At 40.7% G+C, this 71,009-nt stretch overlaps 2 protein-coding genes across 2 annotated transcripts; one reads left to right on the top strand and one right to left on the bottom strand.

Moving 5' to 3' along the window:
- Positions 1-16,286: 16,286 nt before the first annotated feature.
- Positions 16,287-43,627, bottom strand: LOC308106249 (lactase/phlorizin hydrolase-like; the record flags this gene model as incomplete). The annotated part of the gene is made up of 20 exons (XM_080457304.1): positions 16,287-16,300; positions 20,904-21,071; positions 23,360-23,596; positions 24,289-24,512; positions 25,612-25,743; positions 25,864-25,970; positions 26,372-26,562; positions 26,930-27,128; positions 27,682-27,972; positions 28,725-28,993; positions 29,683-31,224; positions 31,986-32,634; positions 32,742-33,405; positions 36,420-36,504; positions 36,767-36,857; positions 37,002-37,085; positions 37,494-37,558; positions 38,616-39,172; positions 41,933-41,981; positions 43,552-43,627. 20 exons carry the CDS (start codon positions 43,625-43,627, stop codon positions 16,287-16,289), a joined length of 5,694 nt encoding a protein of 1,897 aa, XP_080313430.1.
- A 1,549-nt stretch (positions 43,628-45,176) lies between these two features.
- LOC308106248 (lactase/phlorizin hydrolase-like) lies at positions 45,177-62,695 on the top strand (the record flags this gene model as incomplete). Its single annotated transcript, XM_080457303.1, has 17 exons — positions 45,177-45,687; positions 46,599-46,669; positions 47,761-47,854; positions 48,282-48,366; positions 48,468-49,146; positions 50,105-50,753; positions 50,863-52,404; positions 52,550-52,818; positions 53,052-53,342; positions 54,148-54,346; positions 54,967-55,169; positions 55,836-55,942; positions 59,118-59,249; positions 59,457-59,680; positions 60,484-60,720; positions 61,028-61,305; positions 62,681-62,695. 17 exons carry the CDS (start codon positions 45,177-45,179, stop codon positions 62,693-62,695), a joined length of 5,586 nt encoding a protein of 1,861 aa, XP_080313429.1.
- Between the last annotated feature and the right edge of the window lie 8,314 nt (positions 62,696-71,009).

Below are 71,009 nucleotides of genomic sequence, written 5' to 3'. Positions count from 1 at the left end.
GGAGCGTTCTCTGGAGGACACAGCTTTATCTTTCAGGAGATAAGTTAATGGTGGCACATTTGTCTACTGCAAGTTAACGGAATTCAAACTGGGCAAGGGGGGGGGGGGGGGGGGGGTGGATGCCAGAGCAGCCGCAAAATGAGGAAATGCATTGTTGGCACTGCTGAAAACCACAGTGGATCGTGGCCCTGAAAGAACAGGGCTTTACTTGTAGCCTCCCTGGTATAATCTAATAATGATCCTGTTTTCCATTATCTTATTTAATTCAAGATTTCAGCCACCCACGGAAGAAGGAAAAAGGGCTAACAAGGCTTGTTTGTGGGTCTGGCTAACTAAATTAAGGCCAAGGGTTTTTAGTCCTTTTCTGCTGTGAAAGCTTGACGCATTGATTTGTCCCGTTTGTCCAGCACAGAGGCACCTTCTCTCAGACTTGGGTGAGAGTATCGTGGTGGTGCTGGGATTCTCTTCCTTACTGTTTGTTATTCAACATAGTAGACAGCAACATTTATGACAAGAGCACATGAGGCATGGACATATGGGCTACTGTAGGTCTGAAGAATATTGTAAATGAGCCACACTGGTCAATTATTGTTCTTAAAAATACTTTACTGCGGGGCTATTACAGTACAATGCAGGCTGCAATCGGTTAATTAGTCATCAAACCAAAATGTACAAATTATATACGTTGACTAATTGTATGGGGTCAATAATTAGCTATTAAGATTTCATAACATGGAACGTATTGAATGTAGATGTGCTCCAAACTATGATTGTTACCGATTCTCTTTTGTATCTATTTGCTTTGTTTTTGTTTACTGGTATACAACCTCATACAAGCTCAGTTCTTCTTAGACAATAAAAGGGTTCTGCTTCCCTTTGATTGTACAGACAGACTGATGTTATTTCATTAAGAGGGGCTTGACAAGCTGTGTGGACAGGTCACAGACACTGCTCCAGGCTTCAGCAAGACTGCTGCGCTTGCTATCAACAACCAACAATAATAGCGTATGTGGCGCCATTAAAGGAATGTATATCCACTCAGCCAGTGTTCCCAACAAGACGTCCCTCGTGAGTTAAGGAAGTACAAGCTGGTGTGAAGTCATAATGTTCATTCTGTGTAACACAGGTGCTGATGGGATCTCTCACAGTGCTCAGGGTGCCATTAACAAGTTCCAATTAAAGCCTGGTCTCAACTAATAGTCCCTGATTTATTGTATCTGAGTTGGGAAAATAATCGTTTCTAAACGTTGATCAGTGATGAATGAGTGTTCACTGTTCAGCGTAAATGACTTTGAGTTGAAAAACACAGAGCAGTTTCTGGAAGGTTCCATGTACAACAATGCTTTCTAAAATCCCATCCCTGGGGCGCCCCATAGTTCACCTGGTAGAGCGTGTACGATATTAAGGCTAAGTCCATCCGGGTTTGAATGTGACCTGAGGCCCCCACATCATCCCCTCGCTCTCTTCTCACTGTTCACTGTTGAATAAAGTTGGAAAAAATAATCTCAGGAAAAAATAAGAACATTTTAATCACACTCTCTTCGTGGCTATCACTGTCTTCCTTTGTGCGTGTGTGAGTGTGAGTGTGTGTGTGTGTGTGAGAGAGAGAGAGAGAGAAGAGAGAGAGAGAGAGAGAGAGAGAGAGAGAGAAAGAGAAAGAGACGTTATGCAAAACTCTCCACAGGCAGTCGAGATGTGAGGCAGAGCTCTATGCAGCATGGCCTCCAGACAGCTGGGTCTCACAGGGCAAGGATAACCACCTAGCGAAAACGGCCGCTGACTATATCCTTCCTCTACGGAAAGGTATAAGGTGCTGTAAGTGGATAAGACGGATTAATGGTATCCATACCACCGCTCACCGGCCAATCCTGTTATGTCAAGCCAGACAAGGTGGCAGCCATTCAGACGCATGCCGCTTTAGCAAGCCCATTGGGAAAATGGTCTCAAACAGCGATGAGGTCTCCTAGCACCTGGGATACGACCTCTGTAGGCTATACTGTATGCTTCTGATCCCGTCGCTGCACTATAGGTTCTCCAGCTCTCCCCCCCCCCCCTCTCTCTCTCTCTCTCTCTCTGTTTTTAGCTTGCTCTCCCACTCTTGTTCTCCTTGCTTTCTTCCTGTGCTTTTTCACGTGGTGCCAACCCTCCTTCCCCCGGCACCCTCAGCCGTTCTCTTGCTCTCCTTTGGTATAAACTGGCTCTCTGCCTGTCCTTGCTTTGGAGGTGCCAGTCAGTATCAGTCGAGCGCATAATTAGCTCACAGGCTTCATAACGAAGAGGGACAAATAAAGAGCAAATAGCAGAACCGAGATGAAGAGCTGCAGAGGATCAAATTCACAGTGCGGTCATTGAAAGCCTTCAATGGAGAAAGTTCCAAATCTGATGTCAATGAGCAGCGAAGCAAAAAAGGTGATTCAGGTTCATTTGAGCCAAATGACAAGCAGTCTCCTACAGTATTTCAGTATTTAATAATGTACTGTAAATGTTAAATCAGCCAGTCTGGTTCTACTGATCCATCTATTTGAGCAAGTAAGCACTTTATTAGTCATCTGGGATTTAGTTAAGATATGTGTACACGCACGCCCAATTGACTGGATGTGCAGAGTTCCACTATTTCATGCAACCTTTCATTTGCACAAATACACAGACACGCTAGCACATCCACAATGCGTTATGAACTTGTAGGTTGGCTATGAATCGTATTCTTCGATGCAATTAAGTATGAACCAGGCTTTACTGTTACACTGTAACAATGACACATGAAACACCAGTGATAGGCCTAAACTCCATCCTTTCTGATCCACTGGCCACACAGACCCTCAATTCCAAGCGAGTTCCAGTAAATCCTTAGATTCGCAGCTAAAGCACTTTTCTTGAAACTTCTCAGGGAGTTCGCTCTATACCCCATGTTTTGTTTTTCATTAGATGTGGCTTAAGAGTCCAACCCTGTAAAGACGGTGGAGAGTGGCTTGTTGTTCCAGGTATTAGGTGTATGGTTGTTTCTGGAGGAGGACAATCATCTGTTCTGTTTGTGGCAAATGGCACCCCAATGGCACCCATAATGCACACCTACTGTACGTGCATGCACCACCAAGAAAATGTTGAAAGGGACTCGGTGGGGAAAAGGAGACAGGTGTCGAACATGCTGCCAAAACACAGCCCAAGTCCATGTGATAGAGTGACAACAACGGATGGTAAACTCACTAATCCGCCACCGACATCAGCACTCTCTGGAGCATGAACAAGGAGCACGAGGAAAGGAGGAGAGCGATGATAGAGAGAGAGAGAGAGCAGGAGAGCAGTGGAAGAGAGAGTACTGTAGCTCCCGTTCCTACTATCAACACGGCACATGGGAGCAGCATCGCCATGGTAACGGTGGATTAACCATCTCTTACATAACAGGGTCTGTGCATTTAAAACCCGCAGGACAAAGAGCCACGCTGTGCTGTTTTGTGTAATGAGTACTATCACGCTGCTACTATGGATGCAACAAATCACTGTGAATCTGTGCGAGTATCCGTGCTGTATCCACAAGCTCATTTGCAGTTTATTTTTATTTTTATCATCCTTAAGTAAATCTTTGTTTACGCCTAGCCCAAACTGTTGAAACAACTATTTGGAAGTTGGCTCTTAAGCGGAATGATAATAAACAAGACTAGGTCAAAACCTAGCATTTGGCTGGACCATGGAGGTATAAAGGGTGGGCCTCTATTATTGTTGGGCGGTGAAACCGCCCCTATATGTGAGGTTTGGACATCGACATTCGCTGCACTGTGATTGGCCACCATTGTACCCCCCCCCACCCATTGTACCCCCCAACCCTGCACTGTGATTGGCCACCATTGTACCCCCCTAACCCTGCACCGTGATTGGCCACCGCTGACTCTATTCAGGACTGTGATTGGCTAGTGAAACACATGACACATGTGCATAGCCCTATAAATAGGACTATGCACTTAAAAAAACACATATATTGGTTTTTTAAAGTTAGGGGTGTACAATGGTTGGTCCACAATATTACTTTTCTTTAAGTGAACTTCCATCACTGTGATGACCACTGTGACCACACCGCCCACTTCACACTGGGTGTGATTTTCTTTTAATTAATACAATTACAAGCACTGATTGCACATCTCAAGTAGACAGACAAACAGGATTTAACACTCCAAATCAGCTCTCAAAAATCCCAAAAATATTTTCACGGTAATGAAGTCATTACATATTTTGGCAGCACGTAAGAAATATCTAATCTTTTGACTGAACTCTTTTCTACAACCTACAGTTTGTAATTAAAAAAAGTCACGTATGTATTTAATTTAGAAAAGCAGTAGGTGGACAATTTAAGGCAGGTTAGAATCAGAAGGTTTAGAATCATAGGGATACTCAAGCTTTTATTCATTTAATAATGTGTTTTCAGCTTATTTAGCATGACAGTGCCACAAATAGAAGCTTGCTCAGAAAAGATTAATCACTGTCAGTTAATCCAAGGTGTAACTTTGTTGTATAAAAGATGCAATCAACACTAAGTTGAACACAAGTCTTTGCTGACCTGAGGATGATGAATCCTTTCTGAAGCATTAAAATAGTGTTATCCAGGACACTGTGACTGTGTACAGCCTACGGGACAGCGTGAGTTTGTCAGATGCACACCCATTCTGTCACACACACACACACACACACACACACACACACACACACACACACACACACACACACACACACACACACACACACACACACACACACACACACACACACACACACACACACACACACACACACACACACACACACACACACACACACAACACTGAATAATCATGTGTCTTAATGAAGAGCATTATTAGTTGAGAAGCTGTAAGAGGGAGAAAGGAAGATAGTCTCCCTTAGATATTATCACCTCCTCATACTCATCCCTATTGTATAGCACTATTCATTCTTTACGTCTGCAATTGTTGCCTATTTAGATTGTTGCTAGTTATGTTATTTAGATAGATGTAGGTTGTGTTCATTCTTTGGGCACAAATGCTAAGTATGTTATTTTCATTGCATGTTAATTAGATAGATCCCAGGTTTTGATGCCTATAACTGACAAAGGCTGGATAGCCGGAACGTTTGTAAAGGCAAATGGAGAAATAAAAGAAACTCACTGATATTGCCACTCTGAGTGCGACCCTTCACTTGATCACCAAATGTCATGCCTATAACTGCTATCATAGTTACTTTGTAAGGAATACAAGAACACTCGACCCAAAATATGCTCGCCCCTTGTCAAATCCGGCGACCACCAGGCATTCCTAAACGTGACCTCAGTAAAACTATGCCTAAACCTCACCTTACTCCTAAACCTAACATCGGTAAAACTATGCCTAAACCTAACCTTATTCCTTAACTTAACCTCAGAAAAACTATGCCTAACCCTATAACCTTATTCCTAACCTTAACCTCAGTAAAACAGATACAAGAACACAAGAACCGCTGGGGGGGCGAGCGGTCCGTGGAAAAAATGGGGGCGACTGTGTTTTGGGACGAGTCTTCCGGTTTCCTTTGTAAGGCATACTTGTTTTTGAAGCGCTCGGATTACTCAGATCATGCTTACTGTTGTTGTCTGACAAACATGTTGCAGCGGTGTTCATGCTGCGTACGCCTATAGTTCACACCAACAGCGATGTGTGTTTGCTTTTGGTGTGAGTGCAGGGTTACTACTCTGACCTTGCACTTTATAAGTCGCTCTGGATGAATGTGTCAGCTAAATGTCAATGCACCAACAGTATTAGTGTAATAGTTTTACGGGTTGCTTTCAGTCAGTGTCTATGGGACATACAGTAACATGAACTCACAGTGTTAAGTGTTCCAACTGGACTAAAGGTATTTGTTACTGTATTATGCCCCTGAAAGGGAGAAAGTAACAAAAGAAGAATGAACGTGGTAAACATACACTGTGGGCCTGTAATAAAAGCATTGTAATGTTGGAGCATACAGGAAAAGCCTTTTCGCTCAGGGTATCAGAGCCCTGAACACTGACCTAACTGCCAGGTCAACGCTCTTAAAAATGTCTTAAACACATACTTGCTCACTAACAGACAGAGCACACGCTGTATTTTATTTTTTATTTTTGGGACAAATCTCTTTGCACAAACTGGACTCTTGGATTCTTTGGATTGTATCTATTGTAGCTCAGAATGAGTAATAAAGTCCCATAAAAAACTTCCATATGAATAAGCCTATAGTTATTACACCACATAATATGCTATTAGCAGTTTGCATTATTGGCGATTGTTCTGCTGCATAAACACATATTCTGGGTGGCCATAGCTGAATGGTTAGAGAGCTCGCCTGGGAAGCCAAAGGTGTTATCCTTTATCCCAGGTTCAATTCCAGGCATAGGCAATGTGTCGCAGTGTCCATGAGCAAGACACTTAACTGTCTTACTAAATAAACTACATCAATCCATCAATAACCTCTAACTGTTGCATGAGGCGCTAACTCTTTAACGCCCACTGCTCCTGTTACTTAGGACAGGTTAAATTAAGATACCTAATTTAACTGAGTATGCAAATACCACAAAGGCATGTGGACTACCGGTATATTATATTATTCTGTATATCCAAATTGCTAATCTATCATCATCCCATATATTCTGTAAATGTTTTCCTCTGGCTGGAACATTCTCTGCCTATTAACCTACAGTTATATGTTCTTAAGTAACCCACGCAATTCAGTCTAAATTGTATATATTGTAGTCCAACTAAGGTCATTCGCTAATCAGTACACCAGTGTGAGTGTCTGTGTACAGTATATTGCTGCAGTTGTTTGCACACTTATAAGGTTATGTCGATGTTGCTACAGTACACATTTTACATTTTATTACAGCTCAGTACCCTCGTATTTTAACCTCATTTACCTACTTTAATTATACTGTTTTCTTTTTATTATTATCATTATTATTATATGGGCTGGTCATTGTTAGTACAGTCTGCTGGAGTGTGCCACACAAATTGTGCCACACATTTATTGTGACAAATGGAACCTCTTGAATCTCAGTTCTACTTCCTTGAACACCAACCTATATGTAAAAGCTGCTTGGTCCACCACTGCTGTGCCAGTAAGCCACAGATGTAAACCCTTCTAGTTTCACAGAATATTAGTTTTTAGCTTTTATTATTGAATGTCTATGGAGGGTGCAGAGGGCAGACAACCGTCACCATGGTGGTGGGCAGGAACTTTAGCCCTGCACCAACCAGATAGGACTACCCACCGTGTGAACTCTAGTCAACAGTGAGATCCACCCGGGCAACCATAGCCTACTCTGTTGAAGGATCATGTCTTAAAATCCAACACAGAAATATGCTCAGTGTTCATTTAACTCCAGGTGTGTAGAAATAGGCCAAAACGGGCCATTTTATTGTATATTTTGAAGCCAAGAAAAGTGAGCACAATTAAGCGGAGCGCTGATTTTTGCAGGGGGATAGATTGGTTAACCCAATTACCGATTCGTTATCGTAAAAGTGATTTAAATCATACTGCAGGCATTTTTTCCCTTTAAGGCTGGTACATAATTTCAGATTCTCACTTCGAAATCAGAGGCTATGAAAAATGTAGCGAAAGAAGCAACCCTGATTGTGAAAGCTCGTGTTCGTATTCTTCTCTTAGAAACAAAGTGCATGCCCTTAAGTGTTTCCTGCAGCGATGCCTTCCTTTTGATTGTGCCAATTATGAGTGTAAAAGGGCTGCTTTGTGCTTTCCCCATATTATTAGACATTTTCAGGCTGTAACCTTAGATAGATTGAATATAAATAGCCCTTTATCGCTTTCCTGCCCCTGTAGCTGATTGAAACCCAAGCACTAAATTGAGCTGCGTTTGCTCGGCTACAATATACCATTAGATTTGATACAATGGCTAATCCCCTGACTTGCCGGGATCGGTTGCTTTATAATCAGGTTTTCTGATATAACATTGTGCTTGTCAGTGCACTTTTAGAAAAAAAAGAAGGTAAAAAAGAAAGAAAAAGCAACAAGGCTGATGTACTGTATCAGGGAAAGATATCACGCAGGCTGATTAAGATGCTAAATCTAAACCATAATTGGGACAGACATTCTGTACTGTAGGGACAGATTGTGTCACAAGCATTGTCACAACTTGGACTGTGTATACTTTATTTGGCTCTGTCTCTGTCTAACAAGGCAGCGTAGGTGGTGATGAGTCAGCCATTGACTCAATGCGACAGCTCCAAAATAAGAATCCAACTGTGATACAGAGTTGCACACTCTCCCAGAAACATTAGTTGGCCCGCAAAGGTATAGACAGTATAGTCATAGTACAGCAAATCATATTGTTTTGCACTAGCGTATGCTGTACAGTCAGAGATAGTTAACACACAGGGTCTATTTTTAAAGTTTGGCTATTTGTTATATCTCCGCCTGGCATGAAGGCCGGGAGGTGGAAAGTATGTTTTCGCCCCTGTGTGTCACACACACACAGGGGCGAAAACATACTTTCCACCTGTGTGTGTGTGTGTGTGTGTGTGTGTGTGTGTGTGTGTGTGTGTGTGTGTGTGTGTGTGTGTGTGTGTGAGTGTTGGCCTAACTAGATTTTCCGCTATTTCATTTTTTCTTCAAAATATTTGACAGATTTTGTCAAAAAGTCACAAAACTCTGAGGTCATGTGATGAACCTGACATGACATGACTTATTTTCACATTCCATTCCGATTGGCTATGATTGCCATCCAAAGTTAGCAGGAGGGGCCTATTTGACAAAAAACGCCATATCATGAACACAAATTGGAACTGCATTGAGGGACCTCTATAGGGCATAGCAGTGGCACCCATTTTGTGGTGCCGCAGACAGAAAACCCATAAAAAAATATTTGAATATTGGATTATGTTATATACAGTACTATATTATACTAAATACCTTTTTTGCGCTTTTCAATTAGCTTTTGACACAGAATCAAATGTTTTATGGGCATGATTCACCAGCAGCTTAGATGGCTTGGTTCCAGGCTTAAAATAACTCAAATAAATATTTTTGGAAATCTATATGGGACAAATGAATGGGGTTTATATCTGTGGCACTACAAAATGGCCACCACTGCTATGGCCTATAGAGCACACCTCCAAAGGCAGCACCACAAATGCAAAGAGTGATTTCCTGCCCAGCTTCCTCGGCTGCAACCAATGACCAATGACTAAACAACCCAGCCTGGCGGAGATATTTGCCTGGAGCGCCCTTTTCTATTTTCATTTATTTCCCAAGTGCTGTACATTTGCACGTTCCTGCAATGGGCCAGTGAGCAGAACCCGGGTACCGGCTCCAGCTAAGGCCAGTGCACTGACGGGATTATGTCATTAATATGCATGACTTTTGGTGTGGGAGGAAATCCACATGAACACAGAGAACAAACTTCAAACCTAAGACCAGCTTGCTGTGAGGCACAGTGCCCCAGTACCACCCAGGGCCGCATGAGCAATTTAAGCCTTTCTACAATTAGAACCCAATATCTAAGATATTGATTTTGGCACACAAAGTCAATTTGTGGGAATTGAATGAATTACATACAAATATACAGCAGAGAATAACTGATTGCTTGAACTGATTGATGTATTTACTCTCCTTGATTCAATATTGACTTGAGGAGTCTTGGAAGCATTACACATTACACATTACAGTCTTGAGTCTATTTGGGTTTGACCTCATGTCACCAGGCTTTCCACACAGGAGAAGGCCTGGATATCATTATGAATTGACCAGTGTCAATGCCCGCTTTCCGTATCCTGTAATTTTCACACACACATATGTACATGCAAGGTTTCCGGTTTCCGATCAGGAACCTGCGAAGCGACTTGATACCAGTCTATTTAGTTTAGCTATAGTCTCAACTTTGTAGATCTGCAGCACTAGCTTTTGCTGAGAAAACCTTTGAACTACTAAAGTTATACAGGATTATCTTCAAGGGTCTTTTACTTAAATTTCAATAATAATAGCTGTAGCAAAAGAGAATAAAGAATAAAGATAACACAATCAAGTTTTTGGCATTTTTAAGACAAAAAGGCCAATCTCAAAGTCCCGGTAATATATTGGCTTAATTGCTCACTGCAGCATAACGGATACAGTATAACGTTTACATTATTCAATCTCATATCTCTCCCACAATCTTCAAAATCATGGGCATCCTAAGTCATAATTTATGCTTTTAGCGGAAAAAAGTGTCATGTGACAGGGCGCTCAACACGTTTTCACCGACGCATAAATTAGGCATTTTTTTGGCACAGCCTGGCACATTTTCACAGAGCAAGGAGACAGCGTCACAGCCTCTGCTCAGCGGGGCATGGGGGTTGGGGTGGGTTAGGGGGTACGAGCCTGGCAGGGAAACGAAGGTCTACATCCTGTCATGGTGGTGGCTGCTGCTAATTGTTTCCTGGAGACCAGTGGCACACCAGACAGCCAGGGCTAATTAGGATTCTGAAACAATCCGACCTGCCAGACGAGATTGTTCAAATCCACCCTGAGTAAAGGCACATTGGAGCGGAGGAGAATGACTTAGCAAAAGATCCTCTTTGTGAGAGCTATTCCCTTTACCCACTTAAACCGAATATACTTTGTTGACCGGGGTCCCCCAGGGGTCTCTACTTCACCCCCCTCCTTTTTCCCTCTACACCAACTTTCTTCACCAAAAATAGCCAAGCTATTTTTGCAACATATCTACCCCCATACACTGTGAGCTTGTAGATCGGCTATTTTCGCAGAATGTTCACCTATATCTTCACCAAATGTTTGTTTACTATGACATGCCCATAGTGTTCATGTGGTAAAAGGTAGGGCAACCGATAGGGACAACTTCTAATATTTACCACTAGTCCATATCTGGACAAGAATATCAGTTGCTTTTTTATACTCATTTATTTTATTATTATGGAAATGTATTAAAATGAGAAGTTCGGAAAAGATTAATGTACAGGGAGCAGATTGGAACTGCACACTAATGACCTGTACAGGAAGTTGCTAGTTGTACATATTTGATATCCAATATACCAAAATTGGCATTTAATGTACATTGTAAATGCCCAGCTTTAGCACTACTTTGGAAGCCTTTCTACCTTGATCGGTGAAATTAAATGTTTATTGATGATGTGTCCCTGTATTTGTTTACAATAAGGGGCTTGGGTGAGTTTCCAGCAGGTTGGACTTCTTTCACTCCTGACATCACAACCTTGTGTATTGGGAAATATAGGGGCGGGGAGATATATCTGTTCAAACACTGATTTCTAAAATGTATAGGCCCATAACATAGTATTTTTTTATTGAGAATACCAAATCATAACATTACAACGTAAGGTTAATCAGCTGGGCTTCTGTTTTCTTTCATTTTTCCCTTTTTGGACAAGACACAGAAGCAGTGTGCTGTGCTGGCATGATATTCTGTTACATGAATTTGTGGGCTCGACCTCAAACTCCCAAACTGTCATTTGTTGTCCCTCCTCCTCTCTCCTGCCCATCTTTCATGCCTATCACCACCAGTACCACAAAACTTAATAAAATAAAAATGAAATTGGTAATAGCTAACCCCTCTCTAAATCTCACTCCAATTAGCAAGTGTCACAATCTTACAGGGTCTGCAAATTGTCTTTTAACACTGGTGGCCATTAAGCATAATTTATACTTTTCACACGCCGAAAAAAAATAGCCACTCTACAAGCCCACAACGCGTCGTGTCCGTGACACGTTTGCGAGCTTGTAGATCGGCAATTTGTTGGCGCGTACACCGCCGTATGACGTACAGCGTGAATGAGGCATTAGCGGATAAACCACACAGAACCAGCAAGCTGTACGACAGCTGTTGTATGCCATGCTGCAGTTCTTTTGTAAGTGCTGTAGAGCCACTGTGCACTGCCAATCACTCACGCCTGGGGGGAATGAGCCAGGACAGATAGGAGGTGCCAAATGGCACACTGTCTACAACCATGTCAGTTTCCCAACTGTAAAACATAACAACTGGTCTTGCATTTGTGAGACAGTAACAGTCTCATGAATATCATGAATATTATTTTTCCTCAAGGTCTAGAGCAGGGGTGGGCAACTTTGATGATGGAGAGGGGCCACTATATTTCCATACTTTCCACCACATTGCATATACTGTCGGGCAGACACCTCTTATCTCCGTATTTTAACCTTTTTCGCCATTCTATGTCAAACAAAAGTAGCCAATCTGAGCCTGTAGATCTGCTATTTTTTGCCTTTTTTTTTTTATTGGAATCCAGAATTAGTTTTTGCTATCGTTTTATTGGAATGCTGAAAAGTATTTATTTTTATTTAATTTCAAATGCATTTGGTTATACTTACCGTATGTTAACTTTATGAACTTAAAGGGATTGTAGGCAACATTAAGCCTAAATTTGAAAAATACCTCTATATATATATTTTGCATTTTTTCCCCTCTATCAGCCACTATATAATGATGCTGGGGTGTTTTCCTGCATTGAAAAACACTCCTCTTTCTGAAATCCGTATTTTCCCTACTATTTAGGTTACACATCCGGGTATCCGGTCCGTAAATTAACGCACGCATGTGCGCATCCGTGCGCGTCCGTGTCAACTTTTTACTTTCGGTTTTAAAATGCTCTCAAACTTCGTTTTTGAGTCACATAATTTACTTTTCAGATAGCGTTTGGATAGAATTTAGTTGTTTAACTTCATATATGTGGTCAATTTGTCATGAAAGAGCCTATTTAAAAATAAAAATTCAGAGAACCGGCAGGGGCGGGCAGTTCCGCGAATTGTATCCGAATAAAGTAACCTATATTCGGCATGGCCCGTTTAGAAGTCTCCTTACTCTATGGAAGTCCTCCGTGCGTCACCCCCTGGTGGTCGGGGAAAAGAACTGCTGGATTTTTTTTCTTTGTTTATCTCTGAATCGCCTACAATCCCTTTAAATACAAATACATTGGACATAAAAAAGACGATCGAATGTTAATACTAGTCATTAAGCTACTATATTATAGACTGAAGTAATTAAAGCAGGTCATGTTTGCATGTTTGGAATTGTAACAGCTGAAATCTTAACCTGCGGGCCACATTAAGTGAAGGTGGGGGCCGCATGTGGCCCCCGGGCTGCCAGTTGCCCATGTATGGTCTAAAGCCTGGTTTATACTTAGTCACACGGCGTCGTCACTAACCGCAAATATTAGTTTTAAAGTCAGTTCTTTTCAGCAAGCGACACCGGCATGCGACGAAGCGTACCGTACATTTTGACTTGAGATAGATATCGAACGACTGTAGACCGTCCCGTCGCTGGAATTGATGACATTAGACGCTGGGTCTGACCACGTGAGACTAGGCTTGAGAGGGCCATTAGACAAAAACATACATCTGGTGCGTAGCCTACATAAGACCGGCATGTTCAAAGGAAATAGCAATAAGCTCAACAGGACCCCTCTTTTCAATTTCCTGCACCAGTTTCCCCCCCCCCTGCTTTATTTCGTGCAGGGACCTGTAAAGTTGTAGCCGCAAAGGCAGAATGCAACATTGAGCTGATACGGCTCCACAGAGTGCCAAACGAGGAAACCGATTCTGTCAAAGGCAATATCTGTGATAATGATCACAATAAAGAAGCACAGGGATTTCAAAGAGTGTTATGAGGATTCTTTCCCCTCGGCCAGGTGCCCAGTAGAGCTATGAATCTGGCATGAAAGGAGTGCATATTCACAGCAAAACTCCTGAGTGTACGTAGGACAACAGATAAGGGACAACTTCATATATTTACATACTAGTTAATATCTGGGAAACAACATCAGTTGCTTAAAAAGAAAATAATCATATAGAAATTACTTGAGGAAAGTTACTGCTGAAAAAGCAGCTGTCCAAGTATGAAGAATCGTGACATCATGAGTGGAGGAAGCTGTAGTTGTACAAACTGTATTGACTGTACTTGAAATCCAGCTACATTTGCAATGATCTGGAAACCTTTCTACTGTTAAATGTGAAATTAAATGTATATAAGACTCCTTGTATTTTGTTTCCACAGAGCTTGGGTGAGTTGTTTGAGCAGATTTATCTGCTCAAACACCCATTTCCAGAGTGTACATATTTATTGTTTTTGAGAATGCCAAATTATAATACAATATATTTTATTGTCCAGCATTTAAAATGATCAGTTGCCATGTCTTTAAGTTAACCCTCGTAAGTTAAGCCCTCGTATCACGATTGGCCCCTGAGTCGGACTTTGAAATGTCTGGCTTAAGTGATTCATTCATAATAGATTTTTTTACATTTTGGTCTCCAAGAAAAAACTAATTTCTCTTTTGAGTCTCGAGCTGAAAAAGTTGTCAATTCCTGCTCAATTTCATAAAAAAACATCGAAGTTGTGTGTGTGTGTGTGTGTGTGTGTGTGTGTGTGTGTGTGTGTGTGTGTGTGTGTGTGTGTGTGTGCGCGCGCGCATCACTAATTAGCCTCGTAAGAAACATGTCAACCGACCTGGCTTTCCACATCTAAGGTTGTCATGGGGACCAGACACAACAACACCCAACCAACATTTACAAGTATAATTATTTACAGATGTTATTTCTAAGAGACTAAAGAACCGGACTGCCAATTCCCCAATTTCCTCTCACACTTAATTTTAATCTATTTCTTGTCATGCAAATGTATGTACACCCTTTGTAACAGTAATACTGACTTAATATCACATTTGTCAAAATTACTAGTTTATTAAACCTAATTGCTTATTTGCTGTATGACAGTAGTAGGCTACTGGCCATGCTAGCAGCTTCACTTTTCACTGTTAAATTGATTGAGCTTTTACTAGAAAAGACTCTGACAGCTAAGCATGAACTGCCCAGATGGATTTATATGTGTGGTTATAATAATCAGAATAATTTAATGGACCAACTCTTTAAGATAGAAAGTATTTTATTGTTTCCCCGCAGAAATAAAAGGCGGGCCTGAAGTAGTGTCACCCACTGAAGATAACCTTAGCAGAGCTTAGCAGCACACAAGGTTAACTGTGCAAATCTGTGTTATTGCAGAGGGTGGTGGAACCAATAGCCATATCCCAGCTGGAAACATTCCTGGAGTATCACATTGCCATTATTGGAGTGAAAATATTCCTGCTCCATTTCGGGAGGCTCCCATTCCAGTTTCCCATCCCGCACAATTCCTTAACAATAATGTTTTCCTGCTCTAGTGTTTCAGCGAAGAAGACCTCAGTCTCTTTCCTGGAACGCGATAGAGTGAGATACGCTAGTCTGAGTGAAAAACACCCCACTGTTTTCTGTTGCCCTCGCTGAAAGGCAGTGTCCTTGGATAAGCATATCAGCTAAATACCTACCAAAAAGTCAAAAGTAAAAATGGACCCACGGCCCACGCCTCTACACAACCAGAAAGTAGAGTAAATAATGAATGAACGACATGACGACAAAGTGACAACTTTCTCATTTTTGTGACAAAACAAACAGACAAACAAACAAAAACAAAAGGAGTTGCAGTTATATCTGCAGCTGCTCATAAATGCTGAAGGCCAATTGGGGAGCAGAGATTGCATGTGGCAGACTGCAATCACCATCTCTGCCTTCATGGCACAGAGGGGACCCTTCCTCCCAGCAAGCATTTGATTAAAACAACAAACCAGGACTGCGACTCATCTTCCTTGTTCATGGCAATGGCTTGATAGGTCCATATACACAGTAAAATCTTCGGTGTTGGTTTAACTCTGAAACTTTGGAACCAAATAGACCAGTGGTTTTCAACCCTTTTCATGTCAAGGTCCATTATTTATTCGGCATTTGAGCCACGGACCACCGTTTGATGAGATTTAGACTCTCAGACCAAAATGTTAGAATATTTTGTTGTCGTTGGATAGGATTTTGTCCACAATTCCATGCTGTATTGATGTTGGTACCATAGGAGAGATAACAGGCAAACGTTGATTAAAATAACAATTATTTAGCCGGGGACCACCTGGAACCCCCTCAAGGACCACTGGTGGTCCCCGGACCACTGGTTGAGAACCACTGAAATAGACCGTTCCATTACACTGTCAGAGTTAGAAATGGTTTCGGGTCCATTTGGTTCCATTTGTATACTCTTAGAATTTCAAATGAGTAAAGTGCCCATTTGTAGACTTATATTAGCACTCAGGATTGTGTCGTGCATGGTGGCGGTGTGTTGTGTTGTTGTGTCTTGAGTACTACAGCATTTGTGTGTTTCTGTTGTACCTTGTGTTGTTCCTGTAGATTTGGTATGATTTCGTCGTGGACTGGACTGCAATTTAACCGGTCTGTTCAGGACATCATGCATTGGCTTCTGTGAGAAGAGACAACAGAGACGTTAAAGACAATTACAAGTCTAAATAAAACTTACGTTTTAACTTAATCACCTTCCTTACATTTTACATTTTGATATATTGGAAGCAGACTTCCATTGTTCTTGATTTCATCCACAGATACAAAAAGACGTAGCATATCATTTATCAAACCCTTATTTAACTCAGAGGTCCCCTTGAGATTAGAAATATCTTTTCCAGGCCATACAATTGCCAAGGAATGCAGAGACAGCTCCCAGTGCTGTTATGCTCAAAGCCTGTTCACAATTTAAACTCTCCAAGAGAGACAAGCTATTTTAGTGTTTTAGCTTTGTGAAGTCCTCGTAAATGTCCTCACCTCACCAGGACAGAAACTTCTTTATTAAAAAAAACGTGTATTTTTTTTAATTTATTGCGAATTATTTCCCCCCTTTTTTCTCTTAAATTCATTGTTATGTCAATTCCTGAATTACCCCTTGTGGTCTTGTCACTGTTGATCCGTTGGTTCAACCGCCAGTGAGCAGCTTCACCAAGAGGCCTTGGATCACAAGACAGTCATCTGTCATATAATATATGACAGTCTTGTATCAAGGCTACACCAGTCAGTGTGAGTGGCAGAACGTCCTAGGATTCCAATTCCCCACAGTTCAACCCCCGCCCCTGCTAGGGCACTGTTAGCAGGGGGCGGCAGTGGCTCAGGAGGTAGAGTCAGTGGCAAACTTGGAATCCGAAGGTTCGATCCCCGGCTCCTCTTGGATGCATGTCAAAGTTTCCTCCGCTCTGCCATCGGTGTGTGTGTGTGTGCGTGTGCGTGTGCGTGAATGTGAAGTACATTGTAAAGCGCTTTGAAGAGTTGGGGAAAAAAAATAATGCCTCCATCCGGATTCCTTCCTGTAAACGTGGGGAATTGTGCTCATATGGCCGCAGAGGAGTCAAACACCTAGTTTCTGCGGTGGTGGACAAGAACCCCTGTGCCTCCCTCTAAGATAAAAAACGTAAAGAATTGATCAGCTTCTTACTTTCCAATAAGATATTAGGGTCAGATAAGGGATTATAGGCTAAAGGGTTAAGGTTAATCACCCGGGCTATTTCAATCTGTTTTTGTATTCTGTCATGCACAGATTTATTTAATATTTCAACACAAGGCTAGATGGAGGGATTGTGTGTGTGCGTGTGTGTGCGTGCGTGCGTGCGTGCGTGCGTGCGTGCGTGCGTGCGTGCGTGCGTGCGTGCGTGCGTGCGTGCGTGCGTGCGTGCGTGTGTGTGTGTGTGTGCGTGTGTGTGTGTGCATGCATGCCCACATGAAAGTGTGCGTGTGTGTCTGTGTGCACGCGCATGCATGTGCACTTATGCTTTTCAACGCATCATCGAATCTTAGTGACCTAAAAACATTTCATGAATCTGCAGGAGGTGGTGTTTTTCGTCAGTGTGAACCATAGCGTGTCCCGGCCATATCTCCCGAGGTTCCAGAACGGACCCCCCGTTGGTGTGAGCTGTTGAGGAACAGGGAGGGGAGCCCATGCAGGAGAGACACCTGGCGTGTGCTAGCGCGTACATCCTGTTGAGAAGGGTTGTCCTGGAGACCAGGGGCAGAACTCCCAGCAGGGGTCCAGAAAAGATCCACCATATAGTCCCTTCAATGCCAGTGGTGGAAGAAGTAAAAGTAGCAATACCACAATGTAGAAATACTCCCATAATCAAAATGTAATTGCGTGAAAGTATAGGCATTGAAATGTACTTGAGTACCAAAAGTAAAACTTGTCACTTGTCTTTTTCAAATTGTTTCAGAGAATGTCAGACTTTTTCAAAAATAGCCGATCTGCAAGCTCACAATGTGACGATTTGCGACACATTGTAGATCGGCTATTTTTGAATTGCCAAAGTATAAAATAAGGCTTAAGTAAATGTATGTTAGGTAAAAAGAGTTAAAAAAAATCTATATTTGCCTCTAAGATGTAGAAGAGTAGAAAAATGGAAATGCTCAAGTAAAGACAAAGTAGGCTACCTCAAAAGTGTATACTTTTGCGGCCTACAGCTTACTTGAGCAGTTACTTTTCATCACTGTTCAGCGCCTTAGAGATATATTGTCTCTGTCGGGTGGAAACCTCATATGTTTAAAACTGTTATTTTTCAGGATTCAAATTCGGAAATTGCAAAAGTAGCAGATCTGCAAGCTCAAAACGCAAAAAAAGTTAAAATGAGGAGATAGGAGGTTTCTCCCCGACAGCAACGATACGCTGAGGCATGGTTGACTGGGCCGCTGTGATACATACAGAGTTTGTTAGCTAATAGTCATTGTTATTCAGAAGCAATGTGGTTAAAGAGCTTGTGACATTGAAGAACAGACGGTTATATCCGGACAAGGAAAGTAAACAAACTAATGCTTTCCTTTCCCTCAACAACTCGTCAGGGTTCCCTTGAGCATGGGAATTCAATTAAGTGATATATTTTTGGTTAAAATAATCGTTGCTGCAACCCTATCGCCAGAGGAAACGTTGTCATAGAACGTTTCTCCAGAAACGTTCAACGACAACGTTTCTGGACCACAAAAACGTTATATTTTTAGGTACGTTGCATTTCAACGTTTAGGTTTATGGTTAGGTTTAGGGGATTAGGGTTAGGGTTAAGGTTCTAGGTTTAGGGTTAAGGTAAAGGTTAGGTTTAGGGTTTGTTAGTATGCAACGTAAAATCGACTCTAAATGGTTCTCATCTGCGGACCACGTTCACGTGCAACGTTTTTGGGATGATTTTTTTAATCACTGTACGTTTCTGCAAAACCTACTGTGACAAATTTTTCTCTGGTGACCAGGCTGGTTGAATAGCTTTATATTCTGATAGCAATCAGTGCTATAGATAGAGTGTTTGTAACAGGTGTAATAGCTGTCTCTCCAGCTCTTTAGTAAACAGAAAATGTATTTTCAGGTCAGGATACCAATTTTGTCCAATCAGGAGAGAGAACTCACACAGGATACAGGATAAACAAGTGAAATTGAGAGCATGACAAAAGAAGTGAGCAGACAAAATTGGAACTGGAACACTATAAAATTGAAGCTGATAAATGGGTACTCTCTCATGATTGGATGAAATTGGCAATTTGGCAACCTACCTTGAAATGTATTTTCTGTTTATTAAAGAGCTAGAAAGACAAGGAGACCAGTTATTGAACAAACACTTATAGCAATGATTACTATTAGAATATAGAACGTTCACTTTTTACAGATTCTCTCTCTTTTTTTTTTTTACAACAATTCTTTGTGTGTGTTTTAACCCCAAAATATCACTTACACTACCTTTAAATCTTACGCATTTAGTTACCACTGAGGAATGGGTAAAAGTACAATATGGCACAACGTCCATCCACACTATGCAAAGATGTATCTTTTAAGTTACCCCAACTTAAAACCTATTATCACTACTATCATAGGAATGCCAAGTGGTTCAAACATATTAGGTAATCAAAACATATAACAGAAATTAGCAGACTTGAAATTGCCCCAGGCTTGATCCTGTAGATCTTCTGTCTTGAATTCAAGGTATTGCTTCTTTAAAAAAAAAAAAACGTGTCCTGCTTTAATCACAGCCAAAAATATCCACATGCATGGGCTGGAAAAAACAACACTCCATCACATAAGATTCATGATTGGCTTAAAGCAAAATACTTTGAGAGAGGTTTGGGTTGTGTTACCTGGCCATGTAACTTAAATATTGGCATTGAGATGAAAAAATTGATATTCCAAATTGCACAGTGAAACAGGTCTCAAAGTCACCTTTTTAGCATAAATAAACCAGTTTCTGCCAATGTATAACATTACAAAACACGACACACATTTATTTTTAAACGACAACGAATCGAAAATAGTAAAATTAAGACATTTCTCTTTAATAAACAGAATTGCATTAAAAACTAAAAAATGTTATCCATTGGCAGAAGTCAACGAGGAGACTATTTTCATGAATGTCTAATAACCCTCTTCATCAAAGATGAAGATGACAAAACAAGGAACGAAGCGAAACTAATGTTCCTGTCGCTGTCGAAGCACACAATCCATCTCCTCTTCCTCCTCAAATAGGAGATTTGAGGAGCTAGAGTTGAGTTGGTGGAAGGAACCTCCTGGCGGATCAGGTTCACTTTGTGGTTCAGCAATTTTGCCCATAATCTTCAAGGAAGCACATTCAGCTACGTTGATTCAAAATGAAATCCCATGTTTTTTTGTTGTTTAAAAAAAAAGAAGTTGTACAGGAACAAGAGAGTAGGCCTATGACAAGCACTCTTATAGTGAACACTGTTCTGGGTGGAACCAAAGTTAAGGGCGGCTTTAAACCTAGGAAGCAGAGCATCTCTGTTGGGTGGAAACCTCATATCTCCAAAACTGTTACTTTTCAGGATTCAAAAATAGCAAAAGTAGCAGATCTGCAAGCTCAAAAGGTGTTGCTATACACGCCACTTTTTGAGCTTGCAGATCTGCTACATTTGATGCTTTTGTGTGACGCTGTAGTATGATCGAGTAGGTCATTAATTTACGAGGAGAAAAAAAAAAGAGTACGAATATGGAGTTTTGGAGGTTTCTGCCCGACAGCGACGAGAGGTTCTGTGTGTGGGTGCACCCTGCAGGGAGGTTATTCCTTCCACCACCTCTATCTCCATATCCAGCTCCCAGAGGAGAAGAGGAGGGGGAAGAGGGGAGAGGGAGCAGGGACAGATGCAGACATCAGGTTCCTGCTGAGATGCTGCTCGTCGCTGCACTTGTACCGACGTCTGCTGCCTGGTCAGCGCTGCATGCGTTTCAAATGATGCATTATGGTAGCTGTCGTGTGGAAACCTTGTAGTAGCCTATGTTCAAAACTGTTACTTTTCTTCTGTAAACAGATATCCTGAAAGAATTGTTACAAAGTTGTCCAGTTGGGCTTTAATTAAGTTAATTTCTACATGACCATTAAAGACTCAATCAGAAACAGAATAACTTTTATTACGCCCGTTATGTTTACATAATTTGTCTGTCAGGTTGGTGAACTACACTGATTTATGACAGAAACATTTCACAGTAGTTGCTTTTGAACTACTAGAATAAAGATAGGCCTACATGGTAAACTAATATGCTATACAAGTATATACACAGTACAGTGCTACAATATAGAATTTGATTTGATTTGATTTATTTAATTGCTTGCAACCATCATACAAGACTTCAAAGACTAATTTCCACTGCTGTCCCCTTACACATAATCCAAAGACAATGAAACACAATTTACATCAAATACAATCAAATATAATACAAATCTCTTATATTTATGTTCAGAAACAATCCTGAATGCTCTTAGCCAATCTTCTTTTAAATGATATTTGTGAGGAAAGCATTCTTATCTCTAGTTGAAAAGACAACTACTATACAGGTCTGGGGGAAAGAAACTTATGCGATGGCGCCACCCACTGGTCACAATATGACAAGTTCAGCATTGGTACCATCACTGGAGCTGCAGTGCAGTCACTAATGACTTACAACTTAAACGTTTTATAATTGACAAAACATCTGATATTGGCAGCCATTTAGCCAATATCAGACAGTGGCAGTGTTTATTTTCAAACCACCACGAGTAACTGCAAGTATTGTAATATAGCCAGGATAGGATAGGCAGTCTGTTCATAGTCGTTACATTTAGTAACAAAAAAGATAAGATAAGAGCTTCCATTCTTCCAAAGCCTGCAGTTTGCTCTCTCCAAGATGACAGCATGTTTATGCAAGCTACGGTACATTACAATGTGTATACTATCTGTGTAGTCATTGGCACACCATGAAAGTGTTATCATAGACTATTTTCACACTTAAATGGTAGTGTGGCTTGCAATTAAAGGGTCTTTCTGTATCCTTTGCTAATTAAGCTCACATCTTCTTCATTCTAAGAGATTCTACAGCCGTTTTCTTTAGTTTACTTTTAGCTTTGAAGAGTCGGTACACAACAAACATGATCCCAATGGTACTTAAAAGAAGTAACCCAAAGAAGACATAAAGAGCCACCTCAGCATCACCAGCTAAAAGTTCCAAGCCCAAAAAGCTCACCCTGTCCTGGGGGAGAGTAGTGGGCACAGCTGTCTCCAGGGTTGTATATGGGGCACTTGTAGCTGTAGTGAAATGGTGACAGAAAAACAAAACAAAAAACAGAATGAATTATTCTTATTAATTCCAAACTAAATATGCTTTCAAATGCTACTTTCAAAGAATGTTATTATGGTCTGAATGCCGTTTCCACCTCGGTTCATATCTGACCCCTTTACTGCATGTAACCCCCCTCCTGCCTTTCCCTGTCTTTCTTTTCAAGATGACAGATTTTATTTGTTACATGTTGTGTCATATGCAGGGGTGCAATGCTCACTGGACGACCTTGCACGCCGTGCCGGAACCTATTTGACCAGGAGCACACGCAGGCACACGCATAGATTTAAAACTACTTTAAATTCGCACCTCAACAAAGTTTTCAAAGGCTTCCGACTCACACCTAGCGAATTAACATAGGAATAAGCCTAGATGCATATCAATTGTCCATTGTGTGACTTGCAGTGTAGGTGTTAAGCGACGTGCGCGTCACGTCATTGCAAGAACATACCAAATGAGCATTGCATGCCTGGTCATATGGGTACATAAGAGTTCAATTGTTTGGTTTTGGTTCCTCAACACAACAAGACAAATGCAGGAGTAAAACAAAGCAGCAAAAAAATTATCATAGCACACTGTGTTGTTGCTGTTGTACAGAAACCTTGTATACGTTTCCTATTTTCATATATTTTTAATACATTTTTCAATAATGTTATACTTGTATGAAAGTGTATGTATGTATGTATGTATGTATGTATGTATGTATGTATGTATGTATGTATGTATGTATGTATGTATGCATGCATGCATGTATGTATGTATGTATGTATGTATGGCCTGGGTTTAAATAAGTAGTGTGTGGTGAGTGTATAAGGTGTTGTATTATGCGCTGTAGGTCCTGTCTTAATAAATATGTGTGAACATCTATCAGAATTACTGCTTTCAAAAACCTTGTGAGCGTACAAGTTTTACCTTCAGGTTCAGGGTTCAAACACTCATGGGGCCCAAGGGCGGGGTCTGGAAAGCCGTTGCAGCTGATGATGGCTGTGTAGCGAGAAGCCGAGCCCTTGGCAATGCGAGGAAGGGTTGGGTCTGAGCGGTTCACGTAGAAAAGACCAAATCTCTCTGCAAAGCCGGCGGCCCACTCAAAGTTGTCCATCAGCGACCAGGCTGTGTACCCTCTCAAATCAACCCCGTCCAGTACAAGGGCTGAAAGATTACACAGTAAAATCCTTAGTGATAATTAAGACAAAATGTTCACTCTTGGAGTTACAAATGGATAAATGAACACTGAGGATTTGACTGTGTAACAGAGTCAGTTATGTTCACTAATGTGTACATGTAAACATTTAATGCCTAAATGTGTTGCATGACAAATTGAGGGCTCATTTTGATGCTCAATAAGGCATTAATTTGTAAAGCTAGCCTAAACTGAACTAAAACGTATGCAAAGGAAGATGTGACATAAATTGAATTCTCTGTCTTAAAGGTAGGGTAAGTGATTTACTTTGGTTAAAATAAGTGTTAAATAGCTCTATATTCTGATAGTACTCATTGCTATAGAGTGTTTGCTCAGTAAAAGGAGTCTCCCATGTCTCTCCAGCTCTTTATTAAACAGAAAAGGCATTTTCAGTGCTCTCTCCTGATTGGCTTAAATGTTGTCACCTTCCTGAAAATGTACGTATATTGTGTTTACTAAAGAGCTGGAGAGACAGCTGTGACCGAACAAACGCTCTGTAGCAATGATTACTATCAGTATGTAGTACTTTTAACAAAAAAACTAAAAAAGACCAAACAATATCACTTATCCTACCTTTAATTCGAAATATTGGAAATGACATAATGGATGCCAGAACATGCAACAAACACCTGACTGCCTTTTGCTGCATCTACTACTGTACCTTTCAGGGCCTGGTTGATGTAATTGTTGTAGTAGTGTGTTCTGTGGAGGTCATTGAGGTCCACTGCTCCGCGCTCCGAGATCCCATTCTCGGTGACATAAATAGGTGGGTTTCCATACTCCTCCTTGATAAAATTGAGGATCCTCCTGAATCCAAATGGAGTGATCTTCAGCCAAAAGGAGCCCGATTCGATCCAGCTACGGTCCTGGATAGTTCCAGCACCCCTGTGGATCAGATCAGAGATCAGCTGACACTGTATTTAGCGCCTATAATACTGGCCAACTAGACCTCTCATCCATCATCATAAAAGACACCTGAAAGTCATTTCCAGATGCATCTACTGTCTGGTAAAGATGTTAACTTCATTCTGGGCATCTACTGTAGTCCTAAAGTGCTGTCACTCACATTGCTATGTATTCAAATTTAGTGTGATTTTAGTTCCAAATAACATTAGTCTCACTCACTCTCACCCGGTCTCTCGATTTAACCACATGAACCCTATAGCGTCCCTACAGTGTTCTGGGAGTGAACATTCAGTGAAAATAGCAGATCTACAAGCTCACCACGCACCACATTGCGACACATTGTGACGTGTTGTGAGCTTGTAGATTGGCTATTTTCACCATAGATATTTAGTGCAGAGCGACAACAGGAGGGGCCTAAGAGACATCTGGAGGACTCTAGTCAACAAAGTATGAAGGGTTTAAGTGGTTGAGCAGGCGGAGATGGCTCCAGCTGGATCCGGCCAAACAGGATTACTTTTACTTTACTTTTGGAAAAGTAGTTAGCCTTCAGTCATGATAATTATGAAACAATCAGGATTTAGAATTTCAGTTAGCTTTGAACCTAAAGAGGGTCATTACTTTGGAGCGGCTCACCGAATTGGAGGGATTCGTTGGTGAAATGGTGACGGTCAGTTACAGACCTATGAAAAGGTCCATCTGGTTCCTACTTCCTACTTCCTAACCATCAATCATTCAGCTGGGGACCCCCTGCAGCCCTCTCAATGACCACTCGGGGTCCCCAGACCCCACTTTGAGAATCACTGTACACAAGCTTTGAGCTTGTAGATCGACTATTTCTTAAACTTTTTGAATAGGGCTAAAGTGTTCAAATAAAATACATTCTACTTTAATGTTCTCAAATAGAAACTTTAATCAAGTCTAAGTTTTTCAACTTGATTAGAAAATACTGAACTTTTTTGACAAAATATCAGTAATCAGTGCATGGTCTAAGGACTCCAAAATCTGCATCGGACTAAAGATTCTGGCATAGGTCGGGCTCTAGGTAGAATATTTTAGTTCTCTATCCAACTCTGCTTACCTGTCACCGTCATAATCCTGTCGATCTCCAAAGTCATAAGGGTAAGCCAGGACAGTGGTGTAATGGTTGAAGCCAAAATAATCATGAGTTCCTTTGATCCTCTTGATTTCCTCGGGGGTGAACTCAGGAAGCCTTGTTCATAATGAGGCAAAATAGGTATTTAAACAGAAGCCTTTTTTTTGTGCAAGTTCTTCCATAAGATGCAGACATTTTTTGAATAATACCAGCAGCACATAAACCTCCGAATCTTACCTCGAAGTAGGAAGACCAACGGCAAGACTCCTCTCTCGAATGATGGTCTTCATTACATCATTATAATCTCCATTGAAGATTGGATTGGCAAACCAGCCCATATAAAACTGCATAATAAAATTATATTTCATCACCACTGCTGAGATACAGAACACTGATGAGATTCAAATGCCCAGATCTGGGACAAATTCCAATTGCAAATAATTCTCATTTAACCAGTTTTTGGTATCAGACGTTTGATCAGGTGTTTTCCTTTTTGCACGTAAAAAACACATTGAATTCTAGAAAGGTTCCCGAAAAGTACTTGAATGTCATTGACAAATAATAATTCAGACTTCAGTGTCTGGATTAAGACACATCTTTTCTCAGATTTGAACCACCTTTCAAACCATCTAGGAATGAGGTTCACAAAAATCGGTTTATTTTGTGTCTAGTTTTTTTTTTGCTGGCAGTCTAAAACATAGCCTTTGCCTGTGCCAGGCCTGTGCCCAGATAACACAATATCTACCTGTAAAACACGCCTGGCTGCATCCACATCCTCTTGTTTATGTGGATTCCGTGGCTCTGCCCAGTCAGAATTAATGGTAATGGAGATGAGGCCACCTTGCTTTGCACGGTACTTATCATTGTAGAGGTGCCAGGCCTCAGCATGCGCCTTGATCAGGTTGTGACCTGCAATGTACTGCTTACCCACAATGCCTGCAACATGGGAGATGTTTATGATTATTATAAAGGTGTCTTGGGTGATGATATCAAACATGACTTTAATTGCTTCTTAAATGTGAATATTTTCTGATTTCTTTATTCCTCTATGACAGTAAACAGAATATATTTGGGTTTAGACAAAAGAATACATTTGAGGACATCATCTTGTCAAATTTTCACAATTTCCTGACATGACCAAACAACAAATATTTTATTTCAAGAAAATAATCCAGATAAATTGATAATGAAATAGTTGTTAGTTGCAGCCATACTAGTTCAAAGTGATAACAGGATATTGAAAGCTTCTCGTTAAAGAGCTGGAAGATGCTTCAACTAAGAACAGATAGTTGTTTGTTTGTACCTGGAGCAAAGGAGCCATATCCGTAACCAACATTCGCCACAATGTAGGGTTCGTTAAGCGTGATCCAGAACTTCACTCTGTCTCCAAGTCGGCTGAACAGAACATCAGCATAATCTCTGAATCGCTCAACAATTGTGTCGTTCTCCCAACCGCCTACTTTCTGAAGAGTCAGAGGAAGGTCCCAGTGATAGAGGGTCACCTATGGGAAACTTTTTAATCATTTATTTTCCTTTCAAAGATTAAATCATTGCCTGACACCGAATATTAACCAACTAAACCCTATATACAGTACTAGTGTTGACATGGGCTCTATAGGTCCGCTATTACCTCCCTCTACACCAAATCTCTTGGCTGAAAATAGCTGAGTGATTTAGACGCTCACAAGCTTGCAGATCTTGTTTGTTCCAGAATAGGGACACTAGGGTCCAGCTACAGCATAACATTCTCAACAGTGTCTCTCACACAACCAGTGGAATTGCTGCAACAAAACTTTCATTTGGAAATGACTGTTTTTTAGAGGAAGCTGAGGGTAGAGAGCGGGACAGAAATATGGCTCCAGCTGGAATCAAACCGGAGGACTGAATGTGGTTGGCCCAGCACTAACCATTCACCCATCGGTGCACCCAAAAAGGTTTATTCAAGGTAATTCAATAAAGCATTATGAAACATTTTAACAGTAGCCTAGTAATTCCAATAAGATTAATTTATGACAGTCAAATATAATGCAATGAAATCATTGCAACACTGGTTACCTGAGGTTCAATACTGGCAGCTTCCAGTGCATCTAACAGTCTGTGGTAGTAGTTGAGTCCAGCCTCATTGATGTGTTTGTTGGTTCCATCAGGAAGCACTCTGGTCCAGGATACGGAGAAACGATAGTGGGTCACCCTCAGATCCTTCAGGACCTCCACATCTTTGTCAATCTTATTGTAGCTGTCACAAGCGAGATCGGCATTGTCATTGTTGCCCACTCTCAGAGGAGTATGTGTAAACTTGTCCCAGATACTCAGTCCCTTGCCATTAGCCCTCCAGCTCCCTTCAATCTGGAATAAAAGGAAGGCAAAGTATGTACTGTAGATGGGCAATTTGGCAATGCTTAGGTACTCAGTTGAAATGTAGTTTAGGTAGTAAGAAATAAACACTTTGACCATAGTTTCTTTATTTAGGAATTCGGAGCACAATTTCACCAGAAGCCTGAACGCATTGACTATTTGTTGATGTACATGGAAAATAATTATTTACGATTCTTTGCAGAGAAATGTCAAAATATTTTTTTCCCCCAGACTAAATAAAAGAAATCACCAAAAATAGCAGATCTACAAGCTTTTTGGTATTTTTTCATATGTATCGTTTTTTTCGAATCAATATTTGCTTATTATCGGCTTTACTTTGAAATCTATTATTCTATTTAAATCAATATCTTTTGTAATATTCTATGAAATCAATGAGTTAGATTAACTGTTGCGCCCCAGTTGACGGCCAGGTTCAATATCTTATAATTACATTATTACAAGGAACACAGAGGCTGTTGAGAGAGACAGTTTGGTGCTATGTCTTAACAGCATTACACCTTTAACCCCTTAAACCCTATATGGTTAAGCAGAGTTCCTCACAAATCCTCAGGACTCTATAGTGTCTTTTCTGTGTTCTGTTATTGTGGGGAAAGCTTTCACTGAAAATAGCCGATCGACAAGCTCACACAACTTGTGAGCTTGTCGATCTGCTATTTTCTGTGAAAGCTTTCCCCACAGTACGGATGCTGGTTTAAGTTGTGTTAAGAGAAAAATACACGTACCTGGTATGCAGCACTAGCAGTGCTCCAGTTGAAACCGTCGGGGAAATGTCCATAAAATAGCTTCTCGTCGTCAGTTATGGGGAAACCATTGTCCTTCATGACTTGGTAGTAGTAGTGAGCTGAGCGTTTCGGTGTCCTTGGTCTATTGGGGTTTGTGAAGTCCACATGATGCAGTCCAAAGCCTACTGAATATCCATTGAGCCACTCAAATGAATCCATGAGAGATACAGCCGTGTACCCTCTCACCTTCACTCCATCCAGGTTGTGAGCTATAATAATAATAGAATTGTCCACAGAAATAACAGTGTGTGTGAGTACAATACATAGAAATACAGTATACAAAACCTAAAATATTTGACCCTTTTTGCTATTGAGCTGAGACCGTTATAGAGTACCTAGACCAAACTACAATGACAGGAGCGCAGTGATTTTTTAGTATGCTGTGTGGCTATTGTGCCAAATGTGTGTGTGTGTGTGTGTGTGTGTGTGTGTGTGTGTGTGTGTGTGTGTGTGTGTGTGTGTGTGTGTGTGTGTGTGTGTGTGTGTGTGTGTGTGAGAAATTATTCTAATAGTAATTTGTGGAAGGCCCAATCTGGAATAATTTTGAACATACAGTATAGATTCTTCAATAGTTTGATTTCTATAGAAAATATTATATTTGGAATGTTTTGAACCCATCATGAATCAAAATACAGGTCTGTTTTACTTCAGTGTTTACAATGACCAATACCAATGCAGACAAATCCATTACAGCTCTACAATACAGTGAATACAGTGAACGTGTTGTCTTTAAGTCCTTCTATCAAGAGCTGAATCAAACACCTTCTAATGATAAATATTTTTGATGGTAGGGATACCCATTTGCTTACATTTGTATCACTGATTGGGCCTTTGAACAATGGAATCAACAATTCTACCCCTCAATAAATTAAAAGAATAGTGTACTGTGTATAGTTACCTTTAAGGGCCTCGTCAATGTAGGTTTTGTAGTATAAAAATCGATCTGTGTCATCAACTGTAGTCTCTGCATCAGTGGCTACTCCATTCTCAGTAATGTAGATCTCTGGATTGCCATATTCTTCTTTGATCCAGTTGAGGAGCCTTCTCAGCCCCCATGCTACAGCTCGCTGGTTACCGATGGCGGTGCTGGGAGATTCACTTTCCTCTGCTTCTGACAAGTCACGATCCAAGTCATAAGATGCAGGGTTTAGCCGAGCTGTAATATGGCTTACTATCTTTGTTGTGAAATGGTTTATACAGAAGACATCAGCAGTGCCCCTGATGTAGGCCTTCTCCTCTTCAGTGAAGGACGGTAGTCTGGATTGTGGAAGATCTTGGAGTTCACTCTTGTTTGCAACTTGCCACTTCATTGCATCCGGATAGTCTCCGTTTTTAAAAATAGGGTGTGCAAACCAGCCAAGCTGGAACTGCAAAGCACGATCAGCCGCCCACACTTCTCGTGGTACATTGACATCTTTGGGTTCAATCCAGTCAGCGTTGAGAGCAATAGACACCAAACCATGCTGGGTTTTGCGATACTTCTCATCATACGTGTGGTAGGCCTTAGCATGTGCCTTTAGAAGGTTGTGAGCTACTCTGTACGGTGCATCCCCTGGCTTCTTCACGTTTGGTGGGATCTGTCCGAGACCGTACCCTGACCATGCGATTGTATGAGGTTGGTTGAAGGTCATCCAAAACTTTACTCTGTCTCCAAAGGTGGCAAAGCAGAAGTCACAGTAGTCATTGAAGATGTCAATCATATCAACATTGTCCCAGCCACCAAGGTTTTGCAAAGCCTGAGGAAGGTCCCAGTGGTAGAGCGTCACCATAGGTGTGATGTTATAAGCTAGGAGACCATCAATAAGTCTGTTATAATAGTCAACACCTTTTTGGTTCAAGGAAGTACGTTGACCATTAGGAAAGATCCTGGACCATGAAAGAGAAAATCTGTAAGATTTCACCTTCAAAGCCCGAAGCATATACAGGTCTTCTTCCAGTCTGTGGTAACTGTCACAGGCTACATCTCCATTGACAATACTGCCAGGTTTGTGGGTGAATGTGTCCCATACACTGGGTCCTTTCCCATCAGCATCCCAGCCACCTTCAATCTGATAAGCTGAGGACGATACTCCCCAATCGAAGCCATGGGGGAACGTACCATAGTGGTAGAGCTTCCTCTGAAAAGTGGTTTGGCTTGAAAACTTCCTCCATACAACCTTAGCTTGTGATGGGACTTCGGATGGGGGAAGATGAGATTTTTTTGTGTCTATGTTTTCAAATCCCTGAGCATAAAACAGTTTTTTTGTGGATGCAAACCCATTTCTCTCGATGACTTTTGAGTAAAGATAGGCAGACTGTTTTGGAGTTCTGGGCCTGTCAGGAAGGTCAAAGTTGACATGATACAATCCAAACCGTTGACTGTAGCCTTGTGGTCCTTCAAAGCCATCCATGAGTGACTGAACAGTGAAACGGCGTACATCCACTCCATCCAGATGGATTGCTGTTCAGAGAGGGGGAAAAAAATATATTTAGCAATTGTTATTAGGGCTGCGATTATTCTTCAGCAATTATTGTATCGATCACTTCTTCGATTAATCAAATAATAATATATTTTTTATGTAGTATCAACAAATTGTTGATTTTTTTAATGATCAAATAAACTAATTAAACACCCTATAAACCCTATTTTGCTAACATGGCGAAGAAAAAGCTATTATTACTCTCTACTAGCTCACAACATCTTGTAGATTTTTTTAAACGTTTTTAAATTGATTATTTTTTCAAATCAATTAAATCGACTGGTTCAATTGGTTCAATAAGACATTATGCAATTGAACCATAAGACCAACATTAAAATTGCATAAGATGGACATGTTATGAATGATTTGTGTTATGATTTTACCTGAAATAATCTGTTATTTAGGTATACATAGAAATAGAAAGGATCTTCTGTTATCACGGCTTGGCAGGATCAATCTGGCAGATATTTCCATGTACATAAAGAAAATAATCAACAAACTGTTTATTTAAAAGTTGATTTTATTATTTTACTTATTTATTTTATTTGCATTTGAACTTTTTAGTAAAATTTTAGTTTTGTGCGATCGTGATTCATTTGGTGTGGAGTGGAGTTTGGGAAGTCGGTTCGGCCTTAAAATGTTATTTATTGTAATGTTTATTTTTACATTATGTCCTGACACTAATGAAGGAAAAATGGAAAATAAGTTAATACAAAGTTGAAAAAGAACAACATAGGCCTACCTTTTAGCGCCTCATTGATGTAGCTTCCCATGTACTCAGTTCGACCGGCATCATTCAGCGTGTCCCCACTATACTCAGTGGGCATACCATTCCCAGTTATGTAGATGGGCAATTTGGAAATGCTTAGGTACTCAGTTGAAATGTAGTTGAGAAGTCTTCTAAGGCCCCACGGTGCTGAATGGATCCAGTCTGATGCTGTGGAGGACCATGAAGGGTCCGCGTGTGCCTGGTAGTCACCAACCCCCTGAGGTCCAGGAGTGCAGCCCTCATCACTGGATTTGACCAAACGGGACGTATAGTGGTTTAATCCAAAGAAGTCAGCTGTTCCTTTTATCCTCTGGCTCTCTTCTGCAGTGAAGACTGGAAGTCTGGCAGGCTCAGAGAGAGGACAATCCATCGTTTTCTGTTCAATCTGATTCTTGAGTACTGGTGGATAATCTCCATCTACAAATATGGGATGGGCAAACCAGCCCAACATAAATTGTAGATAGCGATCTGCCGCATTTACATCTTCAGTCCTGGAAGCATTAGCGGGTTCAGCCCAGTCTGAATTTAGAGCAATGCCAACTTTCCCTCCTTGCCTCTTCCTGTACTTGTCATTGTAGGCATGCCAGGCCTCACCATGGGACTTGAGCATGTTGTGAGTGACCTAAAGGGGACAAGACAATGCGACGTGTGTGTGTTTAACACTGCAGTGTGGATAGAAAATAAGAAGTTTCTCATGTTTCTCATCTAGTATTGAGACATTAATCTTACCTGATAGGAAGAAAACACGTAGTCCTTTATTCCAGGGGGATGCTCACCTGTTCCATATCCAGCATGGCTCACTACCCAGGGACTACTGAAAGTGTTCCAGGTCTTGACTCTATCCCCAAACCTAGAGAAGCAGAAGTCTGCGTAGTCCTTGAAGGCTTCAATAATGGACGCATTGGTCCATCCACCATAGTCCTGCAGGGCCTGAGGTAGATCCCAGTGGTGTAGGGTGACAACTGGTTCTATACCAGACTCAATGAGAGCATTGATCAATTTGTCATAGTAAAGAAACCCTTTCTCTGAATTGCTCCCCCGGTGACCAGACGGGAAAATACGGGCCCAGGAAATGGAAAACTGGTAGGTGTTGACAAGGAGCCCTCGAAGGAGGTAGACATCATAATCTACCTTATGGTAACTGTCACAGGCCAGATCAGCTGTCTGATTGTCAAAAACATTGTTCTCATGACCGAAACGGTCCCAAATGGTCTCTCCCTTCCCAGCTTCTGACCAGCCACCTTCAACCTTGAAGGACTCACTGGAGGTGGCCCATTGGAAGTCAGTGGGAAAGGATTCATTCAGGAAGGTGTCTCGCTCCGATGAGGACATGAAGGAAAACATGCTCCAAGTCTTTTGGTAGCTTGAGGAAGGAGTTGGCGATTTAGTATCCCTGTGAAGAAGGGAATTTAAAATGTTTAACTGATCCTTTGTAGACATGGACAAAATGCAGTTTTGAAAATGTAGCATTATTTTCCCACCTGAAGAACACAGCATGCTGTGTCATGCATGTGTCTCCCCCCACACACACATAAAGGTTAGCATTACAGATTTTGTACAATATACTATACATATTTAGAGGGGGCCAATCCTTATTTAAAACCTCCAAGTGCTTATGCCGCCGTAAAGTGCAGTAAACAAATCTCATTTGGGGATTTTATATAGCATTTAAGTACCATTCTTCAAGTGTATGAGACACACTAATGTATGTATGTACATATATTGTTATTGTTTTACTGCCATGGTACAGTAGCAACATGTTTACATATAAACTGAGGAATAACATGAGGCAAGAAAGGAGCCACGCAAAGAAGAGATGTGGACATTTAGTATTGCAAGACTCCTTCCAGAGCAAATCATCTCTTAACCACATGAACACTAGCGTGCCTATTCTGGGGCGAAAATAGTCGATCTACAAGCTCACCATTCTCGCGCATTCGGGTGTATGTATATCTTCCACACACTTCCACACACGTGATGGTGTGGGTAAGTATGAAGTCATGAATGTAAATATTGAAACATTTTGAGAGTTCGATTAATACGAACAACTAAAGTAGTTTTTAATCTAATTGGGAATCATTTTTTAGTGTTCATTCAATATGAACTTTGTAACTATGAATAACTTAAACCAACATGTATAAAGGATAGGCATAAATAAGCTATGAGCTTCAGTCTATGCCTTTTAGATCAAACAGTATGAAATATTGAACTAGAAAAAGTGCTCCTCGGAGCACAGGTCTCCGCCAGGTCAGGTAGATTATTGTGGCCTCCTGGTGGCGCTATAATAGGCTAATGTGAAAAGGGTGCCATTTCTTATTAGGCCTTGCACAACAATCGGACACTGCATTCATGATTTGAGGCATTTTGTTCCATGAATGTGGTTTGCTAAATTAGACCTGCTGGTGGCGCTATAACAGGCCAATGTGAAAAGGGTGGCATTTCTTCCTGGGCCAAGTGGGAATCTCTGTGGAAAATTTCACGGAAATCGGATGCTGCGTTCATGATTTGAGGCATTTTGTTCAAAATGAACCAATCCTGCAAACTTTGGAAGCCAATCTTAACCAATCAGGATGGAATATGGTAAATCGGACAGATCCGTGATGATCACATGACTATAGAGATACTGTCTACCGATTTGCGTGTTTTTTGGAGAAAATCTGTAGGAGTAATATCCAATAATGTGTTTTGCAAAAGTCGGCCTCATGGTGGCGCTATAAAAAGCAGATGTGAAAAATGCAGGGCAGATGTTTTTCCTTGGCCTCTGGGGAGTGTGCGTGCAAAGTTTCACGCAGATCGGTGCAGTTATAGGGAAAACGTGAATCGGCCTATTATAGCGCCACCATGAGGCTGTTAGGAAAGTTTTCAAGTGGCATTTCTTCCTGGGCCAAGTGGGAATCTACGTGGAAAATGTCACGGAAATCGCATGCTTCATTCATGATTTGAGGCATTGGACGGGGGGTAAAACATACTCTCTCGCCAGGCCGAAAGGCATGGGCCTTTCGGCCTGGCGGAGACAATTACAGTGTGTTATGTTTTGTGCAACTGTTGATGTGGATCGAAATAAACTAAACTAAACCATTTGTTGCGTGAATATCATCGGAGTCGGACAACTTCTTATTATGCAATTAAGATCATTTATTTTCTATAAGTTTAACAATACTAATAAAAAGGGGGAAAGGGGAGGTGGAACAATGGGTTGGCATTTCATCCTCCAAACATTTCAAATCAGATTCATGAAGGCAGGTGTTTCTGTCTGCCTAATAAGCACAGATAGCCTGGTCTTCTGGCACAGATGGGCTCAATCCCACTAATTAGGGATGACACTGGGATGACAATGGTCACTGTCTTATTGTCCATGAAGTGTCCTAGAGTGATATAAACATTACATTTCATTTTCCACAATATATCTTCAACACCATTAGCCTTACTGTATGTGGACTATGCGGTCAAACCTGACACGCTCTGATACCCCTCTCTGCACCTTAACCCCATGTACAACGCACTGATATTTTATTATTCTTGGACCTTAACTAACATATCATGGTACAGTCAGACAAGGCTAAAAGGATAACACAAAAAGTACTGGGGACACTAACCTCAGGTACATACCACACCGGATAGATATACTATGTGTAAATATATAGACACATTGTTATTTTTATTGATCTTTCTCTCTTTTCCCCTTGCTCCCCCGCCCCTCCCTCTTCTTATTCCCTTTTTATGGAAATAACAAGAACTTGCACAAAAAAAAATTTCACCCACTGTTTTACACCTGCATGTAAACCTGTGATGTAAGTTGATTCTGATTCTGAACGTGAAGTGGTTGTGAGCTCGTAGATCGGCTATTTTTGGCAAAGAGATTTGGTGTAGATTGAAAAAAAGTGGGTTTCATATAGAACCCTGGGGGGCCGAGGTCAACAAAGTATTCTGTAATAGTGTTAAAGTGGTTAAAGCAGCACTATAGTTTGGGGTATCAGTGGCCACTTTGGACACAAATAACATGGCCGACAACATCTTTGACTTCATTACCCAAGAGTCTCTGCAAGCATGTCTGGCGAGGACGCGCTGTGATTGGCCAGTCTTCGCTGACTGGCAGTTCTGCCTTGGCAAATGCCAGGAGGAAACTCATTGTCTCCCCTATACATAGTAATACAGTCAAGCCCCTAGCAGGGACCCCCCTGAGTCTATACATTTATGGAAGGATGTTATCGCTTAAACATGTAACTTTATAATTTTGTGGGACATAATATGCTATATAGTTGTTAAAAGGTTACATAGTGCTGCTTTAAATGAACTCCAACCAAGGTTTGAATCTAATCACTTTCAGACCATTTTACTGCTACTGTGTGAATGGGTCATGTTGTATTTGTTAAGTCAGTTATTCATTCTCGGTTTGAATCACTTTACCTCTGAGGGGTTATCTCATCCTCAAGCATTTCAAACAAGTCCACCACATCAAAGCCAAGTACCAGCTGGTCTTCATTGTTCAGCCCTGCAAAAATTTCATTACAATTAGACGTTTGTTGTTCTTTAATATACTCTTCGGTGTTGCATGATAGACTGTTCAAGTCTATCATTGTGATACATACAGGAGTTTGTATCACAGTATATATTATTTATTATTAGTATATCAGCAGTATCAGAGACATTTAAGAATCGGGAATCGTTACTTTATGATTTGTACATTTTGCTGTCGCCTACTACATAATATGAAACGGCAACTGAGGGGCATCTATAATTAATGGAGGATTTACCTTGTAAGACTCTGCTAAAGGACAGGAACTCTCCAAATGAGCAGTCATTTATGTTCACCTCATAAAAGAGAATGGGTTTCATGCTGGTCCTCTGCAACATTACATAAAACATGAGTACTGTAAGTAACAAGATGTGCTACACTGTACAAATAAGAGTGTAAAAATGGACCCAGATGGGCCTGTGGGGGATTTCATAATGTTACATTATTTTTAAAAAATGGTGTGGAACACATACCTTTATGTGCCCGAGCTTCTCTTCTAGGTTTTCTCTGGTAGAACAGTCGTACTGGATGTTTAATGACAGGAAATCTAAGGATTTCTGAAAATGAGATTGTGTCAGATGTGGGAAAAAATAATTCTCTGACATAAGTGCATTTATCTTCATTTCATGTGTTCTAGGTTTGGTGTCCTGTATAATGTAGCTAATCTTTCAAGAACAGATTCAGAGCTAAAGGTTAATAAAAAAAACAGCAGAGAGCGCTGTTTTTCCTTTTTCTTGACGATGGGTTCGCAGATTGTAATGTAGCAGACATTAAGTTTATTTTTATTTTTCTCTCATTAAGTATTAAAAATACAAAAAAATATATATTAAAATATTATTTGTTTCTATAGTAGCCTATACTGGCACACAATCACACTATTTGATACTTAGCTTCACATTTCATTCTTTAAACAAAATGCTGATCTTGAAGCAAAACAAGCATCCAGCTATATGACAATATCTTACCTCCATTTGAGCATCATGCACAATCTGGATACTGCCAGCCATTACTCCAAATGATACTCGGCCACCTGAAACACATGGCAGTCAAATACAATTAGTTTTTCACCTCCAATCTAAAAGAAAGAGACAAAGAGAAGAGTATCTCCGTATTCATGCAAAATCTCACCATGACCTTTGTTAAAAGTGGTGATCAGATAAGAAAACTAATGTCTCCTTGAACCCTAGTGTCTCTATTCTGTGCATGTCATAATAGGCCAACATTCTTCAAAAAAATACAGATCTACAAGCTCACATTGCATCGCACCAAGTGGTGTTATGACACGTTGTGAACTTGTAGATCTGCTATTTTTAGCAAAGATATTTGGTGTAGAGGGAAAGGGGAGGGGGCCAAGTACCAAGGGTTTAAGTGGGTAATCAATGCAGATGTATACTCTATTGACTGCTGTCATTAGAGTATACATAGTCAAGTTTGACGATGTGACATTTCTGAAATGCATGATTTATAAAATACAGTAAACTAATTATTTTAAAAAATGTCTAAAGATGTGGAAAAGGCTGTAATCAGAAAACCATTCTACTGACACAGGTGATGGTAACATCTAATGCATGCAGGAATCTAGCCTTTTTCTGTCCTTTTCACATTGTAGAAAATCACATCATAGAACTTCGCAAGAAGTCCCCCCGACCTTTTCCTACAGTATGCAAAAAACTGTGAAACTAATACTGTTAAAAGTAAGTACTTCAAAACTGAACATAGGTATCTTTACAGCTTTCTTGCTATCAAAACAAAACATGTAGATTTGAGTTGAAAAATATGTGAAATAAATAAATGCTAAAATAAAAAATAAATATAAAAGAATGAACCGATTCCATTATATTTGCCGCAGCCTTTATGGAAGAATGACAGATCTGTTTTAATATGCGTATGCTGATGCTTGAACCATTTTACTGAAAATAGTAACACAGGGCCTTAACTCTTTCTAAATGTCTGAATAGCAGCATTTAAGACTCATTACTCACCCCTGCTCTATAGCATCCGACTAAAACAGCCATTTGAGATTTTGTATTGCCCAAGTGAAAATGCACATGTTCTTAGTGCCTTTCTGTTAAAGACTCAGCACCCACCTTTACCAGGAAACAGCTGATGGTAATGTCGGTAGACACTAGCATGTGCATCAAGGGCATTTTGTAACTCAGCATCTCTCAGATCATCCAGGTGGCTCAGTGTCACCCAGCAGCGGCTCAGTTCTCCAAACTCTTGAAAGGCAAACTCTGCGTACTGCTCAAACACCCTGATGAGCTCTGGGCGTTCCCAGTCCCCATACCTTGACCTGAGGGTTTCTGGTACTGTAGAATCATGAAGGACAACCAAAGGCTGGAGGCCCACCTCCAGCAGCTGTTTCATCAGGGTCCGGTAGCAGGTCACCGCAGCATGCTGGGGCTGGCTGGGGAGGCCCGTGGGCAGGAGCTGAGACCATGATAGCGGCACCTTGAAGTGGGTCACTCCCTTGCTGTGGAGGTACTCAAAGTTGTGTTTAGAGCCTGCGCGTAAGGCATGGATGCAGTCAAAAGCATGATGTGCTATTCCTCCGAAATACTTGGCATTAAGGTCCTCCACATGTTGATCGGTCAAGGGTCCAGCTAGAATTATAGCATCTTTTTGCACATTGTCTTCCTGACACCTACACCCGCAGATGCACAGTAGGCCTATATAAAGGGAGACAACTTTCCCCAGCATTGTCATACTGCCTGAGTGAGGGGAATTCACAGAAATGGGAGATGTCTAACTACTTATATAGCGGTGGTGTTTATCATCTTGAACTCTCACACTCAGACCCTGAGTTTCATAAGCGTGAGTACTGTATGGCAGGGTCACCTCTGTTGTGATAGTTTATGGCGCTTGTGGCGATAAGTGGCCACAGCCTTGAAAAGGTTCTGATAAAATGAGAAAGGGTCGCACTGAAGGTTGATACTATGTGATGATAAACATCTGCGCACATGGTCAATGAATAATACTGCAGATAGCAGAGACCATAGTTGTGTTTAACGTTATAGTAGTCCGATGATATCATATTGAGACAGAGGTAAATATATTTGACCCGACATGATGACAAAACACTCGTTTATAAATGCAAGGGTACATTTACAAGTGGAATAGTTTCCAAAATAATTCACTTTATTGCAGGACCGAAATGCAGGGGCAGAGCCAGCAGGGCAGAGCCAGTTCCATGAACATATTAAAGAAGGGTTCCAGTGGTGGAAAAAGTACTCAAATGTTTTACTTAAGTAAAAGTATCAATACTGCAACGTAGAAGTACTCTGTGACAAGTAAAAGTATGGAATTCTAAATTTACTTGAGTAAAAGTACAAAAGTATTGGTATCGAAATGTACTTAAAGTACCAAAAGTAAAAGTACTAAAATGTTTGAAAATAGCAGATCTACAAGTTCGTGAAGTGGAAGCTAAAGTGGTTCATGTATGTTTTATGATGTAATCATTTACTGTATCTCTGAAAAGTAACGAGTAACAACATTTGTCAAATAATAGTAGTGGAGTAAAAGCACAATATTTTCCTCAGATATGTAGTGGAGTAGCAGCAGTGGTGGAAAGTAACTAAGAACATTTACTCAAGTACTGTACTTAAGTACAATTTTGAGGGATTTTTACTTTACTGGAGTATTTCCAGTTTTCAGTACTTTTACTCCGCTACAATTATTTGAAAACTTTAGTTACTAGTTACTTTGCAGATATAAATTATTATATTATAAACCATACATTAACCCCTTTAGCCCTATAGGCTATTTGAAAACAGCCGATCTATAAGCTCACAACGCGTCGCGATGCGACGCGTTGTGAGCTTGTAGATCGGCTATTTTCAGACATTTTTGTACTTTTACTTTTGGTACTTCAGTACTTTTTCCACCACTGAGTAGCAGTAAAAGTACTGAAAATTGGAAATACTCCAGAAAAGTAAAAATTCCTCAAAAGTGTACTTAAGTACAGTACTTGAGTAAAACGTACTTAGTTACTTTACACCACTGGAAGGGTCAAGGTCACATAGTCGGAATCAGAAGCACTGGACACTAAGAAACAGCTGGAGCCAGACTAGAAACTCTGTAACGACAAACTGTAACTTTTACACAGGAGACGATGACGACACTAGAAACCACAAACAATGACTCAAATGGATGTCGTCAATGATTACATAAAGCACATACACCAAAAGGCTATTTAATGCCACAAATCAGAGCAAGCCATTGCAGGTGACAAAGGCAGCGTAATGGGAAGCTGAATTCTTCTGTATGGAAGGAAATGAGCTGCTTGGAATGAGTCACATAGAAAAGTCTGAATCTCTCCCACGCATAGCTGTCCATCAACGACCGACCAGCGAGAACAGAGACATACTCATGGAATGGCTGTGAAAGATGCTACTCTCAGGGTTAAGACTGATTAGAGAAGCCAAAAGGAGTCTCGTCTCGCTTAACCCAGAAACCAGAGAAACAACACTGCCAATTTGTGCTGACACAGGGCATTATCCACATGGGCATAATCAACCTGCCTGCCTACCTGCCACAGACAGACAGACAGACAGACAGACAGACAGACAGACAGACAGACAGACAGACAGACAGACAGACAGACAGACAGACAGACAGACAGACAGACAGACAGACAGACAGACAGACAGACAGACAGAACTAATAAGATATAACCAACCATAAGTTATACTTCTATGGGTAAATGTATCCTCTAAATTGCAATTGTAAATGACTTGAGGATGAGATAACCCCTCAGGGGTAAAGTGATTCCTACTGAGAATAATAACTGACTTAGCGAATCGTCACTGTCGGGTGGAAACCTTGTATCTCCAAATCTGTGACTTATCAGGAAACGGACAAAAGAGCAGTGAAATAGTTGAGATATGGCGATACAAGGTTTCTGCCCGACAGTAACCAAATGACCCATTCACAATGTAGCAATACAAAAACAGTCTCATGTAAAAGACTGCATGCAATAGAAGGATATTGACACAAATGTCAGTAGATAATATTCACAGTGGTGGAGTTGGTCTGTAAGATTTGACCAAAATGTTTCTATTTACACTTACATCACTTGTTTTGGGCAAGTTATAGCTGTATGAATGCAATCAGAATTTGTATTATTTAATTAATTATTATTGCTGTTGTACCTTTTAAGGGTTTTGTGATATTTGTTTGGTTAAAACAAGAAGGTTTTTTGTTAAAAACGCGGTTTGGTTTGTTATCAAATGTCAGACATGTACAGTAGCTATGATTTAGGATACTTGGTTAAATAAAAAAATGGTTTTCCTAACAAAACCCAGTATTCTTACATTTTAGTAACAGTGGTTATAAAACAATGGAAGAGCCAATCAGCGTCTGCGCTCAGGGCCCTGTGAATGACTGACACCGTTTGGCACCTGACCTTTTTGGTTTCCGCATAACGCCCACCCAGCTCTTGGGGCCAGACCGGTCTGCAGAAGACACATGATAATGTGAATTCACACGACTGGAATGGTTTACCAGGCTAATAAAACCGGTCTCAGGGTTAAACACATATAGCAGTGATTACTATGGGATCTATAGAGTTATTATTAAAAAAACAAATGAAAAGAAATATCACGTAGCCATAATGTCAATGATATGACCTAGCCCAGGGCTTCTCAAAGTGGGTGCCGTGATGCAAGTCCAGGGTTGCCGCGGAATACTTTGATAATATTTGTAATTCGTCAATATCACTTCAGTTTAACCACTTAGACCCAGCTATACTGGACTAAAATGGACCAGAGTTGCTCTGTACTTAGGTGTGTTATTCATCTTCTTGAATTCTCACACTCAAACCCTGTGTTTTATAGCCATGGCAGACAGTAATGTGCGGCCTCTTGTTGATAGCTTATGGAAGTTACAATGATAGTGATCAGATCACAGCCACTCGTCCATCTTGAGACTAGAGGGGTAAAACTGCAGGCCATTGAGATGACTGTGATCTCCTCCTGCCACCAACCACAAGTCTCACAATGATGTCTCCAGTGTGGTATACTTGTTTAGTTAAAGCTGCACCATTATAATTTTCCTGTTCTACCCCGGATTTGAACCCCGGTCTCCTGTGCAAATGCTGAAGTTTTTTACCATTGAGCTAATAGAGCCTGTCTGCTTGCTCAGATGATAAATTGAATGTTCAGGTCAAAATTCATGTCAAAGCAGATACAGGATTGGGTCAAAGGTCATGTCTCACCTAGACAGAGACCAAATACAATATATACCTGATTGTATAAGTTATATTATATTAACATACTCTACCATACAGATTGGACAAAATTAAAATCTATGAATTCACTTAATTTATCTTAATTCTAAAGTGTTTCATTTGTGTGCGTGTGTGCGTGCGAGTGTGTGTAACAATCAATCTGAACCATAAATTGTATGTCTGAGTTATATTTAATAAATAAAGGTCCCATGCGTCGGTAATTCGTCATACTGTAATTAAACCCTGTAATGCAATTTTTTAATATAACCCAAATGTAATCAAATAAAATGCATCATTCAATTCAAATAATCAAGCAGCATTGACTTCAAAATATCAAAACCCTGATCTTTTGACCCTTCTTCAGTTCATAAAAGTAATGTTCCTTTAAAGTTCTATGAATGCTTCCAATGAAAATATACCGTATTCCAAAGTAATCCAGTAATATCCACAAAAAATCTTCTGTCTGTCCAAAAATCAAGTAATCCTCAAAGTCCAAAAAGAAAGTAGCAATGCATTGCATAAAAATAAAAATGATATTCTTCTCACCCAACGTCAGGACGCTCCAGCCTCTAGGAGATTCCTTTGTTTCTTTAATCTGTTTCAGTTCAGAATATCCATCACCACCAATATCTTCTTCATTTCGACCAAGCTTGCCTTATTCAGGTCTTAAAGTTTATCGGACACAATATTTAATGGTTTAATGTTCTGATTTGGATTACAGTGGAGGCTTTACAGAGTTTCTTTGTCAAACCACACCAAACACTCTTTCACACCAAAATGGAACCCCCATGCCTCACTTATTTCCTGGAACTTGTAAAGCTGTTCCTGCATGGTAGCCCCCACTTCCTGGAACTTGTATAGCTGTTCCTGCATGGTAGCCTACCTCACTTCCTGGAACTTTTCTACCTGCGATCACCTGATATTTTATGATATTTTATGATATAAAACCTGACAATAGAGAATGAATGGATGTCTTCATGAAAACAAAACAAAACACAATTTTCCATACATTACATTTAGGTGTTAAATATTCAACCAGCCTTTTATCCTATTCCCTATGTTATCACCAAGTATGTTATGGGTTTTTCAATACCCATACATGGCCAGGAAATATACTCTTTCACACATTTATGTGGCAGTGTCACGTGTGTGTGTGTGTGTGTGTGTGTGTGTGTGTGTGTGTGTGTGTGTGTGTGTGTGTGTGTGTGTGTGTGCGTGTGTGTGCGCGTGTGTGTGTGTATGCGCGTGTGTCCAGAATATAGGCATCATCATTGTTAGACAACGGTTTCATGCTCATATATGGAGATCCCTGTTGTCTGTGCAAAACCAACATTGTTAGGCCATGGTACAGTAATAGTGTTTTAATTATGCCTAAAATACGTCACAATACTGACGTCATAGCTGACTGACATCATAGCCTTTTCGACTCTGTCTGTCTGTCTGTCTGTCTGTCTGTCTGTCTGGACAGAGGAAAAGAGAAGAGAGAGGGACAGAGAGAGGTTAGGTTGTCAGAGACACAGAGAGAGGAAGGGACAGAGAGGGGGAGGCCGGGATGGGGAGAGAGAGAGCGCGAGACAGACTCAATTTGGCTTCTCTAATCAGTCGTAACCCTGAAAGTAGCAAGATCTACTTTCCCAAGCATTCCATGAGTATTTCTCTGTATTTTATACAGTTTCTTTGTCATTTAACATCCTGTTTGACAGACGGTGTGGGCTTGACTGGATATGCTGCATGGTCTGTCATTGATGGACAACTGTGAGTGGCCTGTTGGCTATGCTGATAGATCGTGATTCTTCTATGCGACTCATTCCAAACCATTACACACTTGTGTTGTGCCTTCAGTTTCTGCAGATTAATCTCATGTCTAATGACACGACCTCCCACCTCCACCCCTTTCCTGTTACTCTCCAATGAACAAATAAGATATGTGAGAAAATACAAATCTTCTAAGCCTAGATTTGTTAGAAATATGTAAGCAAATATTAGTGCCAGTGATAGTGTGCTGTCATGGGTTTCTGGCACAAGAGTAAAATGCGATCCTAAGCACAATGTTTTCAATTTACTACGATGCCATTATCAGCTGACATGTGAGTCCAGAGTCCTTCTGACTAAACTGATAATCAAAGCGGCAATAAACCCTGCAATTCAACTCAATCTGATATCTATCGTGATAATCATATAATGATATGACAATGTAGGTATTATAACCTAATTATCTATTATGTAATGTTGCAATAGTTCAAACTGGAAAACATTATTGCTTTAAAGAGCTTGTCTGTGGGTGGGTAATATCAGTTCATCTAGAGGAGCCAGGATGAAGGGCCCATGGTGGATTCTCTCTCTCTGCCTTTTGTCTCTCTTTGGTTGTCAGAGTCGTGATGTGAGCGGACGAGAGGAGTTCATGCTCCTTGCAGGATCGTTAATGAGACAGTCAGGTAGAAACTCAGACGATGGGGCAAATTCTGCCTTTGACTGCACTGAGCCCAGACCAGCCAGATCCAGGGCCTATTTTGAGTATCTCAAGAGCAGGGGAGTAACACACTTCAGAGTGCTCCTGCCATGGTCTCAGCTCCTGCCCACGGGCCTCCCCAGCCAGCCCCAGCATGCTGTGGTGACCTGCTGCCGGACCCTGATGAAACAGCTGCTGGAGGTGGGCCTCCAGCCTTTGGTTGTCCTTCATGATTCTACAGTACCAGAAACTCTCAGGTCAAGGTATGGGGACTGGGAACGCCCAGAGCTCATCAGGGTGTTCGAGCAGTACGCAGAGTTTGCCTTTCAAGAGTTTGGAGAACTGAGCGACTCCTGGGTGACACTGAGCCACCTGGATGAACTTTGGAGAGATGAGCTGCCTGATGCTGCCCTTTCACTGCAGAATATCCTCCAGGCCAATAGAAACATCTACCAGCTCTACCATCGCTTGTTTCCTGACAAAGGTACAGTAAGTGCTGAAGATTGAATGAGAAAAACATGATTTGGCGGGAGCTTATAGTTCCAATCTGGATTCATAATGTTGTACCCCGCAGATGTAGTATCCTGCATTAGTTAACTTTCTTAATATCACTTAATATTTATAGAGGACATTTGCTCCTTGAATGAGCTCTTGAGTAATTGAAATAGCTCTTGGTTTAAATGTTAGCTGTATAATTAAACATTATATTGAAGCCGTAAATTATTTCTATTGTTTGCATTAGCACTGTGGTGAGGATCAGAGAGCGAATATTATTATTTCACAAAAATTGTTCAAAACGCATTTGGCCTTTGTGTAGTTGATTATTTTGATATAGTTAAGCTGTTTAGATAAATGTTGTTTTGATGTGCACTGGCTATCCCAGTTACTTTGTAGTACATACTTGTTATCGCAGCACTATAATCCCTAAACCATGTTGTTGGTTGACCAGGCTTCATACACTGATCTTGCTTTGCAACATGCATTGTACAAGTTGCTTATACATTGTCAGAATTTACATTTATTTATATTCGAAAAATTGTTAAAATTGTTCAATCAAACTATCATGGTGAAATGGCTTCTCTTGTACCTTTCATCCAACCAGCGCACTGCTGGTACATGTATTTGTATGTTGAAGAAGTATAGGCCTGTGCTCAGACGGTGGGAGTGATTTGCCACACACACACACACACACACACACACACACACACACACACACACACACACACACACACACACACACACACACACACACACACACACACACACACACACACACACACACACACACACACACACACACACACACACACACACACACACACACACACACACACGAGAGAGAGATAGAAGTTCATTGTGATAAGAGTGCTCTTCATGGCTTTTATCTCTTCACAGGAAGACGTCTGTCAATTGGCTTGAGAGCTAGAGATGTTAGTATTATTACCCAAATCAAACATCTCTCCATGGTAAGCTGCATCCTGTATAGGAGTACAAATGAATCTACACACAAAGAGTGTTAGGGAATCAGTGATAATTTTACATCTCTCAGTTCGGCACTTTGAATATTACAGAGGGGACTTGGCTCACTGTCTGCCTGCTTCATCACATATCACTGCACAAGAACCATGATGTTTTTTTTTTACATTGAAGTCCATTAACCACTTTAAACATGGCATCCCTATATTGGGCATGTCATTATAGGCAAACACTCTCACAAAAAAATCCCACAACCCTTTGCATCTTAACACGTTGTGAGCGGCTAATTTCACACGTGACAACATTGTACGTCAAAGTATGATTCAGGCTTAAGTGGTTAAAAACTATTTCAACATAGTCAATCAGGGCTGATAATTTAACACTGAGAGGTTGAGAAAATGGCTAAATCTCCCATAGTTCAAGTAACGCAGATTTTGCAGTACATATTTGTAATACATGTTTCATACATTGAAAGTGCGGTGAGCCTTTCTATTAACAGATTGTTCTTTCAAGAATGTTCTACAAACAAATGGCCATCTTGAAATAATGCAGATCATTCTATCAACTGCCAGAACATTCATGAATCAACTAATGTTTCAATCAAAACATGTTCACTCACTTCACTAATATTCTCACCCATTTAAATACAAACAAATTGTTAATATTGATTCAGAAATCAATACACAATTAAATCACTTGTATAGGCTTCTGCACTGAATGTATTATGTTTCATTCATTATGTATCAAGACTTTTATTTCTCCTTCAGGTGGATTTCTTGTCAGTGCAAATTGATTGTGACTGTACTTCGCCCTCGAGGTTTGAAGAGGAACTGAGAAACCTGCAGGTGCAGTAAGCATAAAAAAAAGTCTTCAGAATTGCTGCTATTCTGCTGAACTAATGAACTGGCAAATATTCTGATATATGAGAATTATATACAGTATGTACATTTATATATCAAAACTATTCACTGTAAAATGCACAATTTACAGTTGACATACATTTTATACTAAAACAAGTTGAGAAAAAACCTCCAATGCACCCACCCTGTATGACTGTTGATACTGTATATGTTCTATCTAGAGATCCAGCGGAGAGACATCTATCCTGCTATACAAGATAAACATTCAAGGTTGCTCCTCCAATGAATTCCAGCCACTTGGCATCATTTTGCAAGGTAACTGCTGACTGTGCTGAACTTTTAAACCAACCGTGATCTGATTCAATGATCCACCATGTAAGCTAGTTAATTGATACTATAAACTTTTACAGCACAATAATACGGCCTCTTTGCTGTTATCATAGGGAATAGATGTCAAGTTCCTTGTTTAAATGTTCCCATGAAAGGTCAAATAGGAACTTGTATGCATTATCAGTGGCATTATTTCTCTTATAGCACTATTATGATGAATTCAAATGACAGTACAACTCTATTATGACTTCAGCTCATAGCTCAACTCTGTTATTATCTGTTATGACTGTCATTTGATAGGTCATTTCTGTTATGAATGATAGTGATAGCTCAACATTCGTGAATTCAGGTGAGAGCTCAATGCTGTTATTACTTCATCTAATAGCTCAACTCATTTGTGTATTAATTACAGCTCTACGTAATGATGACCTCAATATTTTGGGGTGTGACATGTTGGACATTTTTGGCAAGCTGGACATTGATGACACTCCAACCAGGTAACAGTTTACTGTGATAACATGCATAGATCCAGAACTTCTAACATATACAAGTCTAATAAGAGCATCAATGTTTCACATAATGTTGCATCCACCTGCAGGGTACCAGGCTACAGTGGAAGCACAGTGGCAGACATTAAAAACAGTTACCAGAGTGTGTGGGATAGGTTTGGAGCCCAGATCACATCAGAAAGAGATGTCTTTCTGAATGAATCCTTTCCCTCTGACTTCCAATGGGCCATCTCCAGTGAGTCCTTCAAGGTTGAAGGTGGCTGGTCAGAAAATGGGAAGGGAGAGACCATTTGGGACCGTTTCGGTCATGAGAACAATGTTTTTGACAATCAGACAGCTGATCTGGCCTGTGAAAGTTACCATAAGGTAGATTATGATGTCTACCTCCTTCGAGGGCTCCTTGTCAACACCTACCAGTTTTCCATTTCCTGGGCCCGTATTTACCCGTCTGGTCACCGGGGGAGCTATTCGGAGAAAGGGGTTCTTTTCTATGACAAATTGATCAATGCTCTCATTGAGTCTGGTATAGAACCAGTTGTCACCCTACACCACTGGGATCTGCCTCAGGCACTGCAGGACTGTGGTGGATGGACCAATGTGTCCATTATTGAAGCCTTCAAGGACTACGCAGACTTCTGCTTCTCTAGGTTTGGGGATAGAGTCAAGACCTGGAACACTTTCAGTAGTCCCTGGGTAGTGAGCCATGCTGGGTATGGAACAGGTGAGCATCCCCCTGGAATAAAGGACTACGTGTTTTCTTCCTATCAGGTAAGAGTGCTAATATTTGTGCTAACACTGTTATATCGGAAGCCTTATTGTCTCCGCCAGGCCGAAAGGCATGGCGAGTGAGTATGTTTTGCACCCTGTCCGTCCGTCCGTCCGTCCGTCCGTCCGTGTGTCCGTGTGTCCATCTGTCTGTGAGCAGCTAATCTCCATCACCGTTGGCCTGGTCGCTGCGAAACTGTGCACACACACTCCCTGGATGCCAATTCAGAACCTCTGCCCCAAATTTTTCACATGGGCCTGTTATAGCGCCACCAGAAGGCCGATTTGTGCAACACCCATTTTTTTGGGCGGTGAAACCGCCCCTATAAGTGAGATTTGGAAAAATGTACATTTTCCTGCGCTGTGATCTGGGCCCAGGAAATTTGTAGAATTATCCTGCGCTGTGATTGGCCAATCACAGTCTATTCAGGACTGTGATTGGCCAGTGTCACATGACACATGTGCATAGCCCTATATAAGGAACCATAACTTGAAAAAAACCAAAAATTTTTGTTTTTTTCAAGTTATGGTTTCGTCCATCATAAAGAGTGTTTCAATAAATGTATTTATCTTTTGTACATGTGCTAGCAAGACACCGCCCACTTCACACAGGGTGTGATTTTTATATTACTCCTACAGATTTTATCCAAACGTCATGCAAATCGGTACACAGTATCTCTATAGATCAACCCGGATCTGTCCGATTTCCCAGATTCCATCCTCATTGGCTAAGGTTGGCTTCCAAACTTTGCAGGATTATTCGTTTTGAACAAATTTTTTTTCCATATTGGCCTGTTATAGTGCCACCAGCAGGTCTAATTTAGCAAAACACATTTTTGGAACAAAATGCCTCAAATCATGAGGCAAGTGTCGATTGCCGTGAAAGGCCTAAGAAGAAATGGCACCCTTTTTTACATTGGCCTATTATTTGTTATGTAACCATTATGTTTGGCTTTTATAGGTCACTCACAACATGCTCAAGTCCCATGGTGAGGCCTGGCATGCCTACAATGACAAGTACAGGAAGAAGCAAGGAGGGAAAGTTGGCATTGCTCTAAATTCAGACTGGGCTGAACCTGCCAATGCTTCCAGGACTGAAGATGTAAATGCGGCAGATCGCTATCTACAGTTTATGTTGGGCTGGTTTGCCCATCCCATATTTGTAGATGGAGATTATCCACCAGTACTCAAGAATCAGATTGAACAGAAAACAATGGATTGTCCTCTCTCTGAGCCTGCCAGACTTCCAGTCTTCACTGCAGAAGAGAGCCAGAGGATAAAAGGAACAGCTGACTTCTTTGGATTAAACCACTATACGTCCCGTTTGGTCAAATCCAGTGATGGGGGCTGCACTCCAGGACCTCAGGGGGTCGGTGACTACCTGGCACATGCGGATCCTTCCTGGTCCTCCACAGCGTCAGACTGGATCCATTCAGCACCGTGGGGCCTTAGAAGACTTCTCAACTACATTTCAACAGAGTACCTGAATGTTACTAAAGTGCCTGTTTACGTAACTGGGAATGGAATGCCAACTGAGTATAGTGGAGACACGCTGAATGATACCAGTCGAACTGAGTACATCAAGAGCTACATCAACGAGGTGCTGAAAGGTGACTTACACTGTTGCTACAAACAAATAACATTCATATCCAGTGAAGAAATTGAGAAATGTCATTTGTAATTTGATTTGAATGCTTGTATTTCTGTTTTAATATTTAGCAATCCACTCCGACAGAGTGGATGTTCAGCGTTTTACAGTGCAGTCACTCATGGATGGGTTTGAGGGGCGACAAGGTTACAGTGAAAGGTTTGGTCTACATCATGTCAACTTTGAAGATCCTGACAGGCCCAGAACACCAAAGCAGTCTGCCTACTTCTACTCTCAAGTTATCAGGCAAAATGGGTTCAGTTCAGAAAGCAATGATGGCCCTAAAGGATTCGAGTTTAAATTAAACGGGCACCAGCTTAGTCTACCACCATCTGAAGTTCCATCGAAATCCATGGTTGTCTGGGAGAAGTTCTCGCACCAGTCGAAATTTGCGAGGAAACTCTACCATTATGGTACCTTTTCTCACAGTTTCCTTTGGGGAGTATCATCCTCAGCTTATCAGATTGAAGGTGGCTGGGATGCTGATGGGAAAGGACCCAGTGTATGGGACACATTCACCCACAAACCTGGCAGTATTGTTAATGGAGATGTAGCCTGTGACAGTTACCACAGACTGGAAGAAGACCTGTACATGCTCCGGGCTTTGAAGGTGAAATCCTACAGATTTTCTCTTTCATGGTCCAGGATATTTCCTAATGGTCAACGTACTTCCTTGAACCAAAAAGGTGTTGACTATTATAACAGACTTATTGATGGTCTCCTAGCTTATAACATCACACCTATGGTGACGCTGTACCACTGGGACCTTCCTCAGGCTTTGCAAAACCTTGGTGGCTGGGACAATGTTGATATGATTGACATCTTCAATGACTACTGTGACTTCTGCTTTGCCACCTTTGGAGACAGAGTCAAGTTTTGGATGACCTTCAACCAACCTCATACAATCGCATGGTCAGGGTATGGACTTGGACAGATTCCACCAAACGTGAAGAAGCCAGGGGATGCACCGTACAGAGTAGCTCACAACCTTCTAAGGGCACATGCTAAGGCCTACCACACGTATGATGAGAAGTATCGCAAAACCCAGCATGGTTTGGTGTCTATTGCTCTCAACGCTGACTGGATTGAACCCAAAGATGTCAACATGCATCGAGAAATAGTTGCGGCTGATCGTGCTTTGCAGTTCCAGCTTGGCTGGTTTGCACATCCTATTTTTAAAAACGGTGACTATCCGGATGCAATGAAGTGGCAAGTTGGAAACAAGAGTGAACTCCAAGGTCTTTCACAATCCAGACTACCGTCCTTCACCGAAGAGGAGAAGGCCTACATCAGGGGGACTGCAGACATCTTTTGTATAAACCATTACACTACAAAGATAGTGGGGCATGCAACCACCAGGCTTTCTCCTCAGTCTTACGACTATGACCGGGACTTATCAGAAGCAGAGGAAAGTGACTCGCCAACCACCGCCATCGGTAACCAGCGAGCTGTAGCGTGGGGCTTGAGAAGGCTCCTCAACTGGATCAAGGAGGAGTACGGAAATCCAGAGATTTACGTCACAGAGAATGGGGTCGCTACAGAAAGAACGACCACATGGGACGACTCCGCAAGAGTATTCTACTACAAGACATACATTGATGAGGCGCTAAAAGGTAAATAGCCAGGCACACATATTTAGAAACACTTTTAATGATAAAATGATTACATTTTATCCATTGCCAATTCAAAAATAATTTGAATATTGCTTTTGGAATATCTAACTTTTTTCACAATAATTGCTTGTGTTTCCATGCATAGCCTATGACCTGGATGGTGTGAAGGTGAGAGGATACACGGCTGTATCTCTCATGGATTCATTTGAGTGGCTCAGTGGATACTCGGTAGGCTTTGGACTGCATCATGTGGACTTCACAAACCCAAACCGTCCAAGGACGCCGAAATACTCAGCTCACTACTACTACCAAGTCATGAAGGACAATGGCTTCCCAAGACCCGCTGATGAAAAGCCACTGTATGGACACTTCCGCAAGGATTTCATCTGGAGTACAGCAACAGCATCTTACCAGGTTTATTGACATTACTCGTCGTCAGGTGTATTTCCCCCTTTTTTGGGGTGACCTTATGATTTAAGCGTCCATCTCCTAGTTAAACTAAACAAAAACAATATCCAAATATTCAAAATCATTCAATGATGAATGATTAAAAAAAAAGCATCCCTCTTTCAATAACGTAAGATGAATTATTGAAAGAAGGCATTAACATTACTGTAATCTTAATTATAATTTGACATAACTTTCAGATTGAGGGGGGTTGGAGGGCACATGGAAAAGGTCTCAGTATCTGGGACAAGTTTGCCCACACTCCCCTTCGAGTGTTCAATGACGACACCGGAGACATCGCCTGTGACAGCTACAACAAGGTCGAGGAAGACGTCGCGATGCTGAAGAAGCTGAAGGTGACCCACTATCGTTTCTCCATCTCCTGGCCCAGGGTGCTTCCTGATGGAACCACCAGACACATCAATGAGGCCGGACTCGACTACTACTGCAGACTGGTGGATGGACTGCTTGCTGCCAATATCAAACCTCAAGTAGGTTTAGCTGCTGACATATAAATATATATATATATATATATATATATATATAATCAAATAGATTGATCACGTAGTGCAGTGGTTCTCAAACTTCAAGGACCCCCAAATTGACACTTATTAGCCCGCGGACCCCCCATTTGAAAAGATACGCCAGGGACCCCCCACAAGAGAAGATTTTTACGGCTCTAGCAGTGATTCTCAACCATTTTAATTTCAAGGACCCCCAGTTTGACATGCATTAGGGCTACGGACCCCCCATCTAATGGCATTTATGTCTCTGGGACCCCAATTTATATTGTTCGATCAATGTTAATGTAACTCTGAGAGTGTACAAATGGAACCAAATGGACCCTTACGGTTCCATTTGGTTCCATTTTGTACACTTTCAGAGTTGCAGACCCATAAGGGTCCATTTCCTAACTATCCATCATTTAGCTGGGGACCCCCTGGAACTCCCTCAAGGACCCCTGAGGGGTCCCCGGACCCCACTTTGCAGAACCAATGACGTAGTGTACTGCATTTCATCACATACTGTGTGAGTGTCTTTAAAGGGATACTTCACTTTCACATAAAATAAACATTAAAAAAATATATTTAAAAAAAATGAAAGAAGTTATGGCAAAATAAAGGCCCCCTCACACATTAGTAGGACACTCTAATGCGTGAGGGGGCCGTGATTTTTCCATTACTTTTTTCATTTATTTTTAATATATTTTTTAAATGTTCATTTTATGTGAAAGTGAAGTATCCCTTTAATTACTTTTCTCCATTGTCTTCATAACCCCCCCCCCTCCCCCCTCAGATTACCCTTTTCCACTGGGACCTTCCACAAGCTCTGCAGGACGTCGGCGGCTGGGAAAATATCACCACCGTTGACCGATTCAGGGACTACGCTGATCTGATATTTAGCCGCCTTGGCCACAAAGTGAAATTATGGATCACCATAAACGAGCCCTACAATGTCGCAAATGTGGGCCATGGCTACGGAGCAGCTGCCCCGGGTAGAGTGTAGAAACATTGAATGTAATAGAACGATAACAGTATTCTCCAAGTACACAGTACTCAGTACTATTGTTGAGTACCAGCTTTCCTTTACTTTTGCAGGCTGATTGATTAAGCCATTAAGACCGCATCTTTTTTGATTTGAGCAACAAAAAAAAAGCATTATTTTACACTTTGGCTATTCAAAAATAGCAGATCTACAAGCTCAGCTATGAGCTTGTAGATCTGCTATTTTTGAGAAATCGTTAAAAAAAATTGTAAATCTTTGATTATTTTTTTTTAAGCAAACATTTGTCACTCAAATCTTTGCCTCTGGGGGTCCCTGGAAAAAACCATTTTGAGATGGGGGTCCGCGGCCAAATACATATACATTTTGGGGTCCTTGACATGAAAAAGTTTGAGAACCACTGACAAGTTTTTTCAAAAAACAGTTTTTGGAAGACAGTCTAAAAAGAATCGGCCTCAGGTCTTAATGGGTTAAGTTAACGACAGGACAGTATACTAAACGTGCACATTATGCCAATATTAGATGTGCATATTATGCCCATAAATACCATTAACATGGAGATATCTTTTGATACATGAACCCTAATGGATTTTGCACCTTATCCATGTCCAGGCATCAGTTTCAGACCGGGCACTCTGCCCTACATCGTGGGTCACAACCTGATCAAAGCCCACGCGGAGGCCTGGCACCTCTACAATGAGAAGTACCGTCCGAAGCAGGGTGGACGCATCTCCATTACCATCAACTCTGACTGGTCAGAGCCCAGGAATCCATACAAGCAGGAGGACATTGATGCTGCGAGACGTGTGGTCCAGGTACAGTATTTGGCTACAAATTAATACCTGGAACGCATCTGTGTAATTTTTTGATTTGAGCTAAAAAAAAACATTATTTTACACTTCGGGCTATTCAAAAAATTGCAGATCTACAAACTCATAGCGCGGCACTCGGTGCCGCGCTATGAGCTTGTAGATCTGCTATTTTTTGAAAAATCGAGAAACTGTGTGCAAATTAATATATTTATATTCTTTTAAAGCAAACATTTTAACTCAAATCTTCGCTTCTGGGGGGACCCTGGAACAAAATGTTTTGAGATAGGGGTCGGCGGCCAAATACACATAATTTTGGGGGTCCTTGAGTTTGAGAACCACTGATGTAGAAACGTACGTTTTTCAGAATACTGTTAGGATTTAGAAGACGGTAGTAAGGATCGGCCTCAGGTCTTAATGGGTTAAATCACACACTGAAAGATGGGTGATTGAAAGATGAAGTTTGTACAGAAGTAAAAACTCAAATGGAAAAGGTAATCTATTAGATTAACTCTGGGAGCATGAGCCAGTGTGCAAACTCTGTTTTTCTATTCTACCAAATAAGGACCTCTAAGCGGTGTTACATGTTCATGTTCTTTGCACCAGCTAAACATAAAACATGAAATGGACAGGCAAGTCAACTGTTGTATGTCTCTCTCTTTTGGGGTGCAGTTCTACATTGGCTGGTTTGCTCATCCCATATTCAATGGAGACTACAGCGATATGATGAAGACAATCATCCGTGAGCGAAGTTTAGCTGCCGGCCTCCCAAAGTCTAGGTAAGATGAAACAGTGTGCTCTGAAACAAGAAGAAACCTATTACTGGAGTTGGGGGGGGGAGAGAGAGAGAGAGAGAGAGAGAGAGAGAGAGAGAGAGAGAGAACAACACTATAAAAAAGGTTGGGGAGATGAAATAATAAGATGGGGGGGGGGGGGAAACTACCAGAACCTTTACTCTAGCCATCTGCACTTGGTCTGACGTGAGTTCAGTTGACATAATGTTCTGTATATTCTGAGATAAATGAGATACACTTTATTAATCCCCAGGGGGAAATTAAGGGTGCTAAAGCAGCATGAAATGAAAAAAGGAAGAGACAATACAAACAACAGTCAACAATTCACTGACAGAGTTGCCAGATTCTGTGAGAGAAACAAGCAACCAGGTCTAGGAGAACCAGCCTAAAAAAAAAGACTATGGGCCACATGAGCACTTTTAGTTTAACATATACATCAGCTATTTCAAAATAGCAGATCTGCAAGCTCACAATGCGACGCGTTGTGAGCTTGCAGATCGGCTATTTTCAAATAAAATCTTGCGGGGAAATTATAATAAGCAGATCTGGCAACCCTGTTAACTGAACTCCTTCTCAACCATGCACACCTCGTACTCACACTCACAAACAAACCCACAAACATCACCCCATCAGGCACTCACTCACACGGCACCACATGCATACACTGGTTTGTTCAGTAGTCTGATAAACTCTTCAACACACAGTCCAAGATTTATGGATGACAACGGCGGGGGGGGTTCTCATACATTGTACAGTCTGCCAGCTATTGGACAAAGGAGAGTATACACCGCTCCGTTTTAATCTCTGGCTAAAAGGTGCTCGCCCTCTTCCTCAGCTCATCATGGAGTGGATGGGAGGGGTTTTCAAGGATGGAGTTGAGTTTGTCCCCCCGCCCCCCCCCCCCCCTGCAACAGGCTGTGCGGCTCCACTAGCCTACAGGCCAACGACGGAGCTGGCCTTCTTTATTATCTAACCCTTTAAGACCGGGAACGCATCTGTGTCATTTTAAGATTTCTTTGGCTATTCAAAAAAATAGCATATCTACAAGCTCGTAGATCTGCTATTTTTTTTAAAATCATGAAAATTTTGTGCAAATCTTTGAATATATATATTTTAAAGCGACCGTTTTAACTCAAATCTTTGCTTCTGGGGGATTCTGAACATTCGAAATCCTAACATCCTTATGTTGTTTCAATATCAGTGGTTCTCAAACTTTTGTCATGTCAAGGACCCCAAAATGTATTTGGCCGCGGACCCCCATCTCAAAATATGTTGTTCCAGGGACCCCCCAAAAGCAAAGATTTGAGTAAAAAAACAATTGCTTTAAAAAAATATATATATTCAAAGATTTGCACAAATTTTCACGATTTTTTCAAAAATAGCAGATATACAAGCTCATAGCACGGCACTCGGTGCTGCGCTATGAGCTTGTATATCTGCTATTTTTGAATAGCCAGAGAAATCTAAAAATGACACAGATGCGTTCCCGGACTTAAAGAGCTCCCAGGTTATGCCACCCTCCCCCGCATGCCACAGCACAGAACAGATTAGAATGCTGGCTACCACAGACTGACATCCTCAGTAGTCTGCTACACAGACGTACGCCTCCTCAGGAATTACAGCCTGCTCTGTTCCTTGCTGTCGACAGCCTCAGTGTTGTCCTTCCAGGCCTGGTCGTTGTTCAAGTTAACAACCAGGAACTAGAATAGAAGCCCATCTATATATACAGTCTATCAACAGCGGATGTAGTGGCTATTTGTCCTCTAAACAACAACCAAAACCCAAAAGGCCACTGAGGCACCGGGTAGCGAATCTTACACATGTCAGGGATGGAAATTAGTTGTCCAGGCAAGTATCATACGTTTGCGGTGTCATTTATTCCATTTAGCTTCTTACAGGTAAAGACAGCAAACCTTACAAGGGTTCAAGGTTCAAGGTTGTACTTTATTGTTACAACTTGTGTACAGGAGGTACATAAGAGTAGAACTTATTTTGGTTTGGCTTCCTTCAGACAATGCAGCAGCATAGGTAATAATAACAATAGAATAATGATAGAAAACGTAAAAAGATTTAAAGAAAAGAGTGCAAAAAGAGAATAAAAAGAGCATCATCAAATCAAATGTACATGTGCATAAAAGGAAAAACAACTTGGTATGTTGTATACACCAACAGCATTTCTTTCTTCAGTATAGCTGCCACCTATCTTTGTGTAAAACAACTTCACAGTATATTCTATATACAGCAGATAAGGTACAGTAGGAGTTACAAGTAAAGAACATGTGGTATCATGAATCATGATGGTATTATACTGTATCTGCTTCACTCTGACCCTGACGCTGGTAAAAAAAAAGAAAAACTGTGCACCTTCCCTCTGAATCTGATTCTGTGCCTGTCTGATGACTTAAATAAACCCACATGTGCTCCCAAATTGCCCAACACCTTCAAAATAAAAGCATTTAGCACAAATTAACAGAAAGAATACGATTGTAATCAAAATCTTTCAATTAATTCTACCAAACTAAACAACAACAAATAAATAAAATACATGTGAAATAATACAAAACAGTGAATAGCTCCAACATTGGATATGAGACTGCACCGATATACAGTATACAGTGTCAGCCGGCCTACAATATTGGGTAAGCGTATATGTACAGTCAGTTATTAACATTGAATGTAGTGAGTTAACATACAATCTATCAACAGTCAAATTAATCTATTAACAGTGAATATAATGGGTAAAAAATATACAATCTCAAGAAAACAAAGAAAGAATGGCACTCAAAGATTAAGATTTGTGGGAGTAAATGAATAATTATTAGAATTATTTCAAGTGAAATGATGAGGGGGAAGAGGCTTGATGTTTTATGGGTTCAAAGTAATGGATGATCCTGATCCACTCCAACTTTTGTGATAAACTCCATTACAACAATACAAGCCAGAAAGAAAGCATACACAAAACAGCCTAAACTGTAATTTTCAACATCTCATGGCCACTTCACTACCATACGATTCATGGACCTTATTGTGTAACGCTATACTAATATTGTCATGCTGATAGTTCAGCTGAAATAAAACAGTGCGGTCTCATATCCACTGTAGGTTTGACATTCGGCTTTTGAATTTTAATCAAAGTCATTTGTTCAATTGACCTCTGCAGGCTTCCTGAGTTCACCAGTGAAGAGATCCTTAGGATTAAAGGGACCCATGATTACTTTGGCTTCAATCACTACACCACAGTCCTGGCGTTCCCTGTCGACTACGGAGACCTGCAGCACTATGACGCCGATAGGTAACAAACTACCTACCAGAAAATAAACAGTGGCTGCTATGCATAACCTAGTATAGTATAGTACAGAGAACCTGGCCTAATAAATGACTAGAGCTAAATTAATTGGTGCCATTAATGCCATTTTATTATTTAGTGTGTACTGGGGTTTTACAACACCTTAACCACATTAAATCAGATCATTTACTCGATGCCGGTATTTTAATTCAGGGGTGCAGGAACAATTGCTGACCGCACCTGGCTGGACTCGGGCTCTTCGTGGTTGAAGGTGTCGCCGTTTGGATTCCGGAGGATTCTCAACTTCATCAAGGAGGAGTATGGCAACCCACCCATTATTATCACAGAGAATGGCATCTCAGAGCGTGGGCCCATAGATCTCAACGATGTCCACAGGAGCCACTTCTATGAACAATACATCAACCAGGCCCTTAAAGGTACAGTATGGCACCACACTTTACACCTTTACACTTATAGGTAGGGTAAGTGATTTTCTTTGGTTGAAATAAGTGTTAAATAGCTCTATATTCTGATAGTACTCATTGCTATAGAGTGTTTGTTCAATAACAGGACTCTCCTTGTCTTTCCACCTCTTTAATAAACAGAAAATGCATTTTCAGTTCAGTTTCAGTTTCATTTCCAGTTTTATCCAATCAGGACAGAGAACTCAGTCAGGATATAGATTAAAGAAATTCAATTGGAAGTGATGACACTAAGAAATGAGCAGACACAATTTTAACTGGAACACTATAAAATTTAAGTTGATAAATGGGTACTTTCTCCTGATTGGCTGAGATTTTGTCACCTACCTGAAAATGTATTTTCTGTTTATTAAAGAGCTGGGGAGACGGGGAGGCTCCTGTTATTGAACAAACATTCTATAGCAATGATTACTATCAGAATATAGTACTTTAACTTTTTTACCAAAAACTTTTTGTTTTAACCAATAAATATCACTTACCCTACCTCTAAGCAGTGGAAGACAATCCTAGCTCTAATAAATTAGAACAGAGAATGTAACTATTTGGTGTGTGGATCTTTCAGCTCTAATCTATATGGTCCAGCACCCATTGCATTGGATATTGGGATGTGCATGTCAATTCTATCTTTTCAAAATCATAGCTTCACAAATAGCTTGTAACACTTTTTACACAAATTGTTTGAAGTACAGATTTCAGCTACTGTTTGCTCAAATCACTTTCTTCCAGGTAAATGATGATGCTTGTTGTCTCGTTTGCAGCATACTTAATAGATGGGGTCAATGTTTGTGGATACACCGCTTGGTCCCTTATGGACAATCTGGAGTGGGCCACCGGATTTTCTGAGCGATTTGGCCTTTTCTATGTCAACCGCTCAGACCCTAACCTTCCACGTGTAGCCAAGAACTCTGCTGCCCGGTATGCAACCATCATCTCCTGCAATGGATTCCCAGATCCAGCTTTAGGTCCCCATGAATGTCTGAACCCTGAACCTGAAGGTAAACTACAATAGATAGAGGATGGAAAGGACATTTGCTCCAAATGATTATTTATATATACATTAGCTGATCAATCATGAATGTTTATTGTTCCGTTTGCCCTCATGGTATGATTGTTCTATATGTAATTTGTTAAATACAAAGTATATATAGTCAAAGTATAGTACATGTTTTGACTTTATAGTATAAAGTAAAAACAATAGCTTGTCAGTTATTACAATGTTCCATGTGTTTTTGGAAGCATGCAGTATTAGAAGATTTGAAAAATATGTGTTTCATTGGAAAATTATTATTTGTTCCCTTATAGGAACAAGTGCACCAACCACACCACCTGTAACAAGTGCACCAACCGCACCACCTGTAACAAGTGCACCAACCGCACCACCTGTAACAAGTGCACCAACCACACCCCCTGTCGTGGACAAGGACAACATAATTCACTTCCTGGGTATGGAAATCTCTCCTAGTGATGCTGAGACTGGACTTTACACAGTGTTTGCGTTGCTCATTGCAGCCACCATAACAACTATATCTGCAACCTATTGTTTCCTGAAGATGAAAAATAAATCCAAGAATCCCTCCTTTGTAGAAGCTTTGAACATGGAAAATAAATTATAAAAACTAAATTAGTTTCTTTTTTTTTAAATCATTTCTTTTTTGGTTTTTCAATGGAACATTTAGACAATCATACTCAAAACAAAGACAGTGAAACAAACAAAATAAATAATGAATAAAAGATAGTAATCAAGTGGTAAAAGCCAATGGGGATGAGAGGAGGACAACAATGTGCAGCGCCGAGGAGGGCCCCACGCCCCTGCAGCCCCCGCCACGGACTGGAGATGCCGAAAACCTCGACCCAAACCACCGGGCACAATTCTTATGCCCAGTACTATGGGGCGGGGCAACGCCACCCCGCGGCGAAATCAACAGAAGCCACGGGGCACCCCGCCACCCCAATCCTCCCACATCCGAACAATGAGACGCAGGCCAGAAATCTGCGGTGCCCCCTGTATGTCATATAGATCATAATAAACCATTCTAAATAAAGATCTTGAACCAGTCTGAATCAATTACTCTCTTCCATAAAGTCCAAAAAGGGGGACCATACCTCCAAAAATACCTCTGCCTTATCCTGCATTTCATATTTAAGCCTCTCAAGGGTTAACAGAGACATTATTTGGGCCATCTACATATGCTCATTTGGAATATTATCAGTCTTCCATAAAATGTAAATACATTTATTTGCCAAAAATCTAAACAAATCAAACAATTTTCTGTGTGGAGAGCTCATAATTACATTTAAAGGGGTAGTTCACCCCCAAAATAACTTTTTTTCTATTGATTACTGACCATCTGGAGCCTTGAATTCATAGATATTTTTTTGTTTTTGTCACATTCCTAAGCCAATAATTTGATTATAATAAATGTGTCCCCATTGATACCGGTAGGAGACACAAATGCATTTGTGTCTCCTACCGGAATCAATGGGGCTAAATTTATTATAATCAAATAATAAAGGAAGGAATGCGACAAAAACAAATAAATATCCATGAATTCAAGGCTCCATGGGGTGAGTAATCAATAGAAAAAAAGTTATTTGGGGGGTGAACTACCCCTTTAAGTCAACTCCTAAGAGGTACAGAAGAGGAGGTTTCCTCCTCTTTTGTCAAATATTTTGATTAAAGCATGAATTGTTTGCCAAAAGGGTTTAATCTTTGAACAAAACCAGAACATGTGGAATGTGAATATGTCCCCTAAGTCAATAAATTTACATTTATTGCATAAAGGTGAATACTCCTGGGACATCTTATTTCAACAAACTGGAGTTAAAAATGTTTTGGAAATGAACTTGTAGTTATGTTCCAGCACTCAGAAAGTGTAGATGGGTTTACTTTTGCACATATCATTGTCCATGTTTCCTGATAATTGCATTTAAATCTTTTTCCCATATCCTTTTTAGAGGCTGGAAGGATGAAGTCACTCTATCCCTAAAGAACTTTATAGATGTTTGAAGTGAATTGTAACATAGATTCAGTACTAAAAAAAACGTTCTTTCTTGTTCTAGCTCATCTAAAAATATTTTTCTGAATCAATGATTGTAAAAAGTGTCTCAACTGTAAATACTGGAAGAAGTTAGGGGACAAACCATATTCCTCCTTCACCTCTGAAAGGGATTTCAAGTCTGTGTTTCTATTTAGACAACCCAAATTGTTAACGCATTCATTAGTCCACCCAATGACTTAAACTTGCTAGTAAATCCGGATTATGAGAAACAGGTGAAAGAACAGATATAGGCCTACTCTTTGTTAGTTTACAATATTTTTTGCAATTAGGCCAAACTGATAAAACACCATCAATAACAAAGGATTTGTTAAGCCCTGCCAAATTCTTATTTATAAATGGAAGAGATTAATAATTAAAACTAATTTAGTTTATATAACCAGTCACATGGCGCTACTTTTTCCTGGGTTTTGACATTTCTACATTTACAACCCGTACATCTACATAAACGTTCAGATTTCAAATATAAAGTGCTGACCCCACGGCCATGGATGCAACAAGTTCAAACGCCAGGGTCTAAGTACCCGTATCTTTCGTATTGTTCAACAAAAAGCATTTTAATCCGATCGGTGGCTATTTTCTTAGAATTTTCTGCATTTGCTTTCAACTACGCGACCCTATCGGTTGGGAGGGGTACTGCACTGTGATACAACATAACTATGAAAGAATGGCCGCCGATAGGCGTAAAATGCTTATTATTGAACAATACGGAAGATACGGGTACTTAGACTGGGGCGTTTTAACTTGTTACGTCCGTGGCTGTGGGGTCGGCACTTTAAATTTGAACGTTTCAGTAGATTCCGGGTTGTAACTGTAAACATTCCAAAAAACAGGAACAAGTAGCGCCATGTCATGATAGTCATGTTTCAGGGCTAAGACTGCTCCCTGGGTGCTGTAATAATGGAGTCTGGCCTTCGAGGAAGCCATGAAGTTTAAATCATGTTACCAATCTTCACTAGGAATAACATTCATTGCCTTTTTGGTGTGTGAATTACTGCTGAATTCTTTCTTGGCCAAGTTTCAAATGGCAAAGCTGTGTGTAGTGACTTTACCTGTAGCTCCTCCTACTGAGTCAGACCCGTGCATAATCAATTCAATGTCCAGAGCAGTTGCATCCTCTTTGGATATGTCAATCAACTTATTAAACATTGGCAAAGCAAGCAGTTGAAACTGTGTTTCTTACAGCATTCAACCCCATTAAACAAAAGAAAAATTGAACGGCGACCTGGCACATCATGATATACATAGCCTACAGCATGGTCAAAAACTGTGTGGCCTTCCCCAATTACACACCTGCTGTCAATAACGCCTTGCCCGGTGTGATTGGCTGCGCTGAGTAATACCATTACCACACTGTGCCATGAATTAAAACAAACAAACTAAATAAACAGAAATTGTATTTTGGCTCCAATACTGTGTTACCATTGGGTTCGTGGTTTATGCTATGCCAATAGTTATTTTCATATGATGCCTTGGTTTGGTCTAAACAAACAAATCACTACTGTTGGTTTTGACAAATAAAGCCATGAAACGTTATACACACTGGAGACAGTGAAAGATGCTTTATTTAAAAACTACCTGCAGAATATACAGAAAAAAACGCATATTTTTTTTATATAACTTGAGATGAGATAATTTGAGTTGGTACACACAATTAATGGGTATTATTTAGAACAGGGGTCTTTAACAGGGGGTCTTCAAAAGACTATAGCATCCCTAGTCTGGTGGGAAAATGTGCCAACAATTGCCGATCTACAAGCTCACAACGTTTTGTAAGCTTGTAGATACAGCTATTTTCGGCAAAGAGGTTTGGTGTAGAACAATACAAATTATGACGAGGTTCACAAACAGTCATCTCGAGACCCAAAAGATACATGTGGTGTCTTCCATGGCCCAAACTTACAATTACACATTATAAATAAACCACTTAAGCCCTATTTTTTTTTTTTTTAAATAGTGAAAATATCTACAAGCTCAGAACACTTGATGTTATGAGATTGTAGATCTGCTGATTATTATTTAACATTTCTCAAAAATATTTTTATTTCCAGACATCTTTGAAAAAAGGTTCTTTTTTCTTTTTAGAAAGATTTAAAAAAAAAAAAATACTAATGAACCATAATTGTTCTGCAAGCAAAAATAGGTAACCCTATTTGGCACACACTGCACTGGCAATGCATGGTCTCTAATCACATTTATGATTTACAACCTTCATTGAGAGTCTGAGTAGGTCATGAACAGGTTAACATCCACAAATCAGTGATTTTGGACTTGAAAACTGAACATGGCATTATCATCACAAACATGTCAATGATCAAATAAATGCAGGTCCTTCGTGATCAGGGAGTGTTTGCTGCTTATGTGCTGAAAATGCATTTAACCAATTAAGCCCTATTTAAAGAAAATAGTCAATCTACAAGCTCACAACGTGTTGCATCCTGACAGGCCTCAAGTGAATCTACAAGCATACAGACGCACATCCATACATCTATGTGAGATCGCCTTTTATCTCTCTGATGTGATGTTTGGCCGTGTCCACAACTGTGCTGTGTGAGGTGAGATGTGAGGACCTGCATGCTCAGAGGCCTGGGGAGACAAGAAAAGAGACAACATAGGTCTTACTACACTTGTTGACTTATTGCAACTAATATCCTGTAAGTCCTGTAAATATCATGTACATCTGTCTGTTCTGTATACTTACAAAATCCTCATTTTGAATAAAGTCATAAATTTGATTTGATGGTGAAATCTACCTTTCTCACATGGGCAGCTCTGCCAGAGCGATCTCCTCGAAGGCCATTTCCAGGGTCTGGGGGCGAGGGCAGAAGCGCCGAGCGGTTGAGGAGGCCACTAATGGCCATTTGAAGAATCTCCAGTGTGATGAGGAGGACAGACAGGCCGCCGACGACGTACATGGTGCGTAGGAACATGGTCTTCTCGATGGGGCGTGAGAACTTGCAGAGGGTCTTCTCGATGCTCGGAAGCGCACACATTGGGCTTGTGCACTCCACCGGTACCACCTCCAGCCCATACATCATGCCCTGACCGTACAAGAAGACAGCCTCCAAGGTGGCCTGCACCAGCAGTTGGAACACGTACGCCTTCCGCGCCTCCTTCCCTGGCTTGGCGTACAGGATCATCATCCAGGAGTCCTGCTCCACGTCACGGTTGGAGCCACGTCTCATGAAGACATAGATCAGGTACCCAAGGGTGGGCAAGATGATCATAATCACATAGAGCTGCCAGAAGCCGGTGAGCGAGATGGGTGCAATGGCATCTTCGTAGCACTCGCGTGTGCAATCGGGATACTTGCTGCCTTGGCTGGGATACGCTGTGTTGCAGACAAATGCACTCTTGTCATCGTGAATGTAGATGGTCTCTCGAAAGATGAGCAGGATGCGGAAGATGATAAGCACAATTAGACAGACTTTACCGATAGTGGTGAGCTGGTTCATTGTGTCTGGGTTCACAGGGGGGCCTCTGAGATCTGTTTGGATAAAAAGAGAGACAACTTTAAGAAACTAGTAGTACATCTTGAGGCTTTTAACAGTAGTTTTTAAAACGGCAATATTGGCCAATATTTGCCGGGGTCGCACTCTGCCAGCAGCCTATAGCTTTGGGACCTGCATCTCGGATCTAGGCTACAGCGAAGGGAGGTTCCAAACGGGGCTAGCACAGACCAAACTTCTACACAAAAGCGATTAAGAAGGACAGAACACTTATACATCCAAATACAAAGTTATATACTTTTTTTTTTAAGGCTAAAACAAACACTAAGAAACCAGCTCAAACTGCGCATTTCTGTCTCTAAAACAAGACACAGTCAGAGGACCACGCAAGCAGCGAGGTCGAGCAAAGATGAAAGATGCGTCTCTGCCGCAAGGCAAGGCTGATCGAGTGACAATTCAATTCAATTCAAACTGTATTCCATACACACAGGGGATCCATAGTAGAGTAGTAGGCTACATACAAATCATCAACATCACACAACAAATTAAACAGAAAATAAAAAATAAATAAACATACAATCATAAATACATATAGCTCCGTTGAACCTCACTCTCCTGGAGACTGGAGAGTGACAGTCCTGGTGTGAACGAGCCCTTTTTTAGACTTATATTCACTGATCAAACACTATTAAGCTTTAACACAGAAGAAACCACAAACGGGCAAAATCATAGCCTACTCAAAAAGCCATTAACGCTCAATATAATTATTGAATTAACTCATTTTAAATGCAGATGCTTCCTTAACGCATATGGACACATAAGATATGAATAGCCGTTTGGACTCAATGACAGACTTGGCTGTTTTGTGTTTTTGTTTCCGTAATTTTAGAAAGAAATATAACTCAGATATTTGTCAAAATTAGCCAATATAGGACATAGAGAGGTTTAGCTTCAAAAACAGAGACTGAGTGACACTGGACTATTACATGTATTAGGCCTACATTTAATTGTAATAGCAATGTGTCGTTGGCCTAGCCTGACACTCAGCCTGAATTTTCATTTCGTTTCACTCCATTATTCAGTCTGAAAGCCCTCTCAATGCAGCCCATTTCTGAGATGGGGGCGTGGCCAAAGTGGGACTCCACTATGAACCAACGCGATTGGTTCATACTGGATTATCCCGATCCCGATTCGTCGTACAGATTTTCAACCGAGCAACACCCGCCTTCGACAGCGTCACCAGACCCTGAATGCGAGGCAAACGATTCAGGGGGTGGAGCCAGGCTATCGTTGGCCTACTTGTTCCGAATAATCAAATAGAAAACTTACGTTAAAATGTAAATGTCTCCTCGTCTTTAGATGAATTCTTCGATGTTGTCTGCTCTCTCCTCTACTGTCTAAGCAGTGGCGCGTCTGAGAGAGAAGAGGGAGAGAAAGAGAGAACGAGGGAGGGGTGGTGGAGGTCTGATTGGTTGGATTGAGAGACCTGCCCACCTACGTTAACGTGCGGCCGCACGTCACAATTCAATTCAAATGAGCTTTATTTGTATTGGCATGAGAAAATTTCACTTCAAACACTTAACATATCTAAGTTTGAAATGTTGAATACAATACTGGGGAAACAAAATGTAAGTATTACATTAAATACGTAAATATGTTATTTCAAGACCTAACTTTATAAGCTATGTTGTATATATTTTCGTAGTGTGGTCATTACTTAATTTATTTACGTTTTGCAGTCGAGACAAGGCTGTGGAACTACAGTATCCCAACCTTCACCTCATATTGTTTTCCTCATTCATGCATCCCTCACATGCATCACATTTCTTGATGGCTTTACAGTGGTGTCAAAATTACAGGCACATTATGCATAGAACATGATTTAAATCAAATAGTGTGGGGCGGCAGTGGCTGAGCTGCAGTGATAGCAGGTTGGTGCCTTGCATGGTTTCCCAATGCAACTCCTCCACCATCGGTGTATGAATGTGTGTGTGAATGGGTGAATGTAATGCACAAACTATGTAAAGCGCTTTGGATAAAAGCGCTAAATAAATGCACAATTTACCACAGAATAATGTGTTCATGTTGAAACGTCAATATCAATTTAAAAGTTAGGCTATTTTTCTTTTACAAATTTACAAATGTTAAAAAAAGCTTATATGATCAACCTCAATAGTTACTTTTCTTTGAAATTATACGAATTAAACTGTTTTGAAAATACAAGCACATAAAGCGCTTGTTAACATATATGTAACACAGCGTGAAATAGACTACGTCGCCACCCTTTAGTTAGGCTGAGTTAAAGGAGAATACCGACAAATTAAGTGTTGTCTTTGATGTCTCGTTACTCACCTACCTTTTTAAACCCCCTCCGTTGTCATAATGGGAGCGCGTGGGTTAGGGAGATTCGTCTATTATAACCGATGCAAAGTTGTTTTTTTCTCTACTGCTAGTCATTGTGGAGTCTCATGATAGTCAAACATGCGCTGAAACTTCCTGCGAGGCCACCGTTAATGGCGAACGATTTAACACTGGATGCTTGTTTCTTCAACGGAGGGGGTTTAAAAAATGACGACAGGGGAATCTATGGAAAAAAAGAACGCCACTTTTCACGTGGTAGGTGAGTAACGAGACATCAAAGACAACACTTAATTTGTCCGGTATTCTCCTTTAAAGGGAACTCAATAAACACCATATAAGGTTTCCCCAGTCAGGCTGTCAAATGAATGACAAACACAGTGTATAAAAATCATAGTACTGATCTTTATTTAGAAAAGCTATGAGGTTAGAAGAGCAATAGATAAAATAGCAAGACAATTATTGAGCAACACTAGGAACCTGGGCAGTCCAGCGAACCCTTTGGCTACTGATGTAATATAACTGAATGCTCTGTCGTGATGAAACTGTGTTCAGATGGGAAGTAGCCAGATTAAACAATATACAAAAAAAAATCAAACAAACACAAAACCATATAAACTAAAAAGGGACAATAAACCATAGTTTCAATAACATACCATAATTATTAATAAGAATTAGAATATTGCCATGGCGTGTGCCTACCTACTACTACTATGGTCCACTGATCATAACCACAGCAGCTCAGCTCACAGCCTTGGCCAAGTCCTATATAAACAAATGCAATTTAAAATACACCACTATAAAATCAATAACTGTTACAAAATAGCACATATGTAAATGTTTGCCTACCACAGTTCCTCCCCAGCTCAGCGTGACGGCAGGTGATTTCGACACTCATTACCGCCCCGCTCAGCTCCCTACCCAATACCTTTATACTAATCATTAGGCATTGGTTGCAGCTGTGAACTGACGCCGCTGGGAGGTCCCACAGGCTACATATAGAAAAATGTAATCAAATTGTATGTAGCCTATTACCATAGATGTGTCAATCTTGAAATCAAATGAAACATTACTATAACTCATAACTAAACATATCCTAATAATCTGGGCCAACCACAGAAATGTTAAGAATGTTGTTGGAATTTAATTGCCAGTGCAATCTACAAGTGCTCCTTGTTGCTGTTGTCAGAAACGTAAAATAAGGACGTTTAGGTCTGTCTGGAGACTGCAGGTTGCCTCATGAAAAGAGTGTGAGGTTTGGTTGGTTGTGTGGGTGAAGATTTATTTACTGCTCAGTGAGCCAATCCTGTGTAGAGCCAACCCGAGAGCCCACCTGTATCCGGACATTTGCACACACAAATAGGCACGTACAAAGGCTGTTGCCGCATCTATACCGGATCTGCAACCTAAGTGAACTGATCCCACTGGCAAAATCATAAATCAGTGCCCCTGCTATATATAAGCTTGTGCCCGATTACATATTCCACCATTTTGCGTTTTCTTCAAAACACATACTTTTTGCTACTCCTACAGATTTTGTCCAAAACTCACATTTGATTGATTGATTGAGCAGTTTATTGAAAATAAATTCAAGTATAAATATACACAACACAAGAAAGCCTGTAGGCTTGTTTTCATTGTGGAAGCACTAGCAACAATATAAAACAGGGACAAAAAAAACAAATACACAAAAAAAAATGAAAACTGAACAAAAAAATCTAAATTTTTAATCTATAGGCCTATACTTGGTTTAACATTTTTAATTAATTACATTTTTAAAATCAGTAGGGCTAGGCCTACCCCTGGAGGAATACCTGTGAGTATCACAAACCACATCATCACTGACACTGGGTCATATGATCAATTATGTTTAAGATCACCTGATGAAGGCCATGAGTATAGCCGAAATGCCTCCATTTGTTAGACACTCAGACTGCAGTGCTTGCATAAATTAAATAATTCAAATATTTATATAGCACATTGCCGGTTGGCCAAAGAAGGCCAACGTTTTGGAATACATTTTAAAAAGGAGAAAAAGGGCATAAGGCATTTCATAATTTGACAAAGGTGCTACCTTTAAAGATTGGTGATATATAGCACCAATCACACAAACATACAAGGTATATTTTATGTTGATGAATTGAATATAGGACCCCAATGGAAACAAGACTGCAAGGACTGTTTTTGGTGTTATCCTTTTAGACAACGTGTTTGACTGTAGGCTACTGTGCTTTTTTTTTTACATTTCTGTCTAATAAAATATTCAATTCAATTCAATTCAATGGTTGGAAGTGAAACCATGGCTAAACAACATGAAATGGATCTGTATTTTTTATTCAGAGCACAAAATTAGAAATAGGAAAACAAGTGTGTGTGTGTGCATGCAGTGGCGTGGGAAGGGGGGGGGCTATGGGGGCTGCA

Source organism: Gymnoscopelus braueri, assembly GCF_963280865.1.
Source record: "Gymnoscopelus braueri genome assembly, chromosome: 18".
Lineage (NCBI taxonomy): Eukaryota > Metazoa > Chordata > Actinopteri > Myctophiformes > Myctophidae > Gymnoscopelus > Gymnoscopelus braueri.
This window is presented reverse-complemented; position numbering and strand designations above follow the sequence as displayed.